The sequence below is a fragment of the Tinamus guttatus genome, unplaced genomic scaffold (assembly GCF_059628265.1).
Source record: "Tinamus guttatus ecotype Peru unplaced genomic scaffold, ASM5962826v1 Tinamus_guttatus_pri_ptg000672l, whole genome shotgun sequence".
NCBI lineage: Eukaryota > Metazoa > Chordata > Aves > Tinamiformes > Tinamidae > Tinamus > Tinamus guttatus.
The window spans coordinates 1-53,797 of record NW_028289206.1 but is presented as its reverse complement, the minus strand read 5'-3'; the positions used below and the strand labels follow the sequence as shown (position 1 = coordinate 53,797).

The 53,797-nt window shown below is 38.9% G+C and overlaps 3 protein-coding genes across 4 annotated transcripts; all 3 read right to left on the bottom strand.

Moving 5' to 3' along the window:
- Nucleotides 1–11,437: 11,437 nt before the first annotated feature.
- On the bottom strand, nucleotides 11,438–15,266 carry LOC148591927 (uncharacterized). The gene is made up of 2 exons (XM_088536436.1): nucleotides 14,997–15,266; nucleotides 11,438–12,637 (listed from the first exon to the last, which is right to left on the bottom strand). The coding sequence occupies exons 1-2, from the start codon at nucleotides 15,264–15,266 to the stop codon at nucleotides 12,440–12,442; spliced, it is 468 nt and encodes a 155-aa protein (XP_088392562.1). The 3' UTR covers nucleotides 11,438–12,439.
- A 2,372-nt stretch (nucleotides 15,267–17,638) lies between these two features.
- CARNMT1 (carnosine N-methyltransferase 1) lies at nucleotides 17,639–36,181 on the bottom strand. Of its 2 annotated transcripts, none has more exons than XM_010226776.2 (8): nucleotides 35,871–36,181; nucleotides 33,582–33,777; nucleotides 32,643–32,806; nucleotides 24,741–24,881; nucleotides 20,334–20,512; nucleotides 19,181–19,294; nucleotides 18,245–18,348; nucleotides 17,639–17,963 (listed from the first exon to the last, which is right to left on the bottom strand). In XM_010226776.2, the coding sequence occupies exons 1-8, from the start codon at nucleotides 36,164–36,166 to the stop codon at nucleotides 17,862–17,864; spliced, it is 1,296 nt and encodes a 431-aa protein (XP_010225078.2). In that variant the 5' UTR covers nucleotides 36,167–36,181; the 3' UTR covers nucleotides 17,639–17,861. The 2 variants fall into 2 exon arrangements, 1 of the variants encoding a protein (XP_010225078.2); XR_015913984.1 differs by having other exon boundaries at nucleotides 17,697–17,963; nucleotides 19,185–19,294.
- A 3,753-nt stretch (nucleotides 36,182–39,934) lies between these two features.
- On the bottom strand, nucleotides 39,935–44,615 carry NMRK1 (nicotinamide riboside kinase 1). The gene is made up of 8 exons (XM_010226777.2): nucleotides 44,499–44,615; nucleotides 44,000–44,090; nucleotides 43,307–43,355; nucleotides 42,763–42,934; nucleotides 42,607–42,678; nucleotides 41,496–41,602; nucleotides 40,466–40,555; nucleotides 39,935–40,092 (listed from the first exon to the last, which is right to left on the bottom strand). Exons 1-8 carry the CDS (start codon nucleotides 44,525–44,527, stop codon nucleotides 40,073–40,075), a joined length of 630 nt encoding a protein of 209 aa, XP_010225079.2. The 5' UTR covers nucleotides 44,528–44,615; the 3' UTR covers nucleotides 39,935–40,072.
- Between the last annotated feature and the right edge of the window lie 9,182 nt (nucleotides 44,616–53,797).

Here is a 53,797-nt window from a genome sequence, read left to right as displayed (position 1 = left end):
ATAAATAAACAATCGTACAAGATGTGAGAAGCCCAAAATCCTATGCAGCCGTTTTCCCCAGGACCATGAATCCACGTGCATGCATGCCATTTGTGACCAGCAGGTTACTAAAAACATGTCTACACATAAAGAGATGGAATGCGGATGTAAAGCCAAGCTTTTGATTCTTCCTTTTCTTTTTGAACATACTTTTGATGTCACATTTCCCATGTTGGTAGAGAACAGCTGTAATGAAAAACTTCAACAACACATCAGAAATTACCACAGTCCCACTCGGGGTGGGAACCCTTGATTCAGCTGAGGACTGTGGCTCATTTTCATTTGCTGCTATTTTTTTTTTGCCCAGTGTTTCTTGCATTTCATTGCTTTAAGTTGTGTCATCTTACTGACTTTTGAGCCCCAATACCCACCAAGATTTTCATGTAGCTAAATTACCCATCGTGTTACTCCTGAGTGTTTCCTTTGTCTCCCCTTCCAGTCATGCTGCCCATGCTTCTCTCCTTCCTCCTCTTTCCCCCTGCAGGAAGGACCAGACAGTCCCTTCCCATAACACAGGAGCCCAGGAAAAAGGAAGTTTTCCCACTACCAGGTCAAGTGCTCAACCTCCATGGCAAATCAGAGTCGAAAAGCCTGCTCAGCCCTGGAGTATGCCTGGACTTCCAAAATATTAGCAGTTAAACACAGAAGGGGCTTCAGAAATGAGAAAAAAAAAAAAAAAAAAAAAAAAAAAACCTACTTGATAAGAAAATTGTGTTTCAGTCATAATTTTCTGCTTCTCGAAAAAAAATATTCAAAAATCAGAACACATTGCTAGAAATTTGTAGCAAGTAATAAATAGCATGTTCGTTCTTCTTCTATCTGTACCTTTCAAAATAGTAAGATAATTTTCATTTATTTTTCTCAAACAAATCATAGTGAGCCAGCATAAAAAGTTTCAGCTCGTTCTCCAATTTTACCAATATGTATAAATAAAATTAAGAGAATGTTCTTTAATAGGAAAAATCAGGTAAACCTGTCAGTAACTGTTACGAGGGTCATTCTCACTATGTAAATATGCATGTACCTCAGCACATATTGAGGCTCTAAACTCTTACTGGGACATGACTAGGTACATATAATCCTCTGACCGGGAGCGTCTTCTTCATTCCAGATTTATCTCATTTCTAAATTGTGTGGCTTCCTTCAAAGAAAATAAATTCTCCTTCTACCTGGAGTGAAGACTCGGCATTTGTTATCTAGTACAAAGATGTAACAAAAAATTCTGCAAAGCTAAACAAGCCAATACCTATGCTGAAAATTATCCTGCACAATTCCCTAACACCTCATATCACACAGGTTTTCAAACCTAGGTTTTACAAGAGACACTTCAAGGTCCACATAATTATCATGAACTCCTTTATCTTATTATCTCTAAAAATCAGAACTACTGAAATATTTTCTGCTATAGTCCTATTTCAGAATATCAGTCCTACTTCTAAGACTTACCTGAGGATCAGAGAGATCTTCCTTTTCCATCCTTTAAGCTCCCCTTTTTCTTAAGTTATTATTTCAACAGCAATGAGGCCAGCTCAGCTCTTGAAAGTCCTTTAGAAACAACCCTCCAGACTTCCTTCTTTCCACATCCTAAACAAGTGAAGAACAAACTTGTCAACAATGTCCATTCACATTCATCCAGGCAGAGCCTTCCACTTTTTCCAAAATCCAAGAACAAGAGTTTTTAAAAGAAGAGTAATACACCTAGAAGAAACTTATACCAGCTCAGGCATGGTTTGATTTTATTTATTTCCTTGAGATGCCCATAAAAGGATAAACATGCAGACACTCATTCAATCATACTTCCTAACCAAAAAGTACATTGAAGTTGAATGTTTTTCATCAGCTGTGTTTAACCAGGCAAGGCCTATTAAAGGGGTGGCCTTATTTTGGAGTGCAAAAGCCAAAACTAATCTCCATATGCACAATTGGCTTTAAAGGGAACTCCCAGTTTCATTGCTTCCTTATATCTAAACATGCACTGAAGACACCGGGTTTCATAAGACTCTCTACCAGATTTTTATCTTTCCCTTAATGCCTTTGCACGTCTACAGGTACTGAAGGGTCAGTGAAGACAGCAGCAAGAGATGAAGCTGGCAGTAGCAGCTGCTTCTCAATTTCCTTTCCTCTGTGCCATATCCCCTTCAGAAAATCTGCCTACACTTATATATCTTTATGTTCCAAGTTAACTAACAAAGTCTCATGTCAGTCTAGCAATGAAGGCACATTTATCAGATGGTGGTAATTTTCAGCTCCTCTTTCAGATACTGTGGAGAAACACTGTAGCAGACACCAGCCTACTCATAGCACAAAACTTAAGAAATCTTGTTTCACCACATGTAATCTTGTTCTACTGCAACTGAACAGAACATTCAGTTCGATTCTAGCCCTTCAATTTACAACATGGGTAGGCAGCCTATTGAAGTGTGCTTAGGTCTGCACTTTACTGCTTATTTCACAGTATATGAACATGCAATGAGTTGTCCAGGTATGCTGCAGTACAGCTTCTTCCCTCCTGGTGCCCACCACATAGAGAGATTAGAAACTGACCTGCCAGCAAAAGGTTTTCCAGAAGGAGAATAGGTTTTCCTTCCTCAAGAGTAACTACTTTTTTGATGCAAATTAAGGATGATTCAATGGAGGCAGGCATAAAAATGTCTATCAGATATTAGTTCATGTCATGAACATGCTTCAACAAGAGGCAAAAATGTGGGCACTCTTACATTGTGAATCTTAAATGTATAACCAGGACAGCACATGTTCTTGGAGCTTACGGTGTCTTCTCTCTCAGATCACCCACTGAAACAAGTTGTTACTGAGATCTAAAAATGGCTTGAAATCTTTCAAGACAGTTAAGATGTCACTATATTTTAATGCAGAAACATTCCAAGTGAAGAGGATAGTTTACAGAATTTATTCTAGGAGAAAGAAGAAGAAGAAGAAAGATATTTAGAAGCTTTTATTGCACTGTGTAACTAGTCAAGAATTCAACAGGTGGATATTGTCAGCTTGATGGTCAGATGGTCAGTATTTACCCAACCATCAGGTCTCTCAGAGGGCATTCAGGTCTCTCAGAGGGCATTCTGCAAATATCTTTGGAGCCAGCACAGACCCAAAGAAGAACAAAACATGACCGCACAGCTTAGGCTCTCAGTGCAGTATTTTCTGTGTTTCTGATGATAGTTCCACATAAACATAAATCCTCCTTTCTAAGGCCACTGTGCCTACGGAATCCTCCTTTCTATGCTCTTGTGCAGAACTGCAAAATAAGATTTCAGAGGGTGCTTGTTTTCTTAAAAGACATAAGAAAATACATGAAAGAAATCCTCAGGCACTCAGTGAAGACTTGAGTTTTCAGTTTCACAATGTAGCTGTCTATGTCTTTTGAGGAGAAACCCTTAGTAGTGACGGAGTTTTGCTAGGTAACAGCCATAGGACAAGCATGAGGAAGATGCACTGTCAGAGCACATCCACATTGGTCTCTGCTCTTACCTCAGTATTAGGTGACTCATGAGGTGATCTGTGTATCTAAACAGTAATGGCTTAAACCTTTCTCATTTTCTGAGGAGCCTTAACACAATCTCTGCTTAGCTGTTAAAGAGGGATTACGGTCTGTAGAACAGCCACAGGGAACAAGGGCTCCCTTTGCACCTTGCCCTTTCTTCAGGTCCCTCAGGGCCACTGGGAGATGACATAGGGGCACTCCTAGGGGATGTGAACTCCCAATTTTTCAATCCCTGGCCTGGATCAAGCGCCAGGTTCAGATTTTTTTGGTGAGATTTTCTCCATATGGATCCCTGGAACTTCTGAATCATCATCTTAGAAGAATTTTTCAAAATTTCCTCTGTTCCTCCTCGTCTTTTCCCTTAGACACAATATATCTATCTCAGAGGGCCTCTAGGAAGGCAGACTTGGCAGCTTGCTAGTAGTTTGTGCTCATATTGGCACTCAAAAAAGTTATTTCATTCCTTAAAGCGTGCGTGTGGGAAATGCTGCCTGAGATAAAAAAGAAAGAACCTTATCTGCATGACCTCTGTATTTTGAACTAAACTAAAACTGTTTATCTACAAATTTAGGGTTAAACAGTGATGAACACTCAGGGAGCACCAAGTCATCAGTTCTCAAAGGAAGAAGGACCTCTGTCCTTCTCTGTTCCAGGTTTGACCTTGGCTGGAAGCACGAGGAAGACGTGAAGGTCCGCAGGTGGCTGCAGGTGTACGGAGCACCGCAGGTTTGAAGCAAAACTGAGTAGCCGTTGGTTCAAAGCACGTGCCCTTACCCAGGCCAATCCTTCCAAAATCGGGGGCTGCAGGCCCCAACGAGCAGCGCGGGGCTGCAGCACGAGCTGGCGCGCGGAGCCACCCGCCAGGCTGGGCCTGCTCCAGGGGCGCCGCTTGGGCCACCAAGAGCAGGGGGAGGAAGAGCAGGCAGGGACGTGTGGGGCAACGGAGACGCTCCGGGCGGCTACGGGGCTCTGCTACGATGACTACACCGCGTTTCAGGAGCAACTGCAGGCGTGACAGAAACAGAGCATATCGTGGATCCTCAAACTGGGAATTTGTCTGCCTGCTGCTGTGTTCTGAGCAGCGTCTCTCTCACCTACCTGTATTTCTAAGAGGAAACTGAAGTAAAATTAAGCTTACTTTCAATTAGTGCATAAAACAGTTGATTTTGGATTTCCCTTCTATGGCAACCATTCCTTTCTGAAACAAAATTACTTTGCTACAACCCTGTGTCTTAAGTTTTACATGATTTTTGTATTGAATTGTTGTGCCATATATGACTAATTGCTATATCATGTCTTAAATGGTAGCTTTTAAAACCACAGAAAATAGCATTTGCCATCAAACCACTCTCATAAGTGTTTCTCTCATACCAAAAGTCCTTATATGTTTTTCCTTTCTGAGAAAAAGAAAAAAAAAATCAGCCTACGAGAGGAAATGAATTTGGTTTACTTCCTCAGCTCAATATGGTGTGGCTGATTTTTTTTGATGTTGGCTTTAACATACCGTATGATCATTCGGGGCTTTGCTTTCTTAGGAAACCACACCAAAAAAATAGTTATTTCCTTGAATGTTTGGGACTTCAGACAAAAATCTAAGCATCTGCTCTTGTAAATGCTCCTGCAGTTGCTGCTCACTCCTATAAGACATCCTGAAATCACAAAACTCTCAAGGTATTACCGCACTGCAGGACTCTGAATCAAAAATAAGATTTTATTACTCAAACTTGCAGTAAAATAGTACTAATGAAATACAGAGACCTTCAAAATCATATGCTAGAAGGTAAAATATTTCCAATTTTTCATACTGAATTCAGTAATGCAGTTTATCCTTCTTTTAAGTCAGTGGTGGCCACTGGTAACCACTACATGATGTTGTTAAGAAACTGGAGCATTTCGATCACTGAATTCAACATTGAAACGACTGGCCTTAATAAATTAGCAATTCTGGCCTCAGAATGAGGAAAAAAAAAAAGACAAAACCAGTCTGAGGTTGGAGTAGTTGGCTCTGATAAACCCAGGGTATTCCTAGAAAAGCTGCACAGTAAAAAGGTGGGAGGAAGGAATGCCCTGAAATGCAGGTATGAGAATGGGGATCCTATTCTGCCTTTAATACTGTTTTCTGGCACAAAGCCAAGTGGGTGCTCATTGCTTAAACTTGTTTGACTCAGAAAAGATGTTGAAAACAAAGTTTATCCTTAAATCTCTTTGAGTATATATTTGCATCATATGTACTGACTCTAAGAAAAAAATACACATTCTGGACATGAAAACCGTCACATTTTAAACTCCCAGATTGATATTGCTATTAATGTCCAAAGTACATTTTGGTTTGTTAGTCAATATTTTTTTTTCCTCAAATCAACATAAGCTTCATTTTTTTTTTCTCCTAGTCCCTGGGACCTCTGTGATTTCATCTTATAAACTGAAAAATAGAGAGGTTTGTCTGAAGTACGTTCTCCTGTTTTCAATCACAGAAAGTTTCTGTAACTCCTAAAAGGTTAAAAATAGAAAAGCAGTAACTATTAAGGGATACACACGAAACATTTTCGTGATATGTGATCAAAATAACACTGTACGTTGTAACTAACAATCAGGAAACAGCAGGATTTTGATTGTTTACTTTATGCTAGAGTAGTTTTTGTCACAATAAGTGTTTTTTATGTAATAAGAATTGAAATTAGTTTGTTTGAACTCCCAAGAAGAAAATGAAAAAAATACATTTCATGTTTCACAGAATGAAGCACCAGAAAGAGCTAGATACAGTTTTTACAACATCAGGCTTCAGAAAAAGAACATTTGATATTTAAGATATTTAAGATATTTAAGATAGGAAGTGATTAATTAGTGGTTTCATTTAATTATAAGAGCACAGTTCACTGCTCAAAGTATATTATAAAATTCATTTGTGCAAGCAAGCAAACAACTGTGTAAGTGGCTAGTTTTTACTCATAGCTCTGCCTAGAAAGGAAAAAAACACACAGACTTCACTGAACGTACTATAATATTCTTCTTATTTTATTTCTTTCTTAACTGCGTATTACGTTAGGTGCTTTATTTCCCTATACTCCATTCAACAAACGAAGCCTTCCTATTAGCATAAGAACAGTGAAAAACTGCAACGCTTAGCTAGCCTGCATTCTTCTCTCACAGGTTCCATATCACACAACAAAACAAAACCAGAAAAAACAACATTTATCACAGCCGATCCTAAAAACAAAACAAAATAACAAAATTACGAGAACTGACTTTTCCTAACATCTTCCTTTTTTTTTTTTTTTTTTCCCTCCTGAGTAACACACCAGTAGTAAAGAAACTTCTTCTACAACAGTGAAAAAATCACAATCTATATAGCTTTAAAAAAACAATAGTCCTTTTAAGTTCTTACAAATTAATTAAAGGTCACATCTTGTTTCAGTGACAAGATGTTCATTTTTTAGCACACACAAAAAGCATTTAAAGCACACATTGATACTAAAGACATCCCTTAAAAATGAAATATTGCTAATAAAGGAGCACTGTTGAATACATTAAAATCAAATTCTCTAATAAGAAAGGTTTGGATCAAGAATTTTAAATAAGCAAACTTTCACTACTACTGCAGGAAGAAAGGAAGAAAAGAGAAAGGAAGAAAGGAAGAGAGAGAGAGAGAAAGAGAGAAAGAGAGAGAAAGAGAGAGAGAAAGAAAGAGAGAGAGAAAAAGAAAGAAAGAAAGAAAGAAAGAAAGAAAGAAAGAAAGAAAGAAAGAAAGAAAGAAAGAAAGAAAGAAAGAAAGAAAGAAAGAAAGAAAGAAAGAAAGAAAGAAAGAAAGAAAGAAAGAAAGAAAGAAAGAAAGAAAGAAAAGCCCTCTGATTTTTTTTCATACATTTTGAATATATTTTGCCACCTTTAATACCAACATTTAAACACTGCCCCATGAGTTAGTCCCTTACAAACTAGCATACTTACTTTTTTCATGCCCATTTTAACGGGTACTTTTCAAGTAGCCTTCAGCCAAAGATCGAGATTTCCATCCAACACACGATCAGATAAAGCTTGGTTTCCGATTGTAACTAGGGGAAACAGTGCTAAGAGGTAGTGACAACAAATTTCCATGTGTTTAAATTGATTGCTTTGAGCTTTGGGGGTAGGGGAAAAGGGATAAAACAGAGATGAGCCAAAAACCGACAAAATGTTTCTACTTGAATTATGCTGAAAAACTTGTGTCACCTTAAAATCAGGAACCTGTGACTTGATCTGCCTTTATTTATGTATCACGGTAGGGAAATGATTAACATTCACGGTGCCGCTGTTGAACTCTCCGTAGCAGTTCAGATTAAAAGCATACCCAAAACGCTCCCCGCATCGGCAGCCGTTCAACGCGTACATGTATTGCCACCTAGAGAGTCAAGGTTATAACTGTAGGTGTGGAAGTAACTAAGCCAGCCCAAAGGCCCAGGCGTGAGAGCAAACTGTTGAACGTGGACTTTGCTGTGTCGGACAAGTAGCCAGGCAGTTTCACATCTCCTGCAGCAGCTGTCTTCATGCACTCCCAGAAAAACACAGGCGGATCCCCACAGCAAGTCTGCCAGAAGCAGGACTCACTTCGTGGCGCAGGACCGTTCTTATCTCTGGGGCTACTTACAAGGAGAAAACCTTAAGCATCAACTGCCCAAACAGCAAGAAACCTAGTAAAATTACAGGCCAGCCACCACCATACTCAGAGTACTGCAAACGTGGCTGTGCCAAAGGTGGACCCAGACCTGAGGATCCCTGTCCTGACGGCCAGCTCTTGGTCATCTATACAGCACACGTCTGGTAGCAGTTCTTCACACTCCCTCATTAGCAACGAGTCTGAATCTTCTCCTGGGGGCTCCTCTATCATCAGAGCCTCAAACAAGTAACAAAATAACGCCTTTAAAATAAGACTTGAGGTTACAATGAGAAACAACAATGCTAACAAACTCATGTACCAGTAATTCTTCTATTTTGTTACCTCCCCCCCACACACACCAAGGAGCCCAAGTTTTTCAACTGAGCGACATTGCCTATTTCTTTACTCTTAATTTTGAGCGTTCTTCCTTTTGGACAGAAAAAGAAGAAAAACAAACTCCCCATTACCTAGGGAGAACATAAATGATTTTTTTTTTCCTTTATTCCAAAGGAAGATTGTCAGCTTAGAAAACGTGCTACCAGAAAGTTGGTAGACCTGCACCTGCTCACGAGTTGTCCTAGAATTTATTTGTCCTGATTATTGTTATTGAAAAACAGCATTTTTTCCTCCTCCTGGATACAGCCAGAGGAGCGGTGCACACACATGCAAATTAAAAGCTCTTCCACTTACTTGTAAAATATGCACATTGTTTGAGCTCTCACACTTTGAAAAATAAATTTGGAAGTCAAGACTAATGCTCTGGTAGCCCAGAGTGACACTAAGTGTCTGTGTTGAAAATGTTGCAGTTTGAAAGCCGTTGTGGTAGTGGTGGTGGTGGGGGGGAAGGAGATATCAAAAAAAAGTATCGGATTCACGAACAGTCCGTGGACCATAGGTCCGATCGCCTTCCTAGGAGCGAATCAAGTTCCCAAATAGCGTGATCACCTATAAGCTCGACTCTGGCAGTATCGGATTCACGAACAGTCCGTGGGCTGTAGGTCCGATCGCCTCCCCCCAAACAAGTAGTCGAGTTCACAAACAGTATGATTTATTCAAATGCAACATTTACAAAGCAGGTTTCGGATGTCAGTACAGGAAATTCTCTACTAGAGCGTGGGGTTTTTAGCTAGCTCTGATGTACAAATGTGCAATCATCACTCACCCCAGAAGATGGGAGAGGGCTCTCAGTCTCGAGTCTCCTCAGGCGGCATTCTGACGCAAGGGGAGGAAAGGGGGATCAGCGCATCAACTGATCCAGAATTTATGATGGATTCTTCCCTCTCGCTTCTTAGTCTCTTCAGGCAGCGTCCCAGCGCAAGGGGAGGAAAGGGGGATCAGCGCATCAACTGATCCAGAATTTATGATGGATTCTTCCCTCCTCACTCCTTAGTTTTCTCAGGCAGCGTCCCAGCGCGAGGGGAGGGAAGGGGGCTCAGCCTGTCGACTGACCCAGGAGTTACGATGGTTTCTTCCCTCCAGACTTTTCATCCTTAGTTCACCTTTAATACTTTTCTTTACATTCAGGTGGAGCTTGAGTGACTAGAGTCATACTTAATATTGTTATTGATTGGTGAAAAAGTTTCTCGCTTTCATTTAAAGGTACAGTCAACCGAAAATCTAGAGCGCATGCTCAGTGAGGGGTGGTCGTACCCCAGAGGCAGGTAACTTTTGGGATGGAGGTATGGTTTTCACATTATAATGAGCAAAGTTCAAGCCAAGTTCATCATTTGCCACCTTTGCTGGCTCAGCACCGGACTTGTTATCGTATATCTCTCATTAGACAGCCATTGTGCGGCTTATCAGCAGCCCAGCACAGGGAGTGCAACAGAGTTTGGCCGCGGAGCCTTCACCCCGCTCCATCCTCCGTTACTCCCCTTTGCAGCTGCGAGGAGGGCAGATTGCGTTGCCCAGGGAACCGTGGAGGAGCAGAGTCCGTGCGCACCAACCATCCTGGAAGTGGCAACTGTGTAGCACCCCAAGCAGGCCTCTGTAATGCCAGAGCTGTGTTAGGCCCTAGTTTTCCTCTCAGTTCCTGCTTTCAAACAATTCTTCCACAAACACTCCTTCCACAGTGTCTGAAGATACCAGTCTGATAGCAAAAACATTTGGTAACCCTGCTTTGTGATGGTGCTTGTTCAAAGGCTGTGTACTCCATCAACACTCCTTTACCTCGCTCAGTTTATATTACCCGGACTCTCAGAGTCGTTTCAAAAGGTCTTCCAAAGCTTTTAAGTTTGCTTCTACTTGTAAACAGATGGAATGGAAAAACTGAATCAGCTCAGCAAGTGCTCTGGAAGCAACCGTCACATTCCAGCCCATAACCCAGGCTCCAGGACTGGAACAAGCCACCTGGAAAGTGCTGGCCTAGGGCATCATTGCACATGAAGTGCTCTGAAACAACGGTGAAGCCTTTGAGCTCTTGATGAGACCTTTTATTTTTGTCACAGAAAGAAGAGCACATAAGAAAGACAATCATAAATTTTCTCAGGTGTGTGTCCAGTGAATATGGAAAGAAGAGAGACTTTTGACCCTAAAGTGCAGCCTCGCATGTGAATAGACTTTCTTGCATAAGAAATGCCAAGGTGATCTTAATTATAAAAATGCACCTGCATAAACACTAGCTAATAATGGCAAAAATTGGCTCCTGAGAACAATGGATGGCATGAAATCTTAGAAATACTGTTAATACAGGAGTAAGAGATATGACTGCATGGAATTTATCTGATACAGTTTTTTTTAAAAAAAAGCAATGTACTTCCTCTAGTCTAGTTGTCTAGTTAAAACACGTAACAGTGGCTTATTAGCGGATGGATTCTTAACAGAAAAGGAGATTGTTCTTACAAATCTGAGTATCTCTTAAGACCTACTTGATGTTCTTGCACTTACTACAAGAAGTCAGAGCAAAATAAACACTGAGGTTTAAAGTAGGTATCTCGCTACTCTAATAGCAGTTAGATGCTTTACTCATTAAATGCTTGAGTCAACAACCTACCCACCCCTTCTCCTGCAAGCCCTAAAAAGCCCACACAATGTAAAACAATCAGCAAGCAGAACCACAGATAAATCCTGAAAATGTCCTAAAAACAACTTTTAAGTAAAAATACCCAACAAAATAAGAACATAACAAAATCACAGAAGCAACTGAAGTTCCAAAATGTTCAAGTACACAAAGGCAGAATTTTATTGGTCTTTAACAAATACATTATTCAAAATTCACAAGTTGCTTTATTCAAAGATGATACCAACAAAAATCTCAGATGTATTCACTGTGCTTAAATTAAATCACATTTTTGAGGTCTGAAAGTCTGACAGAAACTTGAAATTTCAGTCTACTACTGAAAACAAGTGTTTGCAAAATAAATAAAGTTAAAAAATTAAATGCATGATTCATAAGAAAAATTCACTAATTCAATGAGCTTGTGTAGAAAAAGACAAAGCAAGCTTGCAAGATCTACTGGCTCTGCAAAAACTGGGCCTCAGTTGGCTAAGTCTGAGAAAGCACACACGAAAGCTCTACAATACACTAACTTTTCTCGACAGCTTTGCACACGCCTGCCATTTCATCACTAATTGGTTCAGAGCTACTGTCACAAAGAACAGGAATAGCATTAACTTGAAAACTGACCAAATGCCCAAAACTAGCCGCTTGCTGTTTCATGAGCCAACTGAGAAGCAACCTTTAAAACAGCAACAGCTTGAACAGAGGAAAAGAATCCCTTTTCTTTCCTCCTCCATGCCAATGGTGATTTGGCTTGAACAGAAAAGGTAATGGTCATTTTGGTTTTGGTGGGCTCTTACTTTTTGGTTTAGCTATTAAAGGGAAAAAATACACTAGGAAACTCTGCACTTTAGGGGAATGTGCTTTAAAATAAATCCACAAGAGAAAGACTGAATTTTCCTGCACTGCAATTGTAACCTTTTTGTTCAGGAACAGCGGAATCATTTTCCATTTTTTCCCCATATGTTACATATCAAGTTGTTTCTAACAATAGCATCCAGTTATGATTTTGGGTAGATCCTTTTAGTCTGCCTTCATGTTTTCAAGCATTCTTCCTAGACAAGCACAGCATCCTCCTCACTGTATGGATCAATTTACCTCTCCAGCTATCTTACTGGTAGGCATCTACAAGTGACTCTCTCATCATCTAGGGCGATCTTGTCTCTGCAGACCGACACAGCAGCTTCTTTAGGAAGTCAGAAGCAGCCTGGTTGTCCTCCCAGGCACAGAAATGACCTTTCTGCAAGTTCACGTGCGGCCTTGACATAAATGATCAGGTCTCCATTTCAGTCTCCATGGTATCAGTCCGTGAAGCAGTTTTAGTTTCCGGGACAGTCTCTCCATTTCTAGACAGAGACCCTGATGGAGATGGAGATCCTGTCTCTAGATCCTGAATGTCAGACAAATCCAGAGTAGGCAACGGGGCTCTCCAGTACAGGAACGAATTATACTGACAAAATTCTTCTTCTTGCTTTAAAAAGAGACAGAAACGGCAACAAAACATTAATGTATATCACAGCAGCAAAATAAAACAATGAAAAGCTTTTACAGAAGAAGGTGTGCCAAGAAAGAGGTACTCTACTGCTCTATATGGACAGATCTTATAATCTAATATGGAAAAATATGAACTATTTTTAAGGAAAACACCACAGAAAATTTATCATTTCAGTTAATTTTACCAAGTATTACTGCATCACCTCTGGGAAATACTAGTAATGCCACCAATTTGTTCCACTTGGGAGTATTTGCAGGGAACAAGACTGAAAAAACTTGTGCAATTCTTTTTGTACTTTGCATATGCAAAAACTTTTTCTCTCACAATGCTATATGAACATTTACAAATTTAGAAGCTGATATTCCAAAATTGTATTTACCAGTACTTTCAGGAAAAGTAAAGCACACAATGAGGATTTCTAGCACATTGTGTGGCTTTATGTGCATTTTTCATATAAGTATAGAAAAGAATAATCAACACTTCTTTTTGGAACGGAGAGCTGAAAAGTTAAGCTTAAGACAAGAGAAACTGCATAGGAAAGACACACGTACTTCTCTACTAGTTTTCTCTGTAGGTATATGCCACCACAAAACTTTTTTCCCCCTTCTCAACCAGAAACGCACTGTCTGTTTACAATCATATGTCATTTGATTAAAACTACAGAGTTCCTAGAGTTGGTTGTCAATCCATGCACATTGCTAAGAAAGCAAAGAAATTCACATGTCAGTCCTTTGATCTTAGAACACGTACCGTGTTCGTTGTGTACCTTAAAAGTGAATAAATATCTAAAATTTTAATTACCAGTATATATCAGTTTGGGTTGTTTCTAATATGCAACTAGAATGTTTAAACTTTTTACTTCAATGAGTCAGCTTGAACACACTTTTTAAAAAACTCACTTTTACATACTAAAGCGGTACAACCAACTTTTGGTATGGTTCTTGAACAAATTAATGATCCGTCTGCTGGCTTTATAACAGAACAATAAAAAAAAATGTTCAAGAAAATCCCAGTAAGTATTGACGCTAAGGCTCTCAGATACCGGAATAACGCAATGCTTTGCTTAAAAAAAATACTGTATGTTCCATATAAAATTATTTTTCTATTTGTTACAACACAAACTTCTTGTGGATGACGGTTTGTTGCACTAGGTTACTTGAGTCTCCTATCAAAACGTGCATGATTAAAGGTCTGTGATAATTCAGGCAAGGAGCTGAGGAGATGTTATAAAAACAGGACGAGTGTGTGCATGTGGAGTCCGAGTGAGGTAGCTACTCGCTCACTAGGAAAACATTCGCTTCTGGGAAGATTAAAGAACCAAAGTTCCTATTAGCCAGCACTGGGACCAAAAATCCCACGCACCGGAGTTTCAGAATGTGTCAGCCCACGGGCTACCCCTATGTGTGGCCCTCATGTTTGCCTGAATTCCTCTTCCCTGAATTTAATATGGAGGTGCTGCTCACATGGTGAAAGCGAGATACCTAACACCAGAGCACCACTGTGCAGGGAAACAGCAGCAAGCCTGTTCTTAAGAGGTTAAAATCTAAAACCTCACGACCACAGAAATACGCACAAAATTTCAGGTTTGGATAACAAACTGCATTAATCTGTTCACATCTTCACAGCAGCAGGATTTCTGCGTATTTGCTTCTCCCAAAAAGATTCACTGTGCAGATGGGTAAAACCAAGCAGTGCGGAGGCCATGTGCACTCAATACAAATACATAATAGCAAGCTCAGTTAAAGCCTAGTTTCTATAGATGAAGTTGTTTCATTTTAAGGAGTTATTCCTAATTCTAGTTGCAAAGGTATGCTTGCAAATGTAACCAGAATAAAATCTCTTTTTTGGTGAACTGCTGTAGCAATGCAATTGCTCTTAACTTTACCAAACAACAGTAGGGAATTTACCACCTTCCTATCAAGCCCTGGACTCTAACAAATCCTGCAACAAGCCACAGAACAGAAAATATTTAGGAGATGTAAAAATTACCATCAAAAGTATGTGTCTTTCTGAAAACTTTAAAACATACAGAAAGGATAAACAGAAAATGGAAGGGAAAATTTCTTCTCATGTTATTAACCACACCAAAGAAAAACCTCTTCCTCTAACATTAACGGAACTTTATTTTAAAGTATTTTGTACAGTACTGTATTTAGGGAAGACAAATATTTAAGTATTAGGGAAACCAACTATCTAGAATACAGTGCCAAAAAAAAAAAAAAAAAAAGGTAGGGAAATGCACAATTATCCGTGTAAGAGCGTCCTACGGGCTGCCCTCCCGGCACGGCCGTATTTAAGGGCTCTGCTTCCCGCCCGCCCTGCGCCGCCCCGTTACCTCGCCCGTCGCGCGCTCCTGGCCGCCCCCCGCCGCCGCGCGCGCCTCCTGCGCCGCCGGCGCCGCCGCTCCGCGCCGGGGCCGCCGCGCCGCCGCCTCGGCCTGCTCGGCCCGGGGGCCGCCGCCGCGCAGCCCGGGCCGCTTCCCCGGCGGCGCCTCGGCCTCCTCGAGCTGCCGCTTCGGGGCGGCGCGCGGGGCCGCGGCGGGCTGGCGCCGGCGGCGCTTGCAGGGCGCGGGGCAGAGCAGCGGCTCCGCGCGCCGCTTGCCCATGGAGCGGCCCGGCCCGCGCGGCCACCGCCGCCGCCGCCGCGCGTGCGCACGGCCCCGCCGCGCGCCCCGGCCCCGCCCCCCGAGCAACGGCCGCTGCTGCCTTCCCGCCTCGCGCAAGGGCTGTAAGGGGCTGGGGCCTGGGCGCCCAGGCCCGGAAAACATATCAACTAACTAAATACACCTTTTAAAAATATTAATATTTGTTATATGCACACATAATATATATGTAAATGTTATAAAGATAATAAATAATGCATCTTTTATGTGTAATAAATTTTATAAATTTATTTATATATACACATGGCTATATATATATAAAGCTAATAAGCTTATAGATAAGCTATAATATATAAGAGCTTATATATATTTATTGAATTTATATATTATATATATATATTCAATAAATTCAAATATATATATTCAAGCACAAGCTTAAGCAGAGGTCAGGCAGCTCGACCCTGGAAACCCTGGAAAGTGGCTCCATCCGTTTTATCCCTGCAGCACACACCAAGGTGGAAGGAACACTCACGGAGATCAGCAAGAAAAACAGTAATGGGATAAAGAAGCAAGAACTCAAAATAAAACAAACAAAAAATCCAGTCCAAGTGATTGAAATAAACAAACAAAAAGATAAAACTCATCAAGCCATACAGCAAACTTTATTACCCAGGAAAAATTGAGTCCATTATACACATTAAAAATAGAGAAAGTTCGCACCCAGACATGACACTTCCAATTCCTATGTTCGTAAGTGATTTTTGAATGTAGTACATATGAAGTGTCCTGCATTTTTATTTACATTTGTCAATCTCACCCCATATAAAGAAGTATTATACTGCAGATTAGGCAGCATTTTATATCTTACACTCAATAGCACATACAGTTTAATAGTGACTTAAAACTTGGCTTCAACTGATAAAACAACTTTGCACTTCTTTTTCCCTGTGCATACAATAGAGAAGAATGCAATTACACTGAGTAATACACATTTATCCCTGTCCATAAAAATACAAATGATGATTTTTGAGAACTTATATAAATAAGACTGAAGATAAAATACTACTAAACTCATACAATTCATTCACAAGATTATTCTGCTTCCAACTCTTTAACACAACTGTTACATTTCAATAGGAAAGAATCAGGAAAAACTGCATTTTCTAAATAAAAAATAGAAACACATCACTATACTTGACAGAACCCCAAAAAAATCCAGAAACAAAACAACAAAATGGCAGTTTCAACAATAAGGGTAGAGAGAAAGTAAAGAACAAACCCAAGAGAACAAAAGGTACTGAGATTCAGTCAATGCAAAACGTTCAATAGTCTATTTGTAGAAAACAGTAACACCGCATTTCAAGAGTAACTACAAGCTCCTTAAAAGAGGCAGAAATTGGGCAATATTACAGATGTAAATACTCAGCAACTGCATAATTAAAATTTACCTAACCTGGTCTTATTTCAAAAAGCTTGAGAATAAAATGTTAATCACTTTTAAAATCTAAAAAAAATAATCAGAATGAAGGCAAAGAGTCACAAAGGTCATAGAAAAAAAGTGGAGTGAGCAGCTCAATAAGGAAATCAAAGCAACAAAAGATTTGAGGTGTGTAAGGGGTTATTTTTTGTATCTGTTTATTACAATGGCAGTGTCTCAGCTTTAAGTAGGTCTTTCTTGAAAGAGGGTTAATCTTTCAGTATTCATTAACTCAGTGCGTTTTTAAGAAGAGGAGACAGTTCAATGACCATTTTAAGGTAAAGTTTCACTGAAAATGTTTGTGGTTCAGAAGCTTTTATCCTTGCTAAGGTTTCCAAGCAGAAACAGGGTACTGAGACATCCACAGGCACTCTATCTTATGCAATGTTGAGACTAAAGAAAGGTAAAGATGTTTTCTTCCATTCAAACTACCTATCGATTGGACTGCATGTGCCAGCTCAGACAAGGAAGTACATCTTGTTCACACATAACAAGCACTCAGTATTTGAGCTTCAACACTAGCAGATCGATCACAATTGGTGTTAAACTGGCCTTGGTTCATGGTTATAGTCCCCCTCTGACATGTTCTTCGCTTAGTATTCTGCTTTACGTATTATTTCAAAATGCATACAGATTTTGTTTTAATTACATTTTTAACAGATTTGAAAACTAGCATTTATATAACAGTCTACTTTGTTCCTATTTCCAGTTCCACAGAAAATGCTGCCTAACAGTTCTGATGGCTACTGTACCCAAAATGATTATAGACTTATGAAAACTGAGTCAGCATATGTGGAGAATTAGCATGGTTAGGGCAAACATGACATTTTAAAAGGAAAAGAAGTTTTTGTGTTTTTTAAATGCATTTCAAAGTCCAAGGACAGTGTACGTGAACAATTATTCCCCCCTCTGCTTTCATTAGTACAGTACAAATATGCATGGCATAGCACAATTCTGAGAGCAATACAGATTAAGAAAATAGACACTATCTAAATCCTAATTAGGAATAAGAAGGCACCACTGATTTGAGGCTGTGTCCAGACATGACCCAGGCAGTCTTGTTTCCAATTTTAGTATTTGAGCCAATACTTTTTTCCCCAAGTAATGTATTCAAACCACTTCTATTCTGGTTTTCTCACAACAAACAGTACACATTCATAGTAGTATTTCATCATGGAGAGTTCATTCACAGTGTAAGTCGATAAAACAGATTCCTTCTCCACCTAGAAAATAAAAAGCAGAAGTCTTTAAAACACTTTTCTACTAGCAATGTCCAAGTTACTCTCAGAGAGAAATTGCTATATACCTGCTACCAACAGATTTCAATGTCTATCTACTCACTTCTTTAAATACTAGGAAAATGAAAACTTGCAGCACGTTACAAGCAATTAACTGTTCTAAGCATTATTAATCTGTGACATTACGCTAAACTATATATAAAATAAAGATGGAAGGAGTTTGTCTAGTCTATGCTGTGCATTCCCAAACTACAGTATCACCTTACCTCGATTTGGAATCCATACTGCAGGATAACATTTTTTATATCCTCATAGCTTAATTCTATAGAAAGTTCATTTGCCAAGTTTTCAAAGTGGTAAAGGAGAGGACCTATAGAGACAAAATCCAAAAAGGATGTCAAAAAGTCTCCCCTTTTTTATTTTAGAATCAGTACATACGGAAAGTGTTAAGAATGCTCAGGCCCCAAATCAAATGCAGACCAAGAAAACCAAACATGTTTCTATTACTAAATATGATTTTTATAATAAATTTCAGAATCAGAGTAAAATTACAACAAATTAGTTCAACAGATATTGAAAAATGAAGTCCTGTTTTCTACCAAATTGTGTCTTACATCTCTTCAATTTTATTCATTTTCACCAATGCAGAATCATAGTTGCCTCTACCGAAATAGAGACAGGACAGGTGAGCTTTACAAAAGCTATGTTCACATTTTGTGACTAGCTGTGACAATAGTGACTGACCAACAAAATGTTTGAGGTTTGAAGTTTTGCTGTCTTTCCCTAACCATGACAGAAATTCTAAGTCGTTCTTTGCTAAGACAAAGCATCCATAAATCTTATCCTTGAAACTTCTATTTATTTAACAGATAGAAACAGAATTTTTCTTTTCTTGGAAAGCCAGCAAAAAAAAAATACAGGACGCTACATTTGTCCAACTTAAATAACAAACATGTGATGCATGATTTTCAAAACCTAGCAGTAGAGAACTTTGAGTCTATGCAGAAAAATCACTTAGTAGTTACTTTAACCATTTGGACATATTCTTCAATATCTGGACACAGTGAACAGACCCAACATGATCTGTGAACTATATATATATATGTACACATATACACACACATTGTAAATATACACACATATATATATATTCACAAACAGAAACTTCGGAGGTAAATGAAAGAAAGATTGGTCACACTTGCCTACATTTATCCATATTCCTCCAGGCTTTAGTATTTTCCATATTGTATCAATATAATCAATAACATTATGTGCTGTATCTATGAAGAAGCAGGTTGCTATACAGTCCCATGAATCTGCACAAAAAGAACATATTATACAGAGATCAGGCTCAATGTTTCTCCTGCTAAAAAAACTAACATAGGTTTTCCTTCAAACAATAACATAAGTTTAACACTTTATATGTTTATCAGAAACTAGCTGTGTTTTTATACATAAATGATGGACAGTAAGTTTGAATCTGTGGGGTATGCATATATATGGAGACATATAAATATATATGCATATATTTATATATATATATACACACACACATATAAATACACATATACACATACATGTTTATAAATACCTATGTGTATAAAGCCAAAATGTGCTAATACTCACCTGTTTTTTGAACTTCAAGACCAGAATGGTTAAAAATATAAATGGAAAAAATACCCAACAGATGTGGACCTCTCCAGTTAGGCTAACACTTAGAACAACACAGCTCTGTACATTAAAGCATATTTTTTTTACAAATTATGCTACTTCAAAGTATTTTATCCAGCATCTGAATGCTTCTCCAGCTGTATTTTAATAATGCATTTAACAAGCAAAATCTTTCAAGGACTCAATTGTATTTGAAATTGGGAAAGTATCTGTTAATTAAAACAAACATAAAAACACACATTGAATTTCTTGGTCACTTGTTTCATTTCTAACTAACTAGTTCTGAAACAACCGGGTATTTTTTCACAACTGAAAAGGAATCAACAGAAAGTTTTTTTTTAATGCAGGGTGTGTGTGCACCCAAGAAATGAATACTTGACTCTCCATTCTACACTGCTCATCTGTTTAATACCACTTTACTTAATCAAGTAAATCTTTCCCTCGTTTTACTATGTTGTCTTTATTTTGAATGACTAATGCAATAGTGTATTCTTTTATAAGTAGAAAGTAGTTTCTTTGCACTAGGAAAAAAAAGGTTGCTACAGTTAGTACTTTTTGCCTAACACCTCAGACAATCTTCCACGGTATTTGCAATAGCTCTACTTTATCTGTAATTGTTTCTTACTGTCTTATTGATAATACATTGAAGACGCATGGAAAGACTAAATATTTGCATTTACTCACTGCACTCAGAATAAATTTCTTGAAAATCTCCTGCTGTCATAGAGAAGTTTGAACCAGAAGGAAGACTATGAGGATCAACATCAGGGAAATAAATGGGTCGTATCTGATCAGCAGATCTTCTATTATTGCTAAACTGATGAATCCAGGGATAAAGTTTACATGAGTTAACTTCAGAGCATCTGAAAAATAAGGAAGTTGGAACAACTCAGATTCACTTAGCTGCTCAAGTATTATCTAAAAATGTAGAAATCTTGCATATAAAATGATGCACAAAAAGACCCTCACCAAATTCCATGATTTTGCTGCTAAAGCTAATGCTAAAGCCATAAAGCCTTCTAAAAGTACTTGTATCTATTTCATGACCCACCAACTCATGAACTGACCAAATGAAAATTAAACGAATTAATATAAAATGATCACCACTAAATAAATGTCTTTTTTCCATTTTTAAAGCTTTATTTTCCCCCCAACTTACTTTTCACCAAAAACAAAGCTAACAAGATTATTTTAGTGATTATGGACAAAAATTGTGATCCAGTAAAATCAGCAATACTTATTATATGCTTCTGTATTATCTTTGATTATTTTTAGTTTTATATTTTTTACTTTTTATGTTTTATATATTTTAGTTTAGTTACATATTTAACTTTCAAAATACTTTTGCCAAAGCACAGAAGTTTTGCACTATATGTCTCAATCTTATATCTAAAGTGCTGCAATTATGTAAAGTAATTTTCTTACATAAAATTTTTGGATTAACAGAATGAACTAAGCAAATTCTAAAAAGCCATGAAATAACATTCAAATTAAATAAAAATACTTCAAAAGAAGTTTCCCTCAGAGTTTGGCAAACTCGATTTGTAATTTAAAAAAGGAAGAAGCTTTATCTCCCCATTCAGCACCCCAGAATTCCGCAGTCAAGCCCACTTACCAAAACCATGATATACATGCATATTAAATACTCAGAAATCAGAAAGGATATCTACAAAATACATATCAACAAGCATCTCTTATACTGCAAGTACCAATTTATGTAAAATTCACTCTTTTGGCATATGAAAAAAAAAAAAAAATCAAGGCAAAGAAATGAACAGACCTGAACTGATTTCATAGGAAATCTTTTCTGAGCCAGCAGACATGCACCTTTCAGTATTTATTTTCCTTCTCATTTTTGAGCATAAATCATTTACATGGAGACTTCTACAGAGTTCCAGCACAACTCCCAGTTACTACAGATGAACAATCCCACTCCACATTTTGAAAGCCTTCCATTACAAGTAAGCCACCTTCTGAAGGTGTTCAGATTCATCTGCAAAGACTTTTCTTCAAGTAATCAAAGGTTAACCAGCTGTCAGGGTGAATTCCACTTGGGTAATTAAAGCACTTTCAACTAACTCTACTCTTGTCCAGGTGCAAAATGGTTTTATTATGCTCTACAATTCAGTTTCCTCAAATATCCATAGGTGGGACTACTGCTTTGACTGGCAGACTGCTGTGCTGGGCCTACTGAGGCTGCTCTCAATCTCCAGCTGCAAAACAAAGCAAGTCAGCAACTAGCTGCACACTAGATCAATTCTACCCTAATATTTTTCCTCCTATCAGATGTCATGGGGTTGTAATACAAATATATACATATGTATTACATATATATATTATATGTATATATTATATGCATTATAATACATATATACATATATATAACATATATATGTATATATACAGTGGCTCTAGACCACTTGAAAATTCTAGTATGTTTCCCAGAGGTAGGAAGACTGCTTATGCTTTTTACAAGCTCTGCTCTGCCAAAGCATGTGAGAAACGAGGTGTGTGTTGTTACCAGCGCCCGCTTCTGCCATCTGTCATTATAGCCAGGACTCTGCCAAACACAACGGAAATATATGAGCAATATATAGAGCAATATAGAGGAAAAAGCTGAGTCTTCTATTTAAGGACTGCAGCTGCTTTGGATGCATTACACCTTAACTTTTCAGAGCCACTTGTTTTGGAATTGGAGCTTCCTCAGTGGAATAATGCCCTTTAACCTGTGCAGTTTTCAAACTTGAGTTGACTCACTACACTTTTTCAGTTACGTGCTGATACACTTTGTGTTCACAGCATACTATGCTGTGAAATTTTATCCATAGCAATGTAAATTCTCAATTTAAGAGACAAAGTTCTTTCACCTGTGTCAAAAATAGCAGATACCATTTCGTACACAGATTTAAGTCACTGTACCAAATCCAGAAGACCCACTTCACTGTCTTGAATAAAATCCTACTACTACTTTCCATCTCCCTAAAAATAAATTGAGGTCAGTGCAAAAAGGTAGATCAAAAGTGCTAGCGTACACTAGAAGAATCCTCATGCCATTATTAGCTGAAAACAACAAAAAAAGCTAATATCATGAAACTAAGACCAGGAACTATACTACACTTCTTATATTACAAAACTAAACAGAATTATTATTTAAAAAAAAAAAAAAGTTTAGCCCCTTTAAGCATCACCAAAAATCAATTAAAAAGCTAGTATTTTACTCAAAATTAATTTCCTTGTTCCAGCATGAAAAGACCTAGGTGGTAAAACTATCCTCTTTCTCCATAAATTAAGAGAGAAAGAGGAAAGGAATAGTGGCTAAACTTATTCACAAAGGCCTCTCTTCCTCTCTTCTTACCACACTCTTCCTTAACTGTGATCACCAGCTCATATTGATCACTGCTGATCTTTCAACTCCCCTGTCCTGGAAGGCAAGAGCGTCCATTTCAGACAGCTCCCTGGGAACAAGCATTTAGGTCTGAAGTGAAAATATCCCAGAAGTCCCTACAAGCTTCTTATTAGACATTCCAAGCCTGTAGTTTTCCTGGCACTTCCAGCTGAGCTGATTGACTTCAGTGTTGAGTTAACTGTTATCTGTGTTCTCTTTCTGCTAATTCCAAACCTGTAACTGGTACCTTTCCTCAGTGACAACAGTTGAGGAATATTTTCCTGACTCAAATGAAATACTGTTAGTAGATCTAACACACATAGCTAACACATCCTGGCTAAACAATATTTTATACTAATAGAAAGCAAATTCCATATATGGCCTAAAGATTCCATATTTCAAGAACGAAAAAGCTTATTATCACAAGTAATTTAGGGTGAAGTTATACTTTCTGGTTTGAACCAATATGACAGCTAATCAGTGCTGTCAAACAGGGGAAATGAATACTTTTACACTGCTTTAAATCAATTTAAAAATTGAAAAAGCTTAACAGCCAACCAGATTGTGTAGTTAGGGATAAGAACATGACCTCCTCCTCCTCCTCTCTATAGCTGCAAGGCATTAGAGCAGCTCAACTGTAACATGCAATTTCATCACCAGATGACAGACAGTCATTTATGAATGATGTAAGAAAACAGAGCAAAACAATCTCTACCTCATATTTGTTTTCAGGATAGTAAGCACAGCAGCCATGGAAAACAGTATTTCCCATGGTTCTGTATTAAAATTTTAAGTAATAATAGATTTGGAATAATCTTCCAGGCCCCATGGCTAGCATGAGTGCAACATGCTGCAAAGCACCATGAAAATAAAGTGTACTGGCCAGCATTTTAGGTGTTTGCACAAAGGATTTATTTCAGGCTGAAGAATGAGGGAACCCATGAATTCTGTTTCTTTGAATTTAGTTAAAAGAAAAATAAACCTCTCCTTCCTACTTGTCCACTATTAGTCTTCCCACCTCATTCTTACAAGAACAACTGCAAGTGACAATACCAAGCACAGAAACATCACTATAAGCCTATACAGTTAAATTTACATTTCCGTTTTGCATTTAAATTTAGTGCCCAGGATGTAGAACTATTAATTTTATAATTAAAAGTGACCAAACTTGCTTAAGAAGTGGTGTAGCATGTTTGGCTGGCAGTTTTCTACACAGGAAGTGTCTTAAATTTTAATTTGGAAAGCAGTATTTCTATTAATAGGTTTCTTCTGCTGGTAATCATTAACCATCATTAACACTAGTTTCATCTTTGAAACTAGTGAGGTAGGAATGCATTTTACAGAAGTAGATTTGAAGTAAAAATAAAATTTATTCAAGATTATGCAGGAAATCTGTGGTACAGTCCAATCAATTTAAGTCTCATAACTGAAAAGACATGTTTGCTACCACAAACTTAATAAATTACCCATAAAAACCTCATAATGCTCCCCCCATCCAACTTTTCCACTTATACAGACTTATAATGCTCCCCCGCTTTCGATTATTCCACTTACATTTTTGGAAGAAGAAAAGCTCTATAAACTTGTTACCTTTGTTAAGACTTACAAATCTATTCTTGTTGCACTTTATTTATGCAAGTTTTTCTCATTAATAATTTTGCCTCCCCTGTAGGTGTCAACCAGAAAGTAAAACATAAGCTATGTACCTGTTGAGTACAAAGTTAGAAGAAAAGAGCATAAAGAGGCTCCATTCATTTCCTTGGCAAGCATAACCGAGCATAGCTATTTCCCACGCCAATCTACCTAGCCCAGCACCAGGTACCAGGATATTAACTTTGGAGAAATCCCTGCAAAAAACAAAAATAATAGTTAAGTCTTTATCTGATACCTCTTAACAAAATGTAGAGGTCCAGTCAAACATTTTCCCCCCATATATTTAGATGTTATAATGTACTTCCTGTAATTCTTAAAAGGCAAACTAAGTCAGTTTTAATCAGAATAGTTAGTTGCGTAGTTAAAAAAAAAAATCACAAAAAAGACTTACGAAGAGAACGTGTACACAGAATAAAAGTACTTAGAACTATGCAATCAGAGTACAGCACATCATTAACAAAATACTTTTTCTAACAACCTTAAAAGCTGGAGGGATTTGCAGAAAGAAAGAACATGATCACCTAATCGCCATTTACTCTTCTTAAATGCCCACTAATAACCCATAAAAATTCTTGAGGTCAGAAGTGCAGTTGTTACTCTATCCTTGTAAGAAATAAACAAGTATTTTGACATCATAAACGCAGATCATGCAAAATTTCTATGAGCTGAAAATGGATAATCCAGACTATAAAAACTACAAAATAGTTGTATTTTCAGCAAGTAGGCGTTTTAATTCCACTTAAGTACATATGCAACACTGAGTTTCCTAAAGCAAAGTACAGTGCAGCTGTCTGCTCCCTTTACTTCCCATAACTATACACCAAGACTCCAGAAAAAGGCCTATCAAATGCCTACCAGTGTTCAGTTGCTGAGGGATTTAGATAAACTTATCTTTGGCTCGTCTGTAGAGGTCTGATACCCTATTTACACAAGACAGAGCAGTAACTAAACTCTTCTGGAGCATGATTACACTACTTTATCTTCTTTCTCTGTCTGAAAATTGAATATTTAACATCACAGGCATAACATACTTTGGAGAGTCAATATCTACTCTCTATTTAAATCCCCTTTTATCAAAGAAGATGTACAATGGAGGCAAAAGGGTTAAAAACTGCTGGATACCTCTTCCAAGCACCACTGACTACGTCAAGGGATGGAGATGTTCTAAAGCGCTCCTTCTGTTTTACCAGCAAGGAAACCTTTGCAGGGATGGTCAAAGCCACTCGAACAAGGGCAGTTTGCCAGCTAAGAAACCAAAGGCTCTCCAGGTTTGAATATATTGAAATATTTGAAATATTTGAATACTGAAAACTTGAACTGCTCTGCACTAAGATTCTCAGTGCACCTTTGTCCTCACTGAGGCTGCTCAGTACTTGGATAATCTCTGTCTAGTATCACATACTGACATCACAGCACACTTTAGATTCGGAATATACATTTGTCACTCCTAACTAATGCTAATGCTTCACGTATGACTTTGCTGCTAAACTTTCATAGGTAGATTCAGAGACTCTCTATTTATTTCCACAGGACACAGAAACAACTCACAACCAGTGCTCTTCTCCACCGCCTTTATGGCAATGCTAAAATTGCCAACAAGAAATGCTTGTTATAACTTGCTTATATCTAGGATCTTGAATTACTGTGATAAATGGCTGGAAAACTTGGTGCAGAATTAGATGTACAGAACATGCCCAACACTCAATTTCTCAAATGACCTGCTCTGCTATGAGATACATAGCTTTTAGCTACTTAAATGTGTGCTGTCGACCTCTCCCAGCTTCCAAGTCCATCAATTAATAAAAAGAACAAACAAGAATCTCAAAAAATGTTCTCCTCTGCTGGACAGAAAAGGTTAAAATATAGGTATTCTAACTAACCATTACATTTGCATCACTGTAAAATCAAATCTGGCAGAGGCAACATCTTCATTTCAGGCTGCATACAAGAATTTCATATACAGGACAAACACAAATGGGAATCATTACTCTCAAAACAAGAACACCTCCACACCAAAGTAAAAAGATGCATTATCTAACAAGGAAGTATGCCAAATAACAAAAGAAATTACAGCTAAAAAGTGCAATTTGTAAGTGTGCAACATATAGTACAGAAGTACAGTATGTAATCTCACAACTAAATGTTTATTGACACTTAGATCTCTATACTCCTCGCCGAGGGAAGGAACATGTAACAGATGCTGACTAAAAGGAAAAGGCTATTCACAGGAATCTGGTCTTACCCACACAGCCAAGTGGAACCACCCAAAGCTACATATATATGAAGAATGTAAGTACTTACATATTTTAATCCTCTCCAATATTACATATTATACCATATATCAATATTCTCCAGTTTTCAGTCCTGAACAGAACTTTCTAAATTCATATATCAAAAAACAAGGGTGAACTCCTTCCCTTTTGCTGAGTATCTTCAAAGGCAAAACACCTGTGAGTGAATTTAATAAATACATATAACTACTTGAGGGTACACTAGACTTTTGAAAAGCAGTATTTCTGAAAATAATTACCTAAACACAAAAGGAAAAGGATTTATGTTTGTTTCTGTTTTATTGAAACAAAGGTACCTACTTTGAGGGGTTCTTAAACTGTATTGCCATGAAACAGTTTACATTAGAAACACACACTTTGTAGAAGACCAGTAATATACATTACACTGTCAACTGACATTACATTGTCAACTTAGTCTCTCCTGATGTTTTACCTCTGAAGAGTCACTATAAATGTTATTTCACAGAATCACAGAATGGTTACGGCTGGAAGAGAGATCATCTAGTTCAATCCCCTGCTCCAGACGGGACACCTAGAGAATAGCGTACAGGGTGGCATCCAGGCAGGTTTTGAAGATCTCCAGAGAAGGAGACTCCACAGCCTCTCTGGGCAGCCTGTTCCAGGGCTCTGTCACCCTCACAGGAAGGTGAAATTTCGTATGTTTCAACTTGCAGCCATTATGCCTTGTCCTGTCACTGGCCGCCACCAAGAAGAGTTTGGCCCCATCCTTCCTACATTATCTCCTCAGGTACTTATACATATTGATAAAATCTCCTCTCAATCTTCTCTTCTCCAAAAGAAACAGGCCTAGCTCACTTGGTCCAGTGTAGAGCAACGAAGATGATTAAGGGGCTGAAGCATCTATTGTATGAGGAAAGACTATCTCTAGAAGCTCCACGTCCCTCTTCTACTGGAGAGCCCAGACCTGCCCCCAATACTCCAGGTGCAGCCTCACCAGAGCTGAGCAGAGGGGCAGGATCCCCTCCCTCAATCTGCTGGCAACGCTTTTACTCATGAAGACCAGGACCCCATTGGCTTTCTTGGCCACAAGGACACACTGCTGCCTCATGGTTAACCTGTTGTCAACCAGCACTCCCAAACCCCATCTCTGCAGAGCTGCTTTCCAGCAGGTGAACCCCTAATCTGTCCTGATGCCTGGGGTTATTCCTCCCCAGGTGCAGGCCCCTGCACTTGTCCTTGTTGAACCTCATGAGGTTCCTCTCTGCCCAACTCTCCATCCTGTCCAGGTCTCTCTGAATGGCAGCACAGCCCTCGGGAGTGTTGGTCACTCCTCCCAGTTTGGTGTCATCTGCCAACTTGCTGAGGGTGCACTCTGTGCCCTCGTGCAAGCCATTGATGAGCAAGATGAAGCGCACCGGGCCCAGTACTGACCCTTGCGGGACATCACTGGCCACAGGCCTCCAGATATACTCAGCTCTATTTATCATGACCCTCTGAGCTCTGCCATCCAGCCAGTCCTCAATCCTCTTCACTGTTCACTTGTCCAGTCCACACTTATTTTGCATACAAAGGTATGGCCAAGTTCAGACTTAAAAAGGAATCTAAATATTCATCACTCTTTGGGGCATACACTGAAAATATAATCAGTTGCTGTCCTAGGGATTTGATGTAAACATTTAAGTCTGTAATGAAGGGGGACAGAAGGGGAGCAGGCACTGGTTCTATAGACCAAATAAATGAACAAAGGAAAACATCAGTGCAAACACCTACATTTACAGAACTTGGGCACAGAATGATGTTAACTAACTTTAAGGCTGAACATCTCCATTGGTTCCTTTTGAACAAGAAATCAGATCTCCATAAACTTTCAGATAAGCAGAAAAGGTAATAGAAGTAAGAAACATTAAAAAAAGAAGATAAAGAAAATGAATCGACTAGAACAAAAAAAAAAAAAGAAAAAGAAAAAACTCTTTGCTGTGAAGTAATGTTCCTCAATAAGCTTATCTAGATTTTCACATTTTTGTTCCTTCATCAAATACGCTTAAGTGGCCACATTTAATCAAAACGTGAAAGTATATCCATGTCTTACTATTTTCTTCCACAGAAGACAGTGATAACATTAATTCAGACCAAAGGAATTAAGAAGAATTGGTCAAGAAAGTGGACAATTCTAGAAATTTTAAATTGAATAATACAGCAAATCCATTGTTTCTTCAGAAAGACTCTAATCTCATATAACTTCAACCACTTCAATGATCCTATTAACATATTCTATGCTCACAGAAAAAGAAAAAAAAAAGAAAAAAAGATTTCTGAAAAAGTATGGAGCAGAAACAACTTTTGCATTTATTTTTGGATGAGCCTTGCCAAGAAAATGGATCAAAACACAAGATAACACTAGGATCTTCTCACAAGACCCTTCTTATTTACAGCTGCTTTCCATTGTTGCTTGTTCTGCATGCCAGAACTGCCAGCATAACAGAGAATTTAATACTTCTTTTCCTACTTTGCATACCTAGAGTAGGCTGATATTGCAGAAAACTGCAATACAATGCTGGCATGCATGGATCTCTAACAGCAGCAAGCTGAATAGTTCTAGATTGTGACTTAAAACCTCTAAAAGCAGATCATCTTTTTCTATATCTAAGTTGACTGAAATACCATGCCTGTTTATTTTTCTCCACAAATTTTCCTATTACTTTTTAATTACACCAATGAAGAGAGAAAAGAAACAGGAATTATATTAACCAGAGCTACAATGAAATATACAATCCTGATAAAGCCATTAAAAATATATAGGTTGAGCTGTAGTGACCAATTTAAATTTAGAACATTTATTCCCCCATCTCTTCTAACGCAAAATATATCCAGGTAAATCTGTTTTCATAACCAGATGCTAAAAAATACACTTCTTCTGCAAGAATTTCAACACTGCATGACCTTCAGACTACTACAGAGAACTATAAAGAAACACACAGGGGCACTTTGAGATTCCATCCACAGGCCACTTTCTTACATGATCCCTCACTGCCAGTCAGTCCTCTTTGAAAAAAAGAGGACCCACTGCATACTCTAGAGACAGAATAATTTCATTATGATCAGGCTAAGCCATTCCTTCAAACTGAACCAACTGATACCCACTAAAACTTTCAAATAAAGGAACTGCCTGATACATCGCCTCTTCCACAGAGTTGAGATGACACAGATTATAATCCCTAGAACAGAGAAACAAAGGGAATAGGTACTTCTGAACTACTGTGCTTCTTGCCTTCTGAAAAGATAACACTAACACTGAAGTAGGAAAACCATGGCATACAGCCTGAGCTGGGGACAACAACTAAAAAAATTTAAATGAGAAAAAAGTGCTACAGCAGCTCCATAAAGAGCTTCAATATTAAAGCTTTAAATAATTTGGACAGATGCATATGCAAACATTCACTGGAGAGAGACAGAAACTCAGAGATGTTTAACATAAAAATAGAAACAGAAAGGGAGTAAAAAAAAAAAAAAAAAGGCAACTGATATTTCATAGCCATCACAACAGGGATAAAAGCAGTCTCACACTGGCTGTGTCTGGCACACAAAAAATGAACTGTCGTTTTAAGATTTGACAGACTACTTCCATCGTGTAACCTGTAATCCTGAATTAAATTTTATCTCCTCTAGAGCACTACACATACTGAACATCTATTAAAAATTAAGGAGCAGTTAAAAATATGACTAAGCCAGTTTGCAGCGTTTCTGTCTTAGGAAAATGAAGTGAAGATGCTTACAGAATGAACCAGCTTTTTGTTCCTGTTTATTTCGAGTAGTGTGCTAAAGATGAATAAGTTTTGAGTATTATTATTTTGCATCCTCTGCAGCTAATTTGGTCTTCATTTCTAGCCAGGATAAAATACATTACTGTAATTCAGCAAAATGACAAAAAGCTGGATACAAACAATGTCTCTACCTGAGGGGGGGAAAAAAAAAAAAAAAAAAAAAAAAGGCAATCTTCTAGGATAAGTGCAGAGGAAGAGAAAGTACACTAAAAGAACTATTTTCACCTTGGTGAGTCTTCTGAATTCCTTCTGGAATAACACCTTTTCAAGTCCCTTTCACGCCTTTGTTTCTTAAACTAGGAAACTAGGAGCAGCTATAGCTATGTAGCATCAACGGTTACAACATTTATGGTACACTTTTTTTTTAAAAAACTTTCAAAGTTTTAAATTGTGCATTCGAAACAGTGATTTGACCTTTGTTAAAAAAAAAAAATCCTATCTCATAAATTAAGGACTTGGTGAATATAAAAATAAAAATTTTGTAAGAAATATTTTGTATGACATATCACTCTACCATTTCCAGTTTAAAATGTGTGTGAATTCACAAACCGCTGATCTCAGCTGGGCTTATATGTAAAAAGGCTTATGATTGTCTTCTATACATTTTTTCCTAGTGTATTAAATATACACTTATGTTTAACAATACATCCGAAAAACAAAACTTAAACTTTCTCCAGTCTTTATCCAACTTGTTTGGCCTTAAAACAAAAAGTCATGTATCAGTTTTGCAACACACCGGTATTGCTCATTTACAAACTAAGAACTAGAGAAGGACTTCCACCAGGTTGAAACTGGAACACAGTTTTAGACACAAAGATTAAATTTAGTCAATCTCATGTCTTCCAAGAGGCTGCTAACAAAGTGCTTGTATGTAAACTAAAAATTACAAATGCAAAAGCTTTACTTGTATCATTTTTCCTCTAGGCTAACTCCTAGGGAGAGTTCTGAAGATATATAAGAAGCTATATTTTTCAGTGTACTGTAGAAAGCTCATTTCCAAATTAAATTTCATAAGAGAATAAGTTAGAAGTTATTTGGAAATTGGTACAGGTTCATTGTTAATAATTGTGAAAGAATCCCATGGCAGCTTCCAGCCGTATCTAACCTAACCTCTGAAATGCTAAGAGAACAAAGTTCACAAGTCACATTAAAATAAATACAGTACTGTTTACACTAGAAGATACTTTATGATAACTGGGCAGCATCATTAACGATAGAATTCTTGAAGCAGTAATTTCTTCAATATATCAATATTCCTCAAATTCTACCAGTATACTTCTACTTGAATTACACAAAAGAACTCTGCACTGATTATTACTTTGGTGGTACTTCTTAGTAAGCCAGTGCAACAGCAAAAATACGTACAATATTAAAAAGTTTTAAAAAGTTTTTCCAAGAGTTGCATTGTAGCATCTGTCTGAAAGCCATGCTAGAGCTAAGCATGTACAGGATAAACTAAAAGGGCAATAAAATTATAACAGGGAAAATGATTAGTTGTCTTTCCTCTCCTTTTACACTAAGATACACCTACAGCTCTCATAGTGGCCTTTCCCTAATCTGCAGCACAAGCACCCCAGTAGCAGCTAACCTGCAAACTTCACCTCACTGAGTACACCACAGCCTTCTGAATACTACTACATCAAAAATTACCATGAAGCCTATTACATCAAGCCGCAGAAAACAAATATTTATTCTGGCTTAACACATACGAAGTTTATGATTCTGCTCTTAAAAATAAACTATCTTGATTAAACAATAAATTCCACAATATTCACAACGATTATTACTATATCCAAGCTTTTTCTTACTTCCTAAAAACTTTGTAATCTTTGTGCAACAGTGCATGGCCCACATCAAATTATATCTTAAAACTCAAATTTACCATCTCTCTTTTGGAAAGTTCTTTACAATTTCACTAATGATTGGCTGGTAGCATGAATCTCTTTCAGCTTTACCCTCTTCACTCCAGTCTCTTACAAATTGTTTCAAGGTAGACTTTAACTTATCCATGTCAAATGTTGAGGCTGGTATAATCTTCCCTCTTCCCTGAGGAAAGTGAAAAAACAAAACAAAAAAAATAGAGATTAGTCAAGATAAGTATCTTTAGTTTTAGAAATAAAAAACAATGCAGAAACATATAGGAAGTCATGCTTTTAGGGTTGCCAAGAGTTCTAGTTAATAAAAAACTAGTAGAGAGATGGAACCTCCCACCCCGAGAAGGAGGTCCATCTGTGTCACTGCAACAGCCTAAGGCAGCTCACACTGGAGCTTCCCAGAAGTGTACTTGGCCTGCAGATGGCAAAAACAGACCTCACTTTTCATCACTGCCAATCTTTCAAGTTGGAGAGCAACTTTTTTTTGATAGAAATGCCACACTGAAAACTGAGTAGTGCAAAATAAATAGATAAATAAACTACATATATGATAATATTAGACATACAATAACCTATAAAAAGACAGACAATACTAATTATGGCTTAGAGAATATGAAAAATAAGATTAAATAATAAACAAGATAGAAGACCAGAGTTTTTTTAAAAAAAGTTTTACAAAAAGTGATTACTGACATTTGCTGTAGGTTTTCTATTAGTTTTCACTAGAGAGTGACTAGAGAGCCTAACATATTGTAACTAGAGAGCCTAACATAAATCACAGTGACAAAATATAAGCAAATAGGAATTTATAAATAAGAAAAAGTAAGAAAGGCAAAAGTAAAAAAGGCTGGAGGACAAAATTTGTGAAAAACAAATGCAGAATATCTTAAAGCATACAGGATTTAATTCTGGAATATGACCAAAAAAAAAAAAAAGTTTTCACATACATCTTCTCCATATTCTTTGTTTTCAAACATATGAACACAGTCCTTCACAATGGTCTGTAGTATCTGCTGATTGTGATCGATGCATTTCCGAATCTTGTCAAGGTGAGGAAGGAATTGAGGAAGAAGACTCTGTTGGTTAGGTGGAAGAGACCTAAACTGCCTCTCTGTTCTGTTCACCCGTTCATGCATACTAGTTCTAGAAAGCAAAAAAAATACAGTCTTTAGATAAGGAGCTACAACATATAACAAATAAAAACAAAGAATACACTCAAAGCTACTGCAACAATCCTGTTCTTTAACTGAACTCAGGAAGTGGTCAGATTTCAAGATAAAATGACTGTCCTAAACTGCAGTTGAAAGAGTGGTAATATGAAACAATATGCTGCAATTTAAATACTGTTTGTACCTCACATTGTTCTATCACTAGCCACACATTTCCGGTAAAGGCGATCAATCCTCTAACACACGGACCTACAAAATGGATTCAATAAAAAACAAGCCAAAAACCCATAAAAATTGTTTCTCAAATCCAATTTAAATGGAATGAAAGAGCTGAATGTTGTGTTAACCTTTGGTTACTGCAATAGTGGGATACAGAGTGGGAATATAGGGCTATGAATCTCTCGTGTAACTGATCCAGGCTAAAAATAAGTTGTTCCTTTCCTTAAAATAACAGTTCCACAGAGGAGAAAGTGCGAAGCTACTTTTGGGAGAAAGTCTTCTTTCTTCTGCTCTTCCTTTTCCTCTCCCAGTACATTCTGCCCTCTCTCTACTTTGCAACAGTTCTGGAGCTCACCAGGCCTGCTATAAACCTAGTTTGACTCATTAACCTGACAGAAAACAATTTTTTTTTTTTTTGCCATCTTAGCATGTCACGTTGGCTCAGCACAGGGTCAAAGGGATTAGAGAGGAAGAGACTGTGAAACCAGAAGTAGACAAGGATACTGCCCCTTTTGACTGCTGCAAGGATTTTATCAGTTCAGGTCATACTGCATTTTCTCCAACTCTTATGTCAGTGTACCATGTGGCACCATGGTGGGAAGTAGCAACCAGAAGTGGTAAGATGCAATTGCTGCAAATCTGACTGCAATCTCAACCTACCAGTTAAATGTTCTCTAGCAATGCAAACACGCCACCAAGAAATGAACTGTTTATTGTAATATCCACATTACTTTAAAATGACATTCCAGTACAAACAAACACAGAAGAAAAAGAAGAAAGAAAAATAAACTAACCTTTCAAACTAAGCACAAATCAAGTAGCTGAATACTAGCTCCATTACTAAAACCAAAATATTTGAAAGCACTGAATCACTACTGAAACTCACAGGGACAGAAGTTTCAAAGGGTTTAAAGCCAGAGCTCAAAATTACTTCACAGACAATCCTAACAGACTAAATGAATATTCATATATTATGACTGAAATAAAGACTTTGCTATGACTAAAGGGAAATAGAGAATTCAGTTTGGAAGGGTCATCAGGAAATCCTATATTTGAATCTTCTGCTCAGATAGCATAGTGCTGGAAAACAAACAAACAAATAAAGCAAAAACAAATATCCCAAACACAAACTGCCTTAATACAAAAATCACTAAGCAAACAGCTAAAAGGTTGGTGTCACCCATCCCTCCAGAAACCTGTCATTTAAATGCTATGGATATGCATGTCTTATATTGCCAAATAGGGGTCAGTGCATGACAAACTGCATTATTTGAGCACTGTTAACCAAAATATAAAAATACATAGTGAAACTATGTCCCAGGTCTGTTTCACAAACCTAATACAATAGAAGACAATTTGCCAAAATACTCTCAAGGGCTGGACCTCTTCCAACCATGCCTAAGTGTAATCTGAAGGACTATCCTCTTTCATTCTATGAACTCCTGTGTCAAGTGAGGATTTTTTTCCCCCTCTCACTTATCTTTCTCCTAAAAGGTCATCGATCACGTTGATCGCTCAGCAAACGACTGCACAACTGTAACAAAAGGGCATCCATCACCCCTACTGAAAGGTCTCCCTTCTTCTGCAAATTAACCTGCCTTTCCAAAATTACCCCAACCACCCCCGAGGAGGGAAAACATCATTTGCATTTCTTTGCTAGTGTAAACTATCGTCGCTTTCCAATATCAGTTTTTAATCATTTTATCTATTAAAAAAAAAAAAAAAAGAACCACGTCTACCCCCTCCTCGCATTACGGGCCTGGCATGTTGAGCTTTAAGGGGTACTTCCTTTGTTTCTTCCCTCCTCTTTGTGGTTCCTGGAGCGCCGCTCCCGCGGAGATCGGTTACCCGTAGTATCGGAAGGCGTTAATGATCCTGCGGAAATGCTCCCGCTCCAGCCGCTCCTCCTCCGCCTGCGCCGCCGCCGCCGCTGCCCGGCGCTCCTGCGGCTGCAGCCGCGCATCGCTCAGCGGGGCCGGCTGCGCCGCCGCCTCCCGCTCTCCCCGGCATGGCAGCTCCTCCTCCTGCTCCTCCTCGCGGCCGCGCCGCAGCGCCCTGCGCATGGCCTTGGCCGGCGGGTCCCTCTCCCCGGGGGGCCGCAGCGGCGGCTGCGCTTTGCGGGACACGGCGCACGCGGCCGACATCGCCGGCACAACGAGCACAACCGCCGCGCGCCCTGCCCCAACGGCCGCCGCACACCGCCCCTTCCGGCGCCGCGCCGCACCGCCCCCCGCTCCCCGCGCAGGCGCGCCGCGGTATCGCGAGAGGAGGCAGAGGCGGCGCAGGCGCAGTAGTGCGAGCGCCCCGGCTGCCCGTGGAGGCGGCCGTTGGTGGCTCCCGGCGCGCGGGCGCCGGGGCTGTTCGCAGCGGAAACGTCCCTGCAGGTACCTCAGCGTGGGCCCAGGGCAAAAACCCCACAAGTTTAATACAAAAACACTACGAGACAGGCAATCAGAACCCAGCTCCTGCTCGTGTGCTTGTCTGCGCACGTGCTGCTGCTGGCAAGGTGCCATTATGGTTGGAAAAGGCCTTCAAGATCATTGAGTCCAACGTCAGCCCCTCGGCACCCTGCCTGCTAAACCATGTCCCTAAGTGCCTCATCTGTGTGCTTCTTGAGCGCTGCCAGGGACAGTGACTCCACCACTTCCCTGGGCAGCCTGTCCCAAGGCTTCACCACCCTTTCCGTGTAGGAATTCTTTCTGATGTCTGACCTGAACGTTCTCTGGTGCAACTCACAATAAGGCGTTCAATGCTGATGAGCAGGAAACTGCAAAGGGAGCTCTGGAGAAAATAATGTAAGCATTAGGTTAAAGCCAGACTATGCTTTCTGCAAGGGAGCCTGAGAACTGACTGCAGGGGGGGCAGAAATAGTGTTAGCTACGCAGCGCCACGGTGGGCAAGTCACGGCACCGCACTCGTTGCCCCCACAAGCACCGCTTTGCCCTTTGGGCCTCCAGGCAGCCGGGAGCGTCACCTCCTCCCGGCAGAACGTGTCTGAGCAGGCACCGTCCGCACATCGTGCAAAGCGAGGCCGCACGTGGCAGTCAGCTGGCTGTGGCACGGCCAGCCCACGCCAGAGAGGGTCAACCCGCGGCTGGCGCCGAGGCCCCGAGGAGCACAGCATCCTTGCTCAGTCAAAAGGCCAGCAGGAATAACGGCTCTTCCAGTATGTGGGTGCTAGGCGGCAGGCATGCTTCCCAGCGGGATGGAGAGAAGGGCAATTGTTCCCCATAGGTCATGAAGTGGTTACGTAGGATAGAAAGTAATGTATGTGATGAAACCAACATTGAGCAAAGAGTGGTAGTGTTGAGAGTTAGGAATTCTAATTTCCAGAATTACCTCCAAAGATTAGAAAGGGAGTAATAGTTTTGTGAATTGTTTGTTGCAGCGACGTAAATGATCATTACATCATGTTCTTTCACCATAATGATGAAGAAATCACCTTCTTAGAAGTAGAACAAATCCTGTCCCTGCCCTTGTCTGCTCTCTGTATACCAGCCATTTTACTCACACCAGTCCTCTGCACTGCAACAACCCTTTTGTCCCCATGTTTCTAAGCATATGTGTTTCCTCGGCTATGCCAGCCTGAAATTGTAGAGAAGAAGGTGGCACTGCTGCCAAAAATCCTCTTTTCATCACAGGTTCCTGTCCTGCAGCTCTGCACAGCTGCTTTAGAGACAGCACAAAAGACCAAGGGCTATGCAAGAGCATGAAGCAGCAGCCAGGACCAGACCAGACCAGGTCTCTCCATTGATGGTGCTGTCTCCACAGCATTCTGCCAACACACAAGTCTCCGGAAGTGCCAAACGTCACATGGGAAGTCTGTGAACTTTTATAGCAGCAGCCGAAGTAGTTTCTTTCAGAGAGAGACTCAGGGGAATTCATTGCCTTTCCCACCACATTGAGCTGTGGTAGCACCAAAAAGTGCATGAGCCAGGCCACTTCTCACAGGTCGTTTGAGGAAGGTTCCTCCTGCCTGTTTCTTTTACTACAACTTACAGCCTGGTGTCTATGAGCTTCCTAGTCAGCAATTCCAGAAGCTTGCTATTAGCTGTGGGAATTGACATCTGTTCCAAAAAATGGAAGAATGAATAATAGTTTTGCATTCACTTAACCTACTGCTTTCAAGATTTTGATTTTTATTATTATTCCTCACAAAGCAGTTAGCTTTGTTTTAATTCCACTATATCCTCCTTCCAGAAGTGCCCAGCACTGAAAACTTGAGTGCACTCTTTTCCCCCAGCAGCACAGCAGTACCACCTGTTTTATTCTCCATACTCTTCCATAAGAAGCCCAGTGTTTTGATTACTGCTCCACACTGTGCCAATGGCTTCAGAGAACCATCAGTGATTAACTGCCCTAAGCTGTGATGTCCAATTTCAAGTTAAGTACCATGTACATGTAGAGAAATGATTTCAAATATTTTTTCACAGATGCATAAATCTTTACTGAAGCTTTACCACCGCTGCTACCCATGAGAGGATCCCACAAAACTCAGAAAGGAAGTTCCTTGTCACTGGCTTAACATGAGATAACTTGTGAAAGCTGTAGAACTTGCTGAGCAAGACCACTTGGGGACTGCTAATACTTGAGTTCTTTCTGAAAAATGCCCATCAAGTCTTAGGCTTTGCTTCCTATCCTTTTCAGTTCACAAAAGCATCCCTTACATTCCTCTGGAAACATCAAGTCTCTTGAAACTGTACTCATGCATTTCTTCATTTAAGAACATGTACCTAGAGCCTGCAAATTCTTCACAGAGACAGGAGGAGAGGCAATAGCTCCATGTATTTGCCACACTCTCTCAGTTGCACCTTTTCCAACATTAAACGAAAACTAAAACACAGTCTCAAGCCAAAGACTCCATCAACGCATTTGAGCACGTGCAACTATTTTTTATTACAAAATAATTATACAAATTAGCATTTAGAAGTCTGTGTCTTACAGATAGTTTTACACAGCTCTCATCTGTTTCAGGCCTTTTTACAGCTTTAGGACTCCTATTGTTTAATAACAAACTAGTACATTTCAATCACCATGATCAAGTCAGCCAAAGCATAATATGTAGTTTACCCTTATCTTTTAATGTTTGCAGTTCAGTTTTAAAAGTTTTTAAAAATCTAGTAAAAATTCAAGAAGGCATTTAGAGAAAGTAAGAGCTGATTTACTACTTCTTCAACAACTGAAGCTGATTCTGCTTCTTAGTTTATATATTTAATATATACTCAAACTATGTAAGAAGTTTTAGCATAAATTTAGAATTGCTTGTAAAATACATTAATATAATTTCAACATTAGTTTTTAAAATTAAGAATATTTTTCTGTTCTCTTCCCTTACCATCTACTACTTTGCCATGCCATTTCTCCATTTTTCCATGACACATTACTTAACCTTATGACTTAACTCTTTCATCAATGCATTTGCGTTCTTACTGACATCTTAATTCACACATCTTTCGTGATTTCTCTTCATTTTTTTAATATCTGCTCCCAACTACTTCAAATAATCTGCCATATCCAAATTACTTGAAAAACACCATGTAAGTATTAGCAAGTCTAAGTATGTTTACTTTTATCAGTAATAGCTCCTGTTACTGAATAAGCAATGTACCAGCTCTTAACTATACAGTCTTAAAATTACTATTGCCTTTTTAACAACAGTATGTAGCCTCTTCCTCTACACATATTATATGGTCATTTGAAATTGCATATATCTATGTTCCAACATCGTTATTAATAATCAAAACTGCATCTTTATACTTTTTTTTCCTCTATTAAAAACATTTGTTTATATTCTTTAAAAATGTAAGCATGAAATCAAATTTAAAGATTGGCTGGAGTATTACGGTTAGAAGGAATGCTAAAAATATAGCACTTTTATAGCTCTGTTAAGCCTCTCACATTGTTGAGTACCAATAGTCGCTACAAATCTACTTGTGTTGTATGCACTGGTGTTACGGAGATACATGTAACATCTGCTCAGTTGTCTTGCCAAGTACAACAGTATTCAGTTTTTAGTCTGCCATCAGAGAGAATCCAAACTTTCTACATTATTAGGATGTGCCTTGTTTGCCTAAAATTAAAAAAAAAAAGTACATGCCGGCGTGGCGTTTCTCTTCTTGCATGTGGTACTATTAGGAGAAACTAACTTCCCCAAATATGTCAGATTAGGAATGCTTTCAGTCATGTTTTACCCCTCCTTCCCCTCTTCTGGGCTGGGCTTCTCCTCTGCTTTTTTAGCAGTAGATTCACCTATTATTTAAGAAAATCCAATTTCAATTAACTAAAGAGGTTATACCTTGCTATGACGTAAAGTAATAGACATAGATAAGGACTGTGGTATACAGATAGAGGCCTGCATAATCCACACACTGTTACCATACAGAAGGATCACTTGTTAACTTGGAATGGAAGAGGCAGATTCAATTTCCAACAAAATTACTTACTTCCTTCCCTTTGCTTTGTTAATTCCTGTATTATATCATTGTACACACGGGATAAAAGTTCCTCCTGTGGTTTTGTTCCATCCAAATAAACTAAAAAAAATAAGAAAGAAATTTTAACATCAATTCTATGCCAATTATCTATAATAGCAATTAAGAAAACTTTTAGTAGTCATATAAGCGCAATCATAAGAGGTAAACAAAATAAAGGACAAGAACCATAGTCCCTTTGGTTCTGTCCTGGATTCAAATTAAGTGTTAAAAAGAGCAACAACAAGCACAATGGAAGGGTATTTCAGTTAAGATCACATTTACAAATATTGTGGTCCAAAAATACCCAGAAAGGTAGAGATGATAACATTGGGCAGCAGAGTAATGGAATAATTCATCAGAAAGATCCCTATGTAGTGGAAATTGGGTTCTGCCTCAGCTAGGGTCTGACTGAGCAAGGCAAAGAAGGGTATTGCTGTCCTGTTCTCACTGGGCAGCTAGAACTCCCTGATCTGCCATGCGGTTATGCTTCTCACCCCCCGACCCCACATTCAGGACCTGGCAGTGCCAACAGCTCTCACAGCACAAACATTGCAGAGCAATATACCCAACTGTGACATTTCTTATGTAAAACTGGCAACTGTAGTATATTCTAGAAGCAGCAAGGAAGTTTAGATCTTCAGGACATCAGCAGAATTTTAATTCTTTTGAAGAATTTGCCCAATACATTTAGACATATCCATGTATACATATATGCACACCTAAGCTGGCTTGTTACATGCACAGACTTAATCAGTCATCAGGATATTTCTTTCCATTGTAATCTCTTAATTTACATATTTCTATTAAAAAAAAAGCATCTTGAGAAAGCAACAGAAAGGTCCAAACCTACTAACCAAACACCACTATATATATATGAATATATATATATATATTTATTAAAGAATGCTAGTTCCGTTAGGGGACGAAATTAACAAACAAACCCACCCTCCTAAATTTTATGTTTAATTGTTTTATAAGTTTAAAATCAAGGATAGCATACCAATATTACTTGCATTTTCTTCCAATTCATTTTTATATTTCAGATACATAGGCCACACGTGTCCATCGAAGTACCCCGGTGTATCTGCTGGCTGATAGACTCTGGTGCTACACAAAAATATGTTTGCTTTCCCATGCAAGTTTTACATTTATCCCCCTGTATCAACTGGTTTAATTAGAGCATCTACCCAAATACAAATAGGCAGGGAAGCTACCTAACTGCTGGAGCAAGGGCAGCTTCTTTACAAAATCAGCACCTATAGTAAAATCAGTATTATGAACTCTTACTGAATTACCTATTTTGGCACATCAAATCATGTTTAAGATGAGTAAAAGGAAGGTTTCTCTGCAATATCTTTCTTTAGTATATGAAGCTTTATCAAAAGCATTACCAAAGCATTTCTTTTCCTATTTATCAGGCGTACAGATTTTTCAGGTTTTAGGTGACTACCAGTTTCACCTATTATTTCCAGCCTGAACACCAAACTCCTTTAAAGCAAGCCGAGAAAGGAATTAAGAAAGTGGAGTCTGCCAGGAACCTTGGCCACATGAATAAGAAAGCCAACTGAACAAAGCATTTCCTCACTCAGCCAACAGTTTCTGACTTCATATACATGGATTTCTTCAGTGCATGATTCAGACCATTTTAGAACCAAGTCAGACATTCGATTAGTAGTCTAAGCCAAGTACATAGTATATAACTAACATACAGTCTAAACCAAATACACTCTAAACCCACACATGAATATTATTAAAATTAATTACCCACAGCTGTATTCACCCAAGGTTAAGAATGTCTTATGTTTTCAGGACTGTTTCTCACTTTTAACATAGTTTAACTGCAACATGCAGTCAAATATTTTTTCTGAGCTAAGGAATCTCTCTAATGTTTTTAAGGCATTTAACATTTTAAATAATAACCTTATGATCTAAATGACAGAAATGTCTGTTAATGCTTGTCAAATCCCTTACACAAGCTTCCCTGTGAATCACAGGACAGCTGATATTACTAGCTTATATTTGTTAAGAACAGAAGAAAATCTAGCACAAACGACCCACTCCATGCTAAGTAATACAGTGATCCTCAGTGAGTAACAACTAAATAATCTTACCTCCTCCTCCTTTTGCACTCTTCATAAGGAAGGGTCAGAAAATATCTTCTATCCCATAGTTCATTAAGTGGCCTAAGACAACAACATATTCAGTTCTTTTTTTCCCTTGTAGGGAAGCTTTTAATATATCAGGTCAGGTTATCTAATATTGCTTACTCATAATTATACAAAAGAAAGCCTTCCACAATCAAAATATAAACATCTTCTGTATTTTTTGGATTGATACATGCTGTCTGTGTTACTTCAGTCAAGGCACATGAGTATGCTGGGTTATTCATCCAACTGCGAATACATTTCACCATTTCATCCATATAGAGTGCATCAAGAACTAGACGAAACCAAAAACACAAAAACATTTCTTAGAGAAGAATTAAAAGTACCCTTCAGTACCTCTCAGTCAGTAAAAGTCAAATAATCTAACTATAAGCGTTAATTAAAAGGAGCAAGGTTAGACCCAAAACATCTTCACACACACACACACACCCCAAAAAAAGAAAGAAAAGAGCTTCAGCTATTTTTTGTTTACATAGTGGTGAACAGAGGGAAACTGATTCCCCCCTTCCCCCGCTAAAACAATCATTTGCTCACTAATGTGCTCTCAGCAGAAGGGAGGAGGGGGAAGAAGTACTAAATTTCTACACAGCAGACATTTCAGTAAAAAGTTCTCTATCAAAGTTATCAAAATATCAAATTTACTGACCATCATATAGCTTAAATCCTCGTTGATCTGTCTCCACTTCAGATTCTGGCTGGAGAGAAAAAAATAAATATATTTTCCAGGCTGCTCTTACAAACATTTTCACAGATACATTCTTCTAAATTACAAACATATGAGTTACGGTATCACTGTATTATAAGCAATAAAATTGATCTTCAAAACTCAACTGCTGCATACAAGCATACAAGATACTTTCTTTGATCTGGAACAATAGATTCTTCAAATAATATCTCTTAAATTCATTCAAACTTTATTCTCTCAAAATAAGAATTACTTCATCCTTTTTAATAATTCCAATGTTAATTCAAGGGTTACTTTTTAAATTTGGAAAACACAGAACAATATGTCTGGCCGGATTCTCTATCTAGGATTAAGACAAAAATATAATTAGCTTCATGAGCACAGAACACCTTGTAAAATGTACCCAACATACACCTCTTCTTTAACAAGAGTACCAAAGAATACAGCAAACTCCTTTTTGGTTGAGCACAGACGGAATTTTTGACAATCTCATTCTATTCTTGTTTTATTCCTCTTTCACTTAAAGTTAACATGACTGCAAGCAGCCAGGCATTTTAAAAAGTTTATCAATAGAAGAACTAAAATGGAAAAAATGATACTAAAACTAATCTTCAGCTTACTTTCATCTATCTGATCTTCTATCAATGCCTTTACCTTAAAGAAGTCATCCTGACAGATTATGTCACAGTTCGGAAGAATTTTCTGAAGCTTCTTTGCCAGTGTTGTTTTCCCCCCATTTGTTACACTGAATTAGAAAACACAGTAAAATACACACACACAGATGTATGCACAGACACACCCACTTATATATAAATATATTTATGGTAATCCAAAATACAGATACAATCTAAAAGCCAACAAGTTTATTAAATACTCCCTACATCTGTATATTTGCTGGCAAGTTCTAACAGCTTTCACAGAATAAATCTAACAGGGGCAAGGGAATAAAGATGGCATCTGAGATTTATGAAAAAGACAGGGACAACTTCTGAAGTACTACATTTATTATATACATACATACATATTTCGATATATATTTGAAATCTGTTTTGAAAGTATATCTCAAAAATATATCTTGAATAGAAACAGGATCACATGATTTCAAAACAAATAGTCTGAAGATTTACAGGAAATTTAACTAGTCAATACTTACCCTCCAAGGCCAATAACCAACACTTTCATAGTTTGTATTCTCTTCCGTTCTTTCTTTTGACTGTCAAAAATAATAAGCCAGTGAAAAATTTTAATTTGACAACCAGGAAAGCTGCTATTGCATTAAGGAACAACAGGTATAGATAATGCTTTTATGCTCTCTGTCCTACTTCTTTGCAAAGTTACTGTCAGAACTCTCAGTCCTTCCAGCAACTTAGCGAACACAAAAACATACGTACCATATCGGATTTGGATGCATTATACCACAGAGAGTATTTTAACAATCTGGAGAAAACTTTGAGAGACTTTATTCTACCAGTATCAATTAGCATGGCAGTTTCTAGAAGACAAGCACCATCACTAGCTCAAACTAGATGGAATACTCGATAAGAAAACAAGATACTGCTGTGAAAAAAAAAAAAAATCAAAACCAAAACCCACAGAACCCAATGCCATGTGCCAAAGTGAAAGACGCTTTTAATATTTTGTACAAAGAATATGTCCAAAGGTTCTTGTATGAATCTGGCCTCTGCAGTTTAAGAATTCAACAATCTCTTGTCCTGAGTTAACATCACAGACCATGTAAGAGTTTCAAAACAAGAGCTTCAAATCAGGGTTCATAAAAAACTGCTGAAGGGCATCTCTGGTGATTTAGTACTGCAGAAGACTACATAGCATTTGTTCTGCTCCAGAAGAGATCAAAAACTAAAACCCTGTTCACATGCTGACTGCTGCCAAGAAACCAACCTTGAGGCTCTGACTGGATAGCCTCCAGCTGCCACTGCTGCCAGAAGACACAATCTTGTCTTGGAATTTCCAACTCTTTCTTAAAACTTCATGCAGATGCAGGTGCTTGCAGAACAAATTAGGTTCAGCTACGGTGGAAAACTACATCTGAAGAACAGTTCTGCCAAAGGGAAGGAAGGACAGGTCTCAGCTGAATTAAGTTCCCTCAATTCACCATCTATTCACCCATGCCTTTGCACATACAGAGCAGCAGAAAGATGAGCTGCAATGGAGCTGCTTCTCTTGACAGCAACCCTAGTCTAGAGTTGGTCAAACCACAGTTTAACACTTGTCAAACATTAGTTACCAAAAGCACACACCAAGTAATAACTAACTACACACAAACACTCTGTTTTTCACCCCCTCAGTTCTACTAGGTCACACTTAAGATGATAAGGCCTATGACACATAAAACCTGACAGGACAGAAGGGCTAAATGCAAGGTAGGGGAGAAAAGCTCCCAAATAACAAGCAAATACTGTACTACAGTAGACTTTCTATATGTATATAGAAAGGTGACACATTCCTTGTTTATGGTATTATCTGTATATTCAGAAAGTGCTAAGAGATTACCTGCTCACAGGAAACTCTGATACTCGGTCCCCTTAAAAACTACTGTTCTTTTCCAAAATAAGTATTCTAGGGGGTTGGCCTTTGCTCCACAAAAAAAAAAAAAAAAAAAAAAAAAAAAACAACCCACTATCTAACAAACTAAATAACATCCAGATACTTAGGCTGAGCTTTGGACCCTAACTGACGTCACTGTCTGTATTAAAGTTAATCCCCATTTAAGAGAAAATAAAACACAAGGATGAACAAGACCCACCAGTTCTTCCCCCTCACCCGTCTCCTCTCGAAGGCAGTAACACAAACTGCAAAGACAATGTTGCAACACAAAAGTTCTATGTTATTCTTTCCTGCCTCAATACAAAAAGGGCATAAACCTGTCATGACCACAACAGGCACCTGCCATTATCCGGATTTTGTATGGCACAGCGAGACAAAGCCGCGGCACACGGCAGCGGCCCAGAGACTCTTCCTGCTTGTCACGACCGCTTCGGCGGTCTCAAAGGAGCAGGGACGGCCTGCGTGACAGCCCGCCCCGACACCTGTCACATGGACACAGCTCCCACTTCCTGTGCCTCACTACGGAGCTGCACGCGGCGCCTGTCAGGCGGACTTCACGGTGGCACGGAGTTTCTGCCGCAGCCCCACGGCGGGACCCGCGAAACCCGCCGCCGCCGCCCCACACCCCCCGGGCACCACGCCACAGGCCGCCGCCAACGGCCGCCGCCAACGGCCGCGGCGTGCGCACCTCCCGCCTCGTCCCGCCCTGCCCCGCCCGGGCGGCGCGCTCTGATTGGCCGCGAGGAGCGTGGAGGGTAGCGAGGCGGGGCCTGGCCGCGCGCCGCGATTGGCTGCGCCGCGGCTCGCCCCGCCCCGCGGAGGCGCGCGGCCACCGCTGGGGGGCGCCGCCGCGGCCCCGCTCCCCGCCCCCCTCCCCCCCCGCCCTGCTCCCTTCCTGGCTGCTGGCGGCGGCGCGCACGGTTCCGCGAGTCCGGCCGGGCCCAGCCGCCGCAGACATGTCCAAGCCGCCCCCCAAACCGGCCAAGCCAGGTAAGGGACGGGCGCACCGGACCGGGCCGCGGCCCCCGGGCCGCCTCAGCCGTTCCGCCCGGGGCGCGGAAAGCGGGTCGGGCCGTCAGTGCCCTCCCGGCTCCGCCGGCCCCGGCGAAGGTTCCAGAGCGCGCGGAGCTGTCACCGGCCGCGCGGAGCCGTTAGCGCGGCCGTGGGCAGCGCGGCGCGTAGCCTGCGCCCGGCCCTGGCAGTGCCGTTGCTCTTCTGGCAGTTCCGTTCAGGCATGTCATTTAAACAGGGTGAAATCTTACTTCCGGCTGAAGAAAATCCTTTGCTGTGTAGTCAAGTAGGGGAGATGGTTTGTGTCTCCTGAAATATGACTCTCACACCACTAAATAGGTCCAAATTTCAGTATTTTCTTCACTTAAAAAAATCCTTGAGCAATCTGTGTGTTTTAAGAATTCTTAAATACAGAATATCTTTTAGCATTTTAAAGAGGCACGTTCTAAAGTAAGCTTTTATTTAGAATCAAGTAATTGCAGAAGCAGTTTAGAAAAGTCACCTACCTGCTTAAGTGAAAACTGGTGAAGCAGGATAAAGCCACTGTAGGACAAAACTCTGCATTTGGAGCAATTTTCTAAGCCTCTTTGGAAACAGGGTTCATTAAAAACGGAAAAAAAAAAAGACTAGCAGATCTAGAACTGCTGTTCTAGTCTCTTTCTGAAAACCCATAGTGCGGAAATCTGCGGAATCCTCAAAGAGGTGGTGTGACTTTTAACATCCAGATATGTTAGAAGTATTTTTTTTTCCATTGAACTTGATAGCTTACTTTTTTATTCTGCAAGAAGAGGAGTTAGACTTTGCTTAGGAGTGCAGTTCTTAAGGAGTTTAAGCCTCTACTCTTGTTTAGTGCGCATCAGCTATGAGGTTAGATCAGGCACGATATTTCAGACATTGGGCATCCCTTCCTAGTTTGCTACTGTTCAGTTTAGTGCTCATTTCATCTTGTAAAATGTAGACTGCTGTCAAAGGGGGAGGTTCCCTGCTCCCTCACCTTCCTTTTCCTTTGTATTTAGTGACAACATGGCAACTTGGGTCAGTACTCTGACACTCTTAATGTTAGGTTATTTTTCTATCTAATCAACTTGCCGATCTGGTTTACCACGTGATTGCAAGACACACCAAAATATGATGGGGCAGAAGCAAATGGCTGAAGGAGGAAGAGGAAGGAGCAGGGCTTTCTTGGTAGTGACTATCAGATCGTATTAAGGGTAATGTGATTCATTTTTCCAAGTCTAATTTCTTTGAATAGACAAAGTCTCATGGGGGTTTTTGCATTATTTTTTCTTACAAAGGTGTTTTAAGGAGAAAACTATCTTAAAAGTTAGTTGGAAATATGTCTGTATTAAGGCATGTTTGTCTGGTTTGCTCTGTATTAATATCAGTTATGCCTATAAAACCGTAATTGTTCTGTGAATATCCTGTATTAACTTAAAGACAACATAGGAACTGTGCCTGTTGTACAAATACCTTAAAGGAAGGTGTCAAGATGATGGAGCCAGACTGTTGTCAGTGGTGGCCACTGGCTGGTCAAGAGGCCACGGTCACAAACTGAGTACAGGAAGTTCTAGATGAACATGAGGAAAAACTTCTTGATCTTGAGGGTGACAGGGCCCTGGAACAGGCTGCCCAGAGAGGTTGTGGAGTCTCCTGCTCTGGAGATCTTCCAAACCCGCCTGGATGCCACCCTGTGCCACGTGCTCTAGGTGTCCCTCCTGGAGCAGGGGGGTTGGACTAGATGATTTCTAGAGGTCTCTTCCAACCTCAACCATCCTGTGATTCTGTGAAACAATTCCTACAGAACCCTCTGCGCTCTGCAGTGGGAGCTTTCAGACTGCAGTTGTTTGGGTGTCTTCTCAGTGCCTCTGATCAAGCTATGTTAATATCCAGGTAGAGTATATATAGTCTAAAGCATCTGTCAGGGAACAGCAAACCTGTTTACTGTGCCAGTGAATTGTTAAAATTTAAGAAAGAAGACACTGCCTACAGTCCTTTAAGTAATGCTTTGGGGTGAGGAGGGAGAGAAGGTGCAGACCAAATAAAAGGAGATTTAGCTTGTGGCTAAGGAGTATTTTTAGTGAAATAAATAGTCATCCTTCCTAAAACAGTGAATATATTTGTCCCAGGAATGCAGGGAGATTACATTTCAGGGGCCAGATGGTTCTTTAAAATGTGGAGAACTAAAAAAGAGGCATTAAAGGCAGAAAAATAAATAGTTATTGCATTAAATGCATTTTTCTTCAGATACTGAGAGCTTTTTATCTGACAGAAAACTCTTCTAGTAGTCCTGCCATGGCCACCTTCCATTACAATTTTATAGTTGCAAATAGATGTTTTTAACATCCATAAACAATCATCTGATGTACTTGTCAACAGATGTGCTTGTGCATTGGAGTCTGTGGTCAGGTTCTAAATAAAGGATCATGTTTCTTTTTAAGAGCTTTTAACAAACTTCTAGCTCTGCTTTTTGCTGAGGCGGTTTTACTACTCTTGCTTTTTAGCAGTATTTTCTATTTAGATTTGCTAATGGTGATTCAAATGAGTAGTGTGGGAGTTGAAAATCGCTGAAACTTTCTTCTATATCAGCATTATGCTAGTGTAGAGTTTCCTCTCCAACTTTCAGTAGTTCTATTGATGTCACAGACTGTATTGCTCTTTACAGAGTTCATTACCTTTTTAAACATTCTGTGCCCAATGTTAATCCTACTTACAAAACTTACTTAAAAAATTCTTCAAACCTAACAAGCTGCATTGGCTCCTGCTATATGTCTCCCTGAACAGCATTCCCTATCTGGTTGTTCTTAGACTTTTACACAGCTGTAGCAACAACTTTTGGAGAGAGGATAGTATATAGTTAATAGCTAACCTTAATTTTATATTCTCCAGAGAGAAAGATGCATTGATCTGAGTGTACAAATCACATGACATTTTACAGACAAAACTGGTACAAAACTAGTACTTTTTCTGCTCTGTGGCTCGGAAGTTCAGCCTCACTCCAGTGTCTCGGTGGCGAGTTTAGCAGAAGAGATCTTAATACCAGTGTCTACAATGGCACAGAGAAACTCCAGTGAAAGGACAGGATAGGGCAGGTGTAAAAAAGCTTCACTGTGAGATAAATAGTATCTCCTTGTTGAGAAAACACTAAGCATTTCTTTGAAAACAGCTTTCCATTAATGATGCTTTCTTAAATATCAGAATTGCTAGGAAGAAGCAAAAGGTTTATAATATTTTTGATAAAATTGTCTTTTCGTTTTGACTTCACATTACAAAGTGTTGTAGTGATGCTTTTAGGTTAACAAATGCCAGAGGCTGCATTTTTTAATATTTATTTTTAAAAAATAATTATATAAAATAGAACTTTGGCTATTTTTTTGTTTACTTTCATGCACTTCATTTGTTAATTTCAGGCAAATAAGTTTTAACTGGGAGAGAGTAGTGCTCAAAATCTGACTTGCCCATTCCTTTTCGGATAAAAATGTTTTACCTTTATTTAAGGTAAAGCCATCCAAAAGAATTCAAAGGGAGTGGGGTCAGTCAAATGAACATGATAAAGACATTGTTTTATATGGTAGGAGCATGTCACTGATCAGAGTGAATCCTTAGTTTGGGTCACTTACCTGAGATTTTTCTGAGAAGATTTTTTTAAATTGTGGAGCTAGGAATCTGTATGGTAACATGCTAAGCTAGGAAGTAAGTATAAGACTAATCTATCTGCTAAGTATAATAAATTATCTATTTATTAGGTATTCTGTAAATTTTTAATGCAAATTCCATGTGGAAAGAAAAGGCAAAGCAGAGAGCGTTTATACTTTTCTCTCTACCTAATAAAAAAATGTTGTGGGACATTTGATTGCACTGTTCCCGTTTTCTTTATCCTTTTCAGAAGAATACCCCCCGCTAAGTCTTCTGTATTTCAGTCAATTTGTCCTAGAAATACATGCTGAGGAGGTATAGTAAGTCAACTCTACTAAGTTCAGAGTGATGCTGATTTATTACTTTGCCGTGACAAAGATACCTTGCAAAGTGGTTATCTGTGGTAAGAGTATAGTAAAAGGAAGCAGGAAAGCATCATGAAGCTCTTTCTGACTTTTTTATCGCAAAGGACATGGGCAAATGAAAGCTGTAATTTTCTCTACATGCCTAGAGATGTAAATCACTGAATAAAAATAGCTTCTATTCAAGCAATATCATATACATGTGTGCCCAGTTAATTTGACAGTACTTGCAGAACAGGGATTCTAGTTTGATCCGTATTCTGACTCTCTGTATTTTATTATTTTAAATCTTTTAGAGAGATTTTTGCATTTAAAAATAAAACGTAAATTAGTAACTACATAAAGTGCTCAAATCTTTTAGCTCTTGAGCACAGCACTGAATAAGTCTATTTATCAAGAAATATTTATAAAGATCATTCCGAAGTGCCAGTAAGCATCAGTGTTCAACTCGCAGAAAAACCTAGAAATTACAAGGAGAGCAGTAGATTTATGTTTCACTGTGCTTACCATCTTGTAATAAAATGTTTGCCATACTTCCATTTGATATTTCCATTTGTTACACATTTTATTTTATAATGCTCTCCTTTTCCTTTCAAATTTTATTATTTGAAACCAAATGGCAGAAATAGCTGAAGATGGAACTGGACCATTAGAAATGTGATCTCCTAGTAAGAAAGTGGTTTCAGTAAGACTTTGCTGAGCAACACAAGCAAAAGATTATTTCTGTTACCAGTTAAGTTACTTAATCCAAAATACTAGCATCTGTTTTTCTTCAAAGCTTTTTAATTTACTTTTTATGTAATTAAACTGTCCCTGCTTGAGGAGGGGGGTTGGACTAGATGATCCCTAGAGCACTCTTTCAACTTCAGCCATTCTGTGATTCTGTGAAAGTGCTGTAAAATTATCATGAGCCAGACTGGCGCTTTATAGATCTGTACTTTGTGCTTCATCATGGAAAGAGATTTTAGAATGTGCTGTGCTGTGACACTGCAGCTTCATATTTGGGGAAGTAACTTTCCATTTCTGTTGTATAAAATGAAAAATCAGCCAATTTGGCTAATGTTTAAGAAACAGTTTAACAATTCTTTTCTCGGCATATTTTTGTTCTTCTTTTCTTCTACTTAAGAATATGACACTTCTGGAGAATTCTTTTAATTCAAATGCAATATATTATTACAGGAAACACTCACTACACACAGAAATCTGCATTAGTTAATTTTTCTACCTTCTGTCATCTTTCGTTTTAATATTTCTTTTTTTTTTGTGCTCCATTTCCTCTACTCCAGAATTGTACTTGGAAAAAAAATGAAAAACTAGTAAGCAGAGATCAAAGTTGTCACAGTGTATACTGTGCAATTCTATGTTGCATTTCTCCGGCGTCTATTTAAAAGCTTGGAGCTTCTTGGGAGAAGAGAGGGAGAGGACTACCGTTTATCGCCCAACCCTCTCTGTCTCCGTTCCTGTTTTGTCAACTCTTTTTCCTCTTTTTACTTCCTCCCTACCTCAGCTGCGACGTTTTATTTTGAAGCCCTTAGATTTAGGACACATTTCCCTCCTCTTCATCATTGCTGTAGAGGTAATGAACAAAAATGAAATTTCATTTTAGTTACTGACACAGTGCAGGTAATTAGTTTCCAGGGCATGGATCTGAGAAGTATTGGAACTTTCATGTTGTAGAAATGAGAGAGAGAACCAATAAAGCCAGATTCAAATGTTAAAGTGTTAACTTAAAGGTAAGGTCCAACCTATAGGCATAGGATGCAGTTATGAATTGTATGAAGAATCATTTCGACAGTGTCTGCATGTATCTGGCTTTTCAGAAAGATTCACAGATCAATTTTATGGATAGACCACTATATATGCAGTAGGCCCAGAAAGTACTGTAGAAATGTTTTGTGTAGGAATTGTACCTTGGTAAATGTATTTTCATAAACACATGCTGTGGCATGGCTCTTGCTTGATGCAGTCTCAGATTGCTGGATATGCAACAAAATGACAGGCTGGTCTTTACGAGTGGCAGTTACACAACAGAATATTCTCCTCTGCCTTCTCTCTCCTGTCAATTTATATATATTTAGACTGAGATTTCTACAGTCCTTAAGTTACCATTCTAAAATAATCACTTTTGTTCTGGAAGCCTTTTGGGTGTTAGGATAATCAAGAGCACCTACTTCCTTGTTACTCAATTCTGCTAATATTTTATGGTTTATTATCCTCTCCAGGATTCTCTGTAAGCAGAGTATTTATCTTACAGTACCAAACTTTGGCAGTAAGTTCACTGGCACCCCTGGGGTGCAAATTAGCCTTGTCTAAGTGTAGTGCAAGTAGTGTATTGTCCGAATGGACTAAATACTCTTTTGATTACAAGTTTAAGAACCTGAAGTACAATATAGAATGCCTACTTAAGACTTCAGATATGTAAAAGAAAATAATACACAAAAGCCATTATTGAGTCCCGTGTATTTCAGTAGTTCAGCTGAAGATCTGCAAGACAGTTACTTCTCCTGAGCTCATTTTATCCTCTTTCTTTTGTATTCTTGAAATACGCCTATGTGTGTTTTTCTGTTGTTCTTTGTTTTTATGGATGGGGTCTTTGCACTGCATGCAGTTAAAGTTGTATCTCTCTGTGTTAAGATCATGTTTTTCTGGACATGGACAACTCTGACAGTCTCTTAAGGTAGCCCTATTGAAACAAATACTGTCCACCTTGTGTAATTGTAAACTCTATCTTATTTTACATGTCTAAAGAGAACAGTATATCAGTTCTATATTAGTTATATATGACATAAATAGGGATTGGATGACCATTCATCATTTTTCTTTCAAGTCCAGGAGTAATTTCTAGTTGATAAGTGTAAGTATGTGTTAAAAAATGATAGAA

What these genes read in the sequence shown, in the direction of transcription:
- CARNMT1 (XM_010226776.2), bottom strand. Translation starts at nt 36,166, where the DNA reads ATGTCGGCCGCGTGCGCCGTGTCCCGCAAAGCGCAGCCGCCGCTGCGG. An exon ending in AACGCCTTCCGATACTACGG is followed by an intron (nt 33,778 to 35,870) that starts GTAACCGATCTC and finishes TTTGCTTTCTAG; the next exon opens with AACTAGTATGCATGAACGGG. An exon ending in ACAAAGAATATGGAGAAGAT is followed by an intron (nt 32,807 to 33,581) that starts GTATGTGAAAAC and finishes CACTTTCCTCAG; the next exon opens with GGAAGAGGGAAGATTATACC.
- LOC148591927 (XM_088536436.1), bottom strand. Translation starts at nt 15,266, where the DNA reads ATGGGCAAGCGGCGCGCGGAGCCGCTGCTCTGCCCCGCGCCCTGCAAG. An exon ending in AGGAGCGCGCGACGGGCGAG is followed by an intron (nt 12,638 to 14,996) that starts GTAACGGGGCGG and finishes CTCTTTTTAAAG; the next exon opens with CAAGAAGAAGAATTTTGTCA.
- NMRK1 (XM_010226777.2), bottom strand. Translation starts at nt 44,527, where the DNA reads ATGAAAGTGTTGGTTATTGGCCTTGGAGG. An exon ending in TTTCTTTTGTATAATTATGA is followed by an intron (nt 42,679 to 42,762) that starts GTAAGCAATATT and finishes TTGTTGTCTTAG; the next exon opens with GCCACTTAATGAACTATGGG. An exon ending in AGAAAATGCAAGTAATATTG is followed by an intron (nt 40,556 to 41,495) that starts GTATGCTATCCT and finishes TATTTTTTTTAG; the next exon opens with TTTATTTGGATGGAACAAAA.